This window comes from Ursus maritimus, unplaced genomic scaffold, assembly GCF_017311325.1.
Source record: "Ursus maritimus isolate PB19 unplaced genomic scaffold, ASM1731132v1 scaffold_4, whole genome shotgun sequence".
Lineage (NCBI taxonomy): Eukaryota > Metazoa > Chordata > Mammalia > Carnivora > Ursidae > Ursus > Ursus maritimus.
The window spans coordinates 69,750,940-69,822,469 of NW_024426552.1; the positions used below are offsets into that span (position 1 = coordinate 69,750,940).

Genomic DNA, 71,530 nt, shown 5'->3' on the forward strand with positions numbered 1-71,530 from the left:
AGAGCATGGTTAATATGGGGAGGGGTGCAGGCTCTAGATGGGCATATCTCCTTGACCCGATAGGACACATGCCCTACAGGAAGGGCACAGCCAGAAGAGAGCCATACAGCTTAGACATTGCAGGAACGCCCCTGGCGCTCACGCAGGGAGGTACTAGATGAAGGGAAGTAGGCAGGTTCATACACTAGTTGTTTCAAGTAAATCTGGGGCAAGGGGAGAGCCATTTGGCAATATCTTCCAGAATTCAACCTGGCAGTTCCACTTCTAGAAATGTGTCATCTAGATTTATTTGTAGAAGTGCCTGGTGGTGTATGCATTATTATATTCACTGTAACACTATAAAATAAAAAAGCTGCAAACAATGTATCAACCTCATGGTAAATAGGTAACTGAATTATGGTGCACTCATGCACTGAAATATATTTTGCAGCCATTAAATAGGATAGGCTGGTGTGAAAAGAGCTTCAGTATCTATTTTTAAGTGAGAAAGCAAATTAAGTCTCTGATGTGTAGTATGACCAACTATGTGTGTGTGTGTGTGTGTGTATTATGCTTATATTTGCTAAAAATTTGTCTAGAAGGAATAACAAGAAACTGTGAAGTTTCTACCTCTGCTTAGTAAGAGCACGGATTGATGGGGGCAGTTTTTACTTTACACCTCTGTCCACATTTGTTGTCATAGCAGTAAATACTTTCATAATTAAAACAATACCCAAAAAAGCACTGAAGAGAATTTTTCAGGCTCATCCGATAACAACCCAGTCTCAATCAGTGACAGCAACTGAGAACCTACCAAGGGGGGCAGTGTGCTAGGCATGGGGTGACACAACCCTGAGTCCGACCGGCTCCTTTTCAGTTCAGTGGGATTCTGTTCAGCCGTTTGAGGCCAGTTATTTCTCCTCTTTCATTTCCAAGGTGGCAGGAAACCCAGGAGAAACGACGTCACCCTCTGAAGTGTTTTCTTCTTGAATTTCCCTAGCGGGCTGCCCGCGTGGACAAGGGGTCAGCGGCCCTGGTTCCCACACAGCTGGCACAGGGCCCCTCAGGGAGGAGCTCCGGCCCTGACCTGGCCTAGGGTCACCAGTGTGGGCAGTGGATCAGAGGATTTTTCGTTCAAGAGAAAAACAACTCAAAGTCAACCCTTCCCGGCAGTGGGTAAATATCAACATCTCCGATCCTGAGAGGGGCCCAAGGAGAGGATCTCTACCCAGTCGTGAGGTCCTCCGTGGCTAGTTCTTGATCACTGGTCTGGGAGCTCCTGAACCTCAGGGACCACACTGGATTCATCGCTGCACCCCCGGGGCTTGGCACAGCCCCTGACCCACAGGGGATGCTGCACAGATGGTTGCTGAACTGGCGTCAGGGCCTGCCCCCCCCCACCTCCTCTGCAAAGACTTCACTGTTCCTGGCCGTCATTCCTTTGGATCTGGAACACTCACCTGCCTAAGTTGGTCCCTCCCTGGCAGAATCTGCGATATGCCTCCATGAAAACTCACCAAATGAGAACTCTTGAGGACTTGCTTGCTTTTACTACTGAGAGCTTCTAGAAAAGTTAGAAAATAAAGATTACTAGTCAAATAAGACCAAAATTATATATCTCTCCACCCTCTTGCTCCAATGGAACCCCCCGTGGAAGCTACCCCCTGGTGGATCTTTTTGGCCTCCCATTATATGTTGATTCCAGCGCGCCCCACTTCCTCAGCCTTCTTACCCCTTCACAGCCAACTGCCAAGGCAACCCAGGCTTTTCCACTTCAGCACTCAGCACAGGCTTCTAGGAGGCACCCTAGAGTTGCCTCAACCGCTGGGGTCCTTGCCAGGGTCTGAAATCCATCATCCTGAGAAGGTGCCCCCAAGTCGGCTCTTGCTTAGCCAGACTTCTATCCCAGCCCCAGGATCGAGTAGAGGTTGCCTGGGCAACCAGCCTTGCAGAAGAGGCTCCAGTCTGTTTGTTAATGAGCTGCCTTGTATTGCCTTTACCTCCTCACTTGCTTTTTCCCCTTACTCTTACTTTCCCGAGACCCATCTCTCCCCCCAGTAAAGATTTAGCATGCAAGCTTTGCCTCAGGCTCCATGTTCAGGGGAAACTGGGCTAAGGCAGGGATCTTGATTTAACCTGCTCTGAGATGGGGAGAGGCTTTCTTCCCAGCCTTTGGGCTGGGGAGTGCCCAGAGTAAGTCTTTCCAGCCTCGGGCTGGAAAGGGAAAACTCAGCTTTTAGAGAAAGAGGGAAAAGGTTAGGAAGGGTAACATAAAGCCTAAATAGACATTTAACAGGTTCAAAATAGAGTCCCTCCCTGAAATGACGCAGCATTTTTTTTTTTCATTGAAAACCACTTGGGTATAGTGCTTCGCTGAGGCACCCCCAGGCAGCAGAGGGGAGTAAAGGAGAAGGGCCAGAGTATCCCATACACCGGCTTGGCTCACAACCTATAGATAGTGTATTTCTGCTGTTGTCATGGTCCATGATGCCCCAGATCCTGCCAAGAGTATGGTGAACTAGGAAGTGAGGAGGAAGTAGGGGAACCTATTTCAGAATTTTTAAAAAGGCTTTAGTGCTTGGAAGAGCTGCATGGCAAGAAAGCAGGGGGATGGAGTGCTCATTAGGCAAAAGCTGGTGATACCACACCCAAGTTCCTTGAGACTTCAAAATCACAGGCTTGCTTGTACATCTGTGTTCGACCCAAGACCTCTTCCAAGAATGGCTTTGTAGTCAGTAGGAAAGGAGAGGCCTTGTAAAGGAGACAAGAACTCAGCATGTCCTGCAGGGGAGAGAAAGATCTGGTGGTCTTAAGTCGGCAAACTTTAAAATGACTGTTTTGAAGAGGCCATGGTGATAAACTTTTGAAAGAGGTCACCACATTTGTCTGGTAAAACATTGAATTTATCCTCTGGAGCCTCGACTTCTCTTTGACGACTGTCTGGAAGCAGTCTCATTATGGAGAGGCTCATTTGTTCATCATATCCAACCAAAAGTGACCAGGAAGTTCAAAGTCAAATCGTAGGTGTAGCTTTGTATCTCATTATTGAATAATAAAACCAATGATTTCTTCTGGGACGTCAAGTCAGTATTTGATAAAGACACAAGATCCAAAGGGAAATCAGGGGTCATGAGCAAAAGAAGTTCAGATTAAATTTTCACTTAGTGCAAGATGCTCCTGATTGTACTTCATGGTCCTCAAAAGCCAGAAGAAGGAAGAAAATATAAGCTAAGACAAATGAGAAGGGACCATGCCCATGCCTGGTATTCCTGAAAAAAGGCAGGAAAATGACAGTTGCCGGAGGAAGTGAATGCTGGAAAGATGGTTCTCAATCCTGGCTGCACACTGGAAAGGCCCAGGGAGCTTGAAAAAAATGCCGATGCTGGTTACCACTCCAGAGATTCTGATTTAATCGGTCTAGCAGAAGTCCTGGTCGTTAGACATTTTAAAAGCTCCCCAGGTGAGGGGCGCCTGAGTGGCTCAGTTGGTTGACCTCAGCTCAGGTCTTGATCTCAGGGTTGTGAGTTTAAGCCCCATGTTGGTCTCCATGCTGTGTGTGGAGCCTACTTCAACAACAACAATAAATAGACGCTCCCCAGGTGATTCTAATGTGCAGCTCAAGGCTAAGAACCCTATGCTAGTGGAAAGATACTTCTGTTCTTGATTCTCTTTGTCTCCAGTTGTTACTTTTCTCCTCATTATATCTTTCCCCCCTCACTATTGGCCAAGGCAGCTCGCTCCAGAGCTCAGGTGGGTTGTGCTGATGGGTCAAGTCCAGGAGTGGAAGCCAGCTCTCAGGGCGCGCTCTCCTTTTCACCTGTATAGGAATTCAGCCCTGGCCTCCCGAGCCCCAGCTTCTCCTTTGCCATGCTGAATAGAATAAACCCCCACTCTCCTGGCAGCTCGTTACGTACAAAATCATGCTTGGGGAAGAGTGCCTTGGGTCGTCCAGAAGGTTCCACTGGAAAGAAAGACAGAAAAGGGCAGTTTGAGAATTGCATGCAGCCAGAATTCTCATTTCCTTTTTAGTTTACATCTCGGTCAAGAAAAGCCCTCAGCAGGGAGGGTTGAGGGCTCTTTCCCCATTAACAAGTCTGCACCCACAACACTGGTCTGTGGCAAGGGCAGGCTGAGCAGCTGAAACCATTAGGCTCATTATGCTTCAAAAAGCGAATCAGCATTCTTTCAGGCTCAGATAAACTATTTCTACGGAGACCCATTTGGAAATATGAAAGCTCTTTGTAGAAAGGAATAGCAGCTTCTACAGAGTTCTACATTCTGGATTGCTATGGCTTTTGCTTCCTGGAGAACTGATTACCTTAAAAAAAATGGATGGGATCCTTTTTAGTTTATTCGAACTGAAAATGAGGCATAGACCTCAGAGGCTGAAGAGATAAATGCTTTTTCTTTAAAACAAAACTAATTTGGGCCATTGGATTGTAGTGCTCTTGAATGTGGTGCATGTGAAGTGCTGGGAAAGGCAGTTTTTCCTACCCAGGGGTGGTTTTGGCTAGGTAAGCCATCACACAAAGGCCATGTTACCTCTCCCTTTTTGAGCAAGTCCCCGATGATGGTCACCCCTAAAAAGGCAATGGTTATTGGGAGCTTGGAAAGGACTGCCCACCGAGGGGGTGGAGGGAGCAGCAAGGGGGAGGGCTGCTGTGGGTCTGCTTCTCTCTTTGAAGCCGCACAGGCCTTAAGAACAGTCTGGAGCGGTGGTTCTCACACCTGGGCGTGCACCAGAATCAGCCCTTATCTGATTCGGCGGGTTTGGGGCGGGGCCTGAGAATCTGCATACCTAACACGTTTCTGGGTAATGCTGATGCTGCTGGGCTAGTTTCTGGGTAATGCTGATGCTGCTGGGCTAAGGCAGGGATCTTGATCTCCAATGGCACACTTGGAGAGCCCCTGGCCTGGAGAAGGGAAGCTGAAAAGAAGGTCGTACTACGATGCTGGAAAACCCCACTGCTGGCGCCAGCTCCCCTCCCGCAAGGGCTCTGTCACGGGAGGCCAGAAGGAGAACAGGCTCTTAACTGACAAAAAACAGACGCCTTGTTCTTTTTAGGCAGAAGTAATTCAAACAGCACCAGATACTTTTTATTTTGCTAAAAGAAAATCATGTTAGTAGCATCTTTTATGGTGATGACTCAAAACATCATTTCTAGCCTCTGCTTTTGGGCCACTACACCCACCATGGTCCAAGGCCTCAGAACGCCTTTCTGATTCTCCCCCACCCACCCCACAGCGCCTCCTGCTGGTGGCCTGACAGAATCTCAGTAGCATTTAGAGTTAAACAGAAGGCTTAGCCCAAATTTACCACTAACTAGCTGCATCTCTTCCTCCCTCTCTGGCCCTTGGCTTCCCTATCAATAAAAGGAGGATTTTGGACAAGATAATGAGAGTGAAAATGATATAAGTTTTGATTTTTATAGTGTCCTTGGCCCTTGTACACCTATTATCTTCATTAATCCTTGTGAAATGATTTTTATTCCCTCCTTTTTCACAGAGAAAGAGAATTGAAAAACCACAGTGACTTTGAGGACCCATATAAAACATAGCCACACTGAAACTGTGGCAAAGACTCCCACGGAAGACATGGTCCCTTATGTCACTCAGTGTCCCTTGTATAATAATTTATGTTTAAAATTCCTCCTAAAGTTTAGTGCCAATAAACATGTCCCTTCGGAAGACATACCATACATCATTTTACAAGACAGAATCAACTTCCTAGCCCTTCATGTTTTTCTTTTGTTCCAGCTGCCAAGAAGCTGAGAGCTAATTACGCAAGATTGTAATAACCAATTTAAATCTCAAATTCAGGGTAACCTTATCTCTCACATCCTCTATATCCTCATGCCTTAATGTTTTCTTACAGAGATGACCTGTGATTAGGGTGACAGTGTAATTTACCATCTAAATGGGACCCTTTTCAGAGTGAAAGGGAACAATGTTAATAATTATGCCAGGGAGACAGATATAAACCATGTCAGTCCCAGGCAAACTGGGAGAGCTGGTCACCCTACTTATTATTAAAAACAGAATGGGCAAAAATTATACACAAAGAGCACTCAATTTGACCTTTTTAGTGCAGGAGTTTTGGGTCTCATTAAACTCAGTAAAGTCACACACTGCTAAAGATAGATTAGAATTCATAGGAAACAACAGCAAGAAAAAAAAAAAAGGCTCTGAATGTATTTCAGACTAAGGAGGGAACCGGTGTAGTGCTGAGAGCCTTCTCCCTTCAAGCATGCTTATACCACTTCATTTCCTGAAGCTTCTGCCTCCTAGGCACATGGAAATCATGTCCCATGTCAGGGGGTAGCTCTCAAATTCCCTGGAGGAGGGGGCTGAGGCAAGGCAATCTGTTTAGAAGGGAAGGGAGGCTTTAATCTGAATTGCATAGCTCTTTACTGAAGATGGGACAAATTGTGGATTGTCCATCTCAAAGAATGGGGTGGGGTTGACAGAGATGGTGGGATGAAAAAGTCACAGTCACCAGGCAGTCCTGCTGTGTCGCAGGGCTTGCCACCCAACACTGGCCCGCTCACGCATTGATAAGCCCCCACCCACCCCGGGGCTGAAGACAGGACTGACTGATGGGTCATTGCGGGTCCACGGAGGCACAGATGGAGACCACCCGAGGGTTGGTGCTCTCAAGAGGCAACCAGGTGCCCTCGTTCCTACCCAGAAACACGACCTGATGCCTTTCCCACCTTCCCCTTCTTCAATCACAGAGGCTGGGAGCTTGTTGCCTCCAGAGGAGTCAGGGGTGAGCGACGCGCTGCTCCAATACCTGAGTCTCGGGTGTCACAAGAGAATCAGAGATGGATGTGCTCGTGTCCAAGAGCAGGCCTGACAAGCCAGCTGAGCAAGGTCCAGCTTCCTGGAGCTCCCGAGTCCACGGTGCCCGCCCTCCCCACCTCTCTCAGCCTCACCCACTCAAGCTCCTGCCCCCCAGATCCCAGGGGGCCTCACCCAGGCTGGAGGAAGCCGCGGCGTCTCTTTCAAGAACGACCACTAGAGGTCACTCTTCTCCAACATCAGACAAGGTGCCGCTCTGGCTTAAGTTGCTCTGGGGGGCGGGCCGCCTAGCCCGTATGGGAGGTGCCGCCCCTGGGGGGCCTCCCTCGTCCCAGGCGGGAAGGCCCCGCTTCGAGACCAAGCAAGCTCTGAGGTTGGCCCCAGGTTGCAGAGGAGAGGCAGCGCTGTGCTGGATGCAGGGGTGAGATGCGGGTGGATGGGGGGAACGGCCCATCTTCAGTCTTTCCCCTTGTCCAGTCCATTCCCTTGTGGTGGAGAGAATGCTGTGCTCTGTGGGGACCTGCGGGACCGCCTGGTGGCGGGCTGGGGCTCGCCAAATCGAGGTAGCAAGGCTTTCTGCAAGGGATGAAACTTCCGGGGGCAACACAAGCCCGTGCTGGCTGCAGAGCACGCGAGCCAACGTGTGTAAACTGTGGAGCGCTAGGCACGCCGAGGTACGCACGCGCATTTTTAATGGGCCTGTTACTCCCTGCAGATGCGGCCACGGTGGAAGGGAGGCTCGGGCATCCCCTAAGAGCCATGTGGGGCCAGGGCCGAGCCTGGCTTGCCTGTGGTTCCCGCTCCCTACGCTCTCCTTTGCCAAGGGTTGTTCTCCGACGCCGGGTTTTCTCTGTGGTACCGGTGCCTTCCAAAGGACCGACAATCGTTAGTTTTCTGGTCACAACCCATTTTCCGCTGGAAGCCAGAAGGGCTGCCTCTGCATACAGATGCAAACACTGAGGTTTGAGGTGATGACCTACCTTGCAGGAGTTAAGGAAGAGATGGAGCTAGAACCCGGGCTGGCTCATCCCCAAGGCAAGCGCTCCCACTGCGCCTGGCTGCCCCTTCCCACGGGAGAGCTACTCACCGTCCTCAGCAAAAGACCGATGCTGACGGAAGACTGCTGGGCTGAACAGTTTCAAACCAGGCAAGGACTCCAAACAAAAACACACAGAAGCAAGCATGACCTCTAAGCCCCATAAGCAGTGCCTGAGCCGCTGAGGCCCTGTCAGACCAAGCAGCATCCATGAGCCAGCCCTTCCTTCCTTCCTTCCTTCCTTCCTTCCTTCCTTCCTTCCTTCCTTCCTTCTTTTTCTCTCTCTTTCTCTTTCCTTCTTTCAACACATGAATTGTTTTATTTTCAGAATTTTTTTTCTAACTCAACATTACCCTTTGACTTGATTTTAGACTTCAGTTCCATGGTCAAAGTATACATCCTGAAGGAATCATTAACTTTTCTTTACTTAAAACAAGAACAACAGTATTCTAGCTGATTCTTCTATTTTTTAAAGCATATTAAAAATGTGTCCCCGGGCGCCTGGGTGGCTCAGTCAGTTAAGCGTCTGCCTTTGGCTCAGGTCATGATCCCAGAATCCTGGGATCAAGTCCTGCCTCGGGCTCCCTGTTCCATGGGAAGCCTGCTTCTCCCTCTGCCTCTACCTCTCTCTCTCTCTTTCTCTCACGAATAAATAAATAAAATCTTTTAAAAAATGTATCCCCAAAGTCAAGATGCATATCACCTTCAGAAAAATGTGTATCCATCATGGATATTGCTTAATAATGGATAATATCAAACAATATCCGTGATGGATACACATCTGTGTGTCAATAATAGGAAACCTTGTCCATAATGGAATGTCTGTTTTTTAATTTAAGAAGTAACCTAAATTGGGGCGCCTGGGTAGCGCAGTCGTTAAGCGTCTGCCTTCGGCTCAGGGCGTGATCTCGGCGTTCCGGGATCAAGTCCCACATCGGGCTCCTCCGCTGGGAGCCTGCTTCTTCCTCTCCCACTCCCCCTGCTTGTGCTCCCTCTCTCGCTGGCTGTCTCTCTGTCACATAAATAAATAAAATCTTTAAAAAAAAAAAAAAAAAAAAAAGAAGTAACCTAAATTTACTTTAATTAATTCCATATGTAATACCCAGATATGAACCTGGGTTGTTACTTGTATAGAACCTTTTTCTAATATTTATATATATATGTAACCATAGATTCAAAGAATGTGATTCAATTATACCTTCTATTTTCTAATCTATTTTTATTATTTTTTAAAGTTTTCTTTTCTTTGTGACCCATCAGCACAACCCACCTGAGCTCTGGAGCGAGCTGCCTTGGCCAATAGTGAGGGGGGAAATATATAAAAATGAGGAGAAAAGTAACAACTGGAGACAAAGAGAATCAAGAACAGAAGTATCTTTCCACTAGCATAGGGTTCTTAGCCTTGAGCTGCACATTAGAATCACCTGGGGAGTGTCTATTTATTGTTGTTGTTGTTTTAGTAGGCTCCACACACAGCATGGAGACCAACATGGGGCTTAAACTCACAACCCTGAGATCAAGACCTGAGCTGAGGTCAACCAACTGAGCCACTCAGGCGCCCCTCACCTTCACCCATTTTCTCACCCATGTAAGCCCCCACCTCTGACAACCACCAAACTGTTCTATCTGTGAGCTTGATTTATTTTTTTAGATTCCACATATAAGACAGATCATATGGTATTTGTCTTTCTCCATCTGACTTATTTCACTTAGAATAATGCTCTTGAGGCCCGTCCATGTTGTCTGAAATGGCAAGATTTCACTCTTTTTTATGGCTGAATAATAGTCCATTGCATATATATATAACCTTCAGCTTATTTGGTAACCACTTCTAATAACTAAAATACTCTAACTTGGAGGGGAGGAGAGGAAGATGTCTCTTCAGATCCTCTGCCCAGTTTTTAATCAGTTGCTTTTTTTTTTTTTTTACTGTTGAGTTGTGTGAGTTCTTTATGTATTTTGGACCTTAACCCGTCATTAGATATATGATTTGCAATTATTTTCTCCCTCTCAGTAAGTTGCCTTTTCATTTTGTTAATGGTTTCCTTTGCTGTGCAGAAGCTCTTTAGTTTGCTATAGCCCCATTGTTAATTTTTGCTTTTGGTGCTTTTGATTTTGGTGTCAGGTTTTTAAAAAATCATCACCAACTCCTATGTCAAAGAGCTTACTGCCTGTGTTTTCTACTAGGAGTTTTATGGCTTTGTGTCTTATGTTCAAGTCTTTCATTCATTTTAAGTGAATTTTTGTGTATAGTGGTCCAGTTTTCATTCTTTTGCATGTAGCAGTCCAGTGTTCCCGGCATCATTTATTGAAGAGACTGTCCTTTCCAAGTTGTCTATTCCTAGCTCCTTGGTCAAAAATTAATTGACTGTATATATACATGGGTTTATTTCTGGGCTCTCTATTCTGTTACACTGTTTCATGTGTTTGTTTTTATGCCAATGCCATACTGTATTATAGTGACTTAGTGAAAGAGCTTGAAATCAGGGAGTGTGATGTTTCCAGCTTTGTTCTTCTTTCTCAAGATTGCTTTGAGTGTTCAGGGTCTTTGTGGTTCTAGAAAAAAGTGTAGGATTGTTTGTTAGATTTCTGTGAAAAAAAATGCTATTGGAATTTGATAGAGATTGCACTAAATCTGTAGATTGCTTTGGGTAGTATGGACATTTTACCAATATTAATTCCCAATCCATGAGCATGGACTATCTTCCCATTTATTTGTGTTTTCTTCAGTTTCTTTCCTTAGGGTCTTATAGTTTTCAGAGTACAGGTCTTTGACCTCTTTGGTAAATTTATTCCTAGGTACTTTACTCTTTTTGATGCAATTGTAGATGGAGTTGTTTTCTTTCTTATAGTTCATTGTTGGTATATAGAAATGCAAAGGATTTTTACGTGTTGATTTTATATCCTACAACATTACTGAATTAATTTATTCTGGGGTTTTTTTTGTGGAATCTTTATGGTCTTCGGTACATAATATCATGTCATCTGCAAATAGTGAGAATTTTACCTCTTCTTTTTCAACTTAGATGCCTTTTATTTATTTTTCTGGCTAAGACTCTCAGTACTATGTTGAATAAAAGTGGCAAGAGCAGGCATCCTTGTCTTGTTCCTGACCTCAGAGAAAAAGTTTTAGCTTTCCACTGTTGAGTTGATGTTAGCTGTGGGCTTGTCATATATGGCCTTTGTTATTTTGAGATACGCTCCCTCTATACTCATTTTGTTGAGAATTCTTATCCTAAAGAGATGAGTTTTGTGGAATGCTTTTTCTGCATCTATTGAGATAAACATCTGATTTTTATCCCTCATTTTATTAATGTGGTATATCACATTGATTGCTTTGATTTGAACCTGCCTTACATTTGTGGAATAAATCCCACTTGATCATGGTATATGATCCTTTTAATATGTTGTTGAATTTGGTTTGCTAATATTTTGTGGATCTTTACATAAATGTTCATCAGGGATGTTAGCATCCTTGTCTGGTTTGGTGTTAGGGTAATGTTGGCCTCATAAAATGAGTTTGGAAGAGTTCCCTCCTCTTACGTTTCCTAGAAGAAGTTGAGAAGGATTGGTATTAATTCTTTGAATGTTTGGTAGAATTCACCGGTGAAGCTGTCTGGTCTTCGGCTTTTGTTTGTTAGAAGATTTTTTTTTTTTATCACTGATACAATTTCATTGCTAGTGATCAGTCAGTTCAGACAAATTTGTGTAAACCAGTTTGTGTAGGAGATGAATCTTTAGTTTAAACCTGCCCTAAATCTTGGTTGTCTCTCAAACCTGTGTACTCCTCTCAGCACCCTATTACATTTTTAATAGGTCCCAATAGTGAAGTATCTGCCAAGACCAGTCAGTGTCCCAAAGGGAGGATCTCAGCACGTAGCTTCAAGCTGATTGAAACTAGACCCTCAGGCAGCAGCTCTTAAAAGTGTGCAAATATACGGAGTCCTGGGGGACCACAAGCAGAAGCCAAGTAATCTGGAAATGTCCACTGGAAGGCAGTCACAAAAATCAGGGCCCCAGACAAGTGTCGAAGCTCTTGTCTGGAAGACAGCAGCGAGCTGGAGCAAGGCAGAGGGAGAATACCAAGATGGCGTCTATAGCCCGTACTCCTTGAGAGCAGCTCCGTAGGCCACTAAATATGCATCAGACCTGAACCCTATCCCTCAGTCCAAAGCTCCAGGACAGGCAAAGCGGTTCCTTCACAGAAAGACTGGGTGTGTGCCCCAGGCTGCTGTCTGTGCGGTGTCCTGTGGGTGGTAGCCTGCCAACTGTCTCTCTGATTGTCACGGTGTTGTGGAACCCAGGAATGTAAATCCCCTGGCCACTAGAGCCAGGAAATCAAGGGCCATCCCCTGGGCAGCATCCATAAAAATGGGGGAAGCAAACCTAAAAACCAAGGAAATATAAAAAACAGCTTTTAAAACTGTAGAAATATATAGAGTCCTGTAGCACCCATTAACATAAGCCCACTGGCCATCGAACCCAGGCGATGCAGAGGCATCTCCTGCCAGCAACTACAAAAATCAGCGCACAAGACAAGGGTATAAGCTCCCTTTTGGGTGAGTCTGATTCTCATGAGACCAGGGATGTAAGCCCCTTTAGCTTCCAGCGCCAGAAAATCAAGAGGCATCCCATGGGCAACAGCTGCAAACATTGGGACACCAGACACATGTAAAAAAAAAAGTCCCTTCCAGGAGATACTTGTGCTTTGGTGTGTGGTGGAGGGAGAACACAAAGAGGGCGCCCACCCCTCTCTGGCCCTAGAGAGTGTCCCAGCAGGCTCTGAGATGCTTGCCTCTCAGGCTGATTCTTTAATATAAGCAGGTAAGCATCTTCACCTTAAGTCTGGGCACTATTGATCTACTGCCTCTGAGCTGGGCCTGGAGTGGGTGAGTCTGAGTGTGCGAGCCCTTTGGGAGCCATTTCTCAGATGGATACAGTCTTGTGGGTGTCAGGACCTGAGTCCAGTTGCTTTCAAAATTAGATCCCATCTCTCAGGTGCAGGTCTTAAAATTTAGGGTGCCTGATGTGGGGTTCAATCCCTTTACTCCTCGTGGAGAAGCTTTGGGTGTTGAGTTCCCTTCCAGTTGTGAGTCACGTGCCACTGGTGGGGTTTATGGTGAGATTGTGTCCCAGCCTCCTACCTACTTCAGTGTGCATTGCCCTGGGGGTGCTAACCTGCCAAGGCCTCATTTGCTGATGTATAGTGACCACTCAGCCAGCCTTTAGATTTTTCTTTAAGAGGAAATTGTTCCATATGTAGCTGTAAATTCACTGTGTCCATGGGAGGAGGTGAGTTCAGGATTTCCTCACACCACCATCTTGAAAGGTTCAACCTGCACCCACCCTCCAAGCTTTTCTTCGTCCAGACAAAATGGCAGATCTTAGCCAGAGCTGGTTACACACCAGCCGTGCTCCATGTGCCCCAAGTGAAGCGCAGCTATCTGCGTCTTCAGTTGGAGAACAGATAGGAGATGGTTCCACAGAAAGCCCAAGGTAGCCTGGCAGGCCCGTAAATATACTGTCAGCCCTCCTCTTTCCAGTGGAAGGAAGAGCACCTTCCGTTGTCCAACTTAAGTGACTGGAGGTCCACCCTCAGCAGCTGTCCGGGCCAGGCATCCTCGGGGGCTACCAGCCAGGCTCATGCTGTTGACACAGCGCGGACCCTGGTAATGGCAGAACCGAAGTGTCTAATGTGAATGTTGAATTTACTTACCCAGCTGAGCACTAGCTTGCTGTGCGGCTCGAGTAGGAGCTTCTTGAGGACAGGGACCATAGCGATTCATCTAGATCTATTTCCCTCCACAAAACCAGATGCTAGACCTACAACGAGTGCCTCCGAGAGTACTCAGCCAATCCACCCGGCTTCTGAACCTCACCGCTGACTTGAATTCGGCCTCAGCTACTTCTCTTGGGAGAAGTTGTTTTTCCAGAACACAGGGAGGACCCTCGGATATAACAAGTCAACATTTTGAAACACCATTTAAAGGCATCTGTTTAATTATTTTTAATTAACTCCTGAAGAAAGGACTTTGCACGAGCAGTGCCCAGTGTCTACCAAGAGTGTATGTTGTGATCATATTTCTTCTGTGTTTCTCTCTCAAGAACCAGCATTTTTGCCCCAGAGAGTGCCTTCCTCAACGTAGTTCACCGCCCTTGAAAAGCCGGTTTGTGCCAGAAAGGAAGGTAAGCCCTGCAGACAGGCTCCTGTTCAACTCCTCTTGACCTTGAAGATCTTCTTTAAAATATGAGGGAATGAGACAAATATTCCTGAGGGTTTTATATCTTTTTCTTGCTAGTGGAGAAAAAGGAAGATTCCTTCTGTTGCCAAGGTGTCCCCAAACCCCAGCCTGCGGCCACAAAGAAAATTAACATAAAATCATATTTTAATTTTCCATCACCCCATAGCCACCTGATTTAGGACCTCAGTCCACCACACCGGCGGCTCCTGCCACCACCACTTATTTCTGGGAGGCCCCCAGCCAGCTTAGACATGCTCAGCGTCCTCTCCCGCACAGACTTTTCTCCAGCCACCATTCACACGCTGCCAGCAAAACCCCCTCGCGAAGCCACGTCAGCCGGTGTCCTCCCCGTACCCCCAAAGTGGCCAGACTGTCAAGGTACCGGTGTGTTTGGGGTCCCTCCCCCCTCCCAGCTGCCAGCACATCAGAGGTTCAGACCGAAGCCAGGCCAGGCTGGGCCTGACCACACTGCTCTTCGTCTTTGCCTGTCTTTCTCCTCCACCGCCCCCCCATCCCAACCCCCGCAAACCTGCTTTCTCAGGCCCCTTTAGCACTCAGTCATTCATCTGTTCGTCACACCAGCCCCGCCGAGGGGAGAAATATTCAACAGGCACCACCACTCTAACTCAGTTCTCCTGCCACATCAGCATAACCACCCAGTGGCCCCTTGCCCTGGACTACACCTGGAAAAAAGATGTTAAAAAGTTGACTTTTGCAACCCCAGCTTCTTATGGGCAAGGGCAAAAGGACTTTGAAAGAAATTGCTGTATGTACTTTCATTCCTGAAGTATTTCTACTTCTGTTACTAAATTTAAACATTATTCAATATAACACCTCCCAATAGAGAATGTTAATCAATGCTAAGTAAGCAAAAGCTAAAAATATATCTATACGCTATAAGCTGAACTGAGTAAGATTATATTTGGGAAACCCAGAAAAGGAGTTGACTTTGGAAGAGACAGAATCTAGGGTGAATTATTTTCTTCCTTTCTTTTGCTTTCCGTTAAAGTTGATTTTTTCTTTTCTTTCTTTCTTTCTTTTTTTTCTGTTAAGATCTGTTAAGATGAGAGGACTAGTGATGGTTAAGCGGTTAACTCAGATAAATGACCCCGTACATTCTATCAGCCTGATAACCAAGCCTTGTTTCCTTACAACTGTCTTCCCCGAGAGCAGGATCCTTTTCTCAGGCCACCTTCAGTCTCCTTGACCCTTTTGACATGGACTTACAACTTGTTTGGTGCTACTTTTCAAAACTCTCATTCTGGCCACAGTTATTATTTTTAAAACACATTTATCAAGTTGAAGGTTAAATGGCAATCAAGCCTGTAAAGGATACATAGACTTGGTGCAGTTGCTGGGAGAAAAATGTGTATCTCTCTTCTGATTCTACCCCTTTCGTGCTCGAAATAGGGCTTGGGTCTCTCTGTGGGTGGCTTGTGGCAAGTACTAACCTAATCATTTTTCCGCTTCTCAGAAATCTTAATCTTTTGCCATGTACCTTTTTTTTTTTTTTAGATTTTATTTATTTATTTGAATGAGAGTGAGAGTGAGAGCACAAGCAGGGGCAGCAGAGGGAGAGGGAGAAGCAGACTCCCCACTGAGCAGGGAGCCCCATGCGGGGCTCAATCCCAGGGTCCTGGGATCGTGACCTGAGCCAAAGGCAGACATTTAAGCGACTGAGCCACCCAGGCGCCCCTTGCCATGTACCTTTCAAAGAGAGTGTTGTCCCTGGCAATGAGTTTCTCTTCCCCACCAGTAGGAAGGACGTAAGTGTCATCCCACGTGCTCGTATCAGAGTCCCCACTTCAGAGGCAAGGGGCTCCCCTGCGTGTCTCTCTGTTCTTCCTTAGTTCTCAGATCGATCAGGCCACTCTACCAAGGGAATGGAGAAGGACTTCAGGGGTGGTGACCGATGTGCCACTGGATTGGGGGCATTTGCCTGGGGGAAACACAAAGACCCCTCTCCTATTAGGGTCGTCTCCCCCAACCTTCCCTTATACCATCAAAGGGAATCATCTGGACCAGCCATTTCTGAGAATAATGTAGTAACCCTCCCCCCACCCGGATCTAGTCCCTGCCCGATAACAGAAGTAGTAATCTCTCTGTTAATTACTTGCTGCGTGCCAGGTGAGGTGCTAAATGTTGTACATACATTATTCCATTTAATCCTCATAGTGGCCCCATGAGGTGGGTACTCAATCCTGCTCCTCTCCAGAATGGCTACCCCAGTACCCAGCCCCCAACAGTTCAGGAGGTTTCCTGTAACCCACAGCCCCCACCATGCTTGGCAGTTAGTCAGCTTTGTAGCATCTGCCAGTCTCATAGGTGTAAAGTGATACCTCTTTGTTATTTTAATCTGTATTGCTCCGATGACTGGTTTAAGTTAGTGTGCCTTTTATCCGTGGGACTCTCGGTCGATTTTTTCTCCCCCTCTGGTGTATTCTCAATTGAAAATGTTTCCCAGGCCCTTTTCAGAGCTTCCCACAAGTATCATGTGGTCTTTCTGCCTTGTTTATTGTCATCACTGATGACAATCAGATGTAATCAGAGGCTAACTAATTATTTCCTCCAGTCATTGGCTTACACAGTGAGGAGTATTATAAACATACAGGTGCCTGAATTTCAGACCGAAGCTTCCATCAGCAAGACTTTTGCTACCATTGTGTTTTACGTTTAATTGCAGTAAGTAATTCAACAGCAAGGCTTTTTAATCACCATATTTGGGGCTCTGTACTCAAGAAGGGAAATCATTCCTTCCTCCTGGTGTTTGCTGCTTACTAGTAATGCTTGAAAATCATCCTTCTGTCCTTCCCCACTTAGGGAAAGAGGGCCGCGGCTGCATTAATTTTCTGTTTGAGAGTCCCAGGCGGAGTCTTGAATGTGTGAGCGATTCTGTGACGAGGGTCCGGCCCGTGCCATGGAAGAAGTTGGCTCAAAAGAAAACAAATGCTCTCTGAGTAACAAACCAAATACAAAATGATATAAACTTCCTCTAACCACGTTACGATTTCTAACAACACCACTTTGGGCTTCATACTCACACGCCAGTGCTCCCAGCACTACAGGCTGACTGCCCCAGCTCGGCAGGGTCAGGATCGAGCTACATGAACCCTCTAGGGGTGGATTCTTCTAAGGTCAGATGCGTAGTCAGATTTCCCTTTGCGGTCCCTGGACTCTGGTCACACAGTGCCAAAAACTGTTTTGCAAGTGTGGGTCGTCCGTTTCTCTGAGTCAACTGCATTTCCATCCCGGGTGTGTTCTGAGTTCTAGCTGGAACTTCACAATAGAGTTTCCTTGTCCTTCTAGTCTAGCATGATCTGCACAGGTGGCCAGATATTGCTACTAAATGAATGACATTTAGCAAGGGACAGTCTGATGCTTTAAGAAGCAAAACGTGTTCCTCTCCACACTTCCGCTATGGCTATGTTAGAGAAGAATAGGGCTGTCATGGTTTTAGAAGAACAACTCATGGGCAGCCGCCCCACTGTTTGGTCGCAGAAGGGAAGGTTGTGTCCGGGACAGTACACAGTTGTGCAGTTGGCACATTGCACGTGAAGGCCCAGGAGAGCTGGCGAATGAGGTCTGAAATCCAAGCTGTGTGTCCCATCTTAGAGATCGGACTTCTTAGAAGAGGCAGCACAAGGGGCCCCGTAAGCTATCCGAGGCCCCACAGGGTCCATGTAAGATCCAATAGGGCCAGACCCAAGACTTAGGGAAGGATGAGAACAGGCTGAGGTTGTCCTGAACTGAGACACTGTATTCTTAGTTGTACCCGGTAGAAATTGTATGCTTAGGAGGCTGCCTGACAAACTGCAGTTGAGCACCTTCAGGTCCTGGGAGGAAAGGGTTGTACCAGCAGTTCTCAGGGGAGGCAGTGGAGATTTGGCCCCTGACGGACATTTGGCAATGTCTGGAGATTTTTTGATTATCACAATTGGGGCTGCTACTGGTCGTTAGAGGCTAGAGACGCTGCGAACACCCTACAATGCACGGGGGGACATTCTCCCACAGTAGAGTTATCTGCTGCAAAATACCAGTAATGCCCCCGCTGAGAAACCCTGGGCTATATGACAGTAAGAGGCATGAGTGTCCTCCATTGATGAAAGTATGGTGATAATGTGGTTATTTTAATCTAATATTTAAGAAGAGCCAGCTGTATACTTTAGAGTGGTCCTTTAAAGTAAAGTTTCCTCCCCACCCCACCCCTCATTTCCTTGAACCTGTCTCCCTCTTGTCCAAAAGACAAGATGCTTAAAAGAAACTGCTATAATGATTGTGCAAGTTTCTGTGCACAAGTATTTGTGTGTATGAGAAACAGACTAAGAAACAGAAAAAAGCACCTAGAGAAGCAGAGAGAGATGTGCAGAGATAAACAATAAGTGAGTCAGGTAAGGGGTAGATGGAATGAGAGAGAGAGAAAAAAAAAGAGGGGTGACACCTAACTAAATCTTTCTCGAACAGATACCATCTAGAACATGCCAGTCTGGAAATTCAGTGATAATAGGTGAAGGTCCCTGTGTTCTGTAAGCCCACAATCTCCAAGAGACAGAGGCAACCAACTGTCATACCTGCGGAAAGTGGAAAGCTCGCCATAAAATCATAAAGCTGAGGGAAGGCAGAGGAAAGGCTGACATTCTGCTGGGCGGGGGGGAGGGGGGTCTGTGGGGGGGTGACCTTTGAGGTGAACCGGGAAGAAGCATTTTGTCAGGTGAGCAGAATGGGAAGTGAGGAATCTTGGGAAGTGGGTTTGGGGAACGGAAGAGGGTCGGGCGGACTCAAACGGTGGAGGGGTAGAAGTGAGGAATAAAGTTGAAAAGAGCAGCTGTGACCTCCCCCCCATCATCCCCCAGAGCAGGGTCAGACCTTGATTCTGTGCTTGAAGTTTTCCACGGGGAGGATCCCAGAGTTTCTTGGGCAATATTTCCTCATCGCTTTCAACTTTTACTCAAGTGCTACTTTATCAGTGAGGTCTACCCTGAAACATTTCAGCCCACCTTCCTGATATTCACAACCCCCTCATCTATCATTTTCTGTAGTACTTATTATTGAGGAACATACTATATAATTATTAATTTCATGTTTGTATTCCTTGACTAGAATATAGGCTTCATGAGAGCAGGGATTTTCTTTTGTTTACTAATGTACCTAGAACAGTGCTATGTGACTATTAAGTGCTCAATAAATATTTGTTGAATGAATGAATGATGAATTAGCATGGGGATTGGAGGCATATGGCCCCTTCCCAGAACTTTACACTTCTGACGGCTGCTCCTGGGGGTGTAATAGTCTTCTCGTGTTGCATGACAAATTACCACAAATGTAGGGATTTGAAACCACACGCCTGTCTTATCTCACAGTCTCTGTGGGTCAGCCATCCGGGCACAGCCTAACTGGGTCTCCTGTTCAGGGGCTCACAAGGCTGCAATCTGAGTGGCTCAAAGTGGCTTTCCTGGGGAAAGGGCTGCTTCCAAGCTCCCTGATTGTTAGCAGAGCTCAGTTCCTGTGGCTGTGTGACTGAGGGCTTCAGTTTCCTGCTGGCTGTTGGCTGGGGGCTACCCTCAGCCCCTGGAGCCCACCTGCAGTTCCTTGCCATGTGTGGTTCCCCAACATGGCCACTTGCTTCCTCAGAGCCAGCCGGGGAGACAGAGACTCTAGCAAGATGGGCGCTACAATTTTATGTAACATAGTAATGTCATCACATACATGGAATCACCCACATCCTATCTTCTTTGCCATTTTCTGATTAGAAGCAAGTCACAGGTCCCACCCACACTCGATCACACAAGGACGTGAACACCAGGAGGTGGGATCATAGGGGCCATTTGAAGAGAGAGTCCACCACAGGAGGTGACAGCTGGAGGGGATGCTTCTCCTTTGAACACAGTCCCTCGGTTTTATGCACAATCGACCTCTGTGCCACATTAGAGTTATTTATGTACGTGTCTGCCTCTCCCACAAGGTTGGGGCCAGGAGCTGTTCTTGTTCATCTTGAGAGTCAGTTTCTAAGACAGAGCCTGGCACATAAGTCATCAGTTCTGGATGAATGGATGGAAGGATGGATGGGTGGATGGGTGGATGGATGGATGGATGGGTGGATGGCTGGGTGGGTGGGTGGATAGATGGATGGGTGGATGGCTGGGTGGGTGGGTGGATGGATGGATAAATGGAAAGAAGGCAGAAAAGAAGGAAATGTGGTAACAAAACAAGGATGAAGGCAAAGCACCTGGACAGAAGGAGTGTGACCCTCACCTGACAGAGGGGCCACCCAGTGTGCAGTAAGATGTAAGCACTAAGTTATGGATCTGCTCACAGTCCCAGCCTTGTTCCTGCAGCTGCCCGTTGGAGTCTCTCAGGGCTGCCAAGAGACCAGAGGCAGGCAGTTCCTCTGTCCCAGATCTTCTGTTTTCTCCTCAGGAAATAGGAGTGCAAAAAATCATGAGGGATGTCCAAATGTTCCATGTATGAAGGCACCAATGAAATCCTGCAGTTCTTTGTGATTTGGGCAGGTCTGGAGATAATTTCCGAAGAAATAAGCTGAGAGAAGAAAGCATTCCTTTGTAATAATCTCCAAGGCTCTAGGCAAAGGCTTTTGATAACCAAGTGTTTTGTGCAATAAACGCTGGGTTTTGACCTGAACTTCTTTGAGCTCTTGGTACAGTGTGGAAGAGTGAATCCAGGCTGTTCCAGGCCTTGGCCTCTGAGGCCAAGAAGGAAGCCGGGTCACGGACACTCCGAGTGCGGGAGGTAGGATCTCAGGCTGTCCTTTCTCTGTGGGCACTGTGGGAAGGCAACAGTTGGGCAGAGTTTACTGACGATGCTGAGTGTGTTTTCCACCCAGTAATGCCTCCTGGGCAGAAAGATTCTGACATTGTTTTCTGGCTCGCTGCTTTAGGCGGGGTGACCTTGGGTTAAACCTTTACATATGCATCATTCCCCCCCTTTTTCTTGGATTTTTATGATTTATTTTGCTCACCTGTTCCATGACAGGTAATTTGCTTTATGTCAGATGAAGGCCATTAGTAGTCAAGGTGAGTGAATTGTGACAAGGTCACACTGGGAGACCATATTTATGTCTTTTTTAATTAGGGCTGGACTATAAGCCTGAGGAACACTATTGTTTTTAACAGTGACAACTGAGCTTTTGCATGGGTCCCTGTTTGTAAAAACCTTTGTCTTTTGTGAATCTGTAAAATGTTTGGTGCTTAGTTTCCTGAGGGGTAGATGAGGTACGGAATCTCTGGACACTCTGCCCGTGAAGAGAATGTCAGATTCCAGGGTAAGTTAGTAACTTTCAAATAGAAATTTTACTTTGGATATCTCTTACTGCATTTTCTTTATAACCTATCAGTTAAAGCAGTTTAAAACAAACCTGGAGAAGCCGATGAATAACAATGGGATTTTATTTACAGAAATTGCCCCAAGAGTAATACAGTAAGAACTCAGAATTTCCAAAACACGGTGCTCATCCTTGTTTTGACAGCAATATCCTTGTTTGACAAGAAAGAGCCTTTAATCTGCTCCTCACCACATTGGCTTGTCTCCTAGGTTTTAGCTGGAGCTCTTCATCTAATCTATAGAATTCCAAACAGAAGGAACATGATTCCTCTGGATCCAAAATCAGTAACTAGACCTGGAACCATCCTGAGAAAAATTAGAAGAAGACTAGCTCCCTGCTGGGACCTCTGTGTCCTGAGTCCACACTTCAGGACCCAGCTTTAAAAGCTGACTTTGCACGAGTGGAAAGCTTTTGCATAAAGGTGTCCACGAGTATCAACGGTCCTCCTGTTGGATGCACAGCCCTTCACTTGGCACCATGAGGGAACGCAAAAGGAGTGAAGTCCCAGTACTTACACTCTGGTGACAGCTATGAATTATTCCAGGGTCACCTGGACCAGGGAACGGACCCTCACTGGGAGCAGTTCCAACTTAGGTAGTACCTGGTGCTCACAGCCGGTCTGAGCAATTCATCTTGGGTTCCCAGGCAACATCAGAGAAAACGCAGAGCCATCGCCTCACTCATCGCCCCTCCCCCCCACCCCCACACAGGCTAGTNGTTAGTCTAGCAGGTTTTTTTTCTTTCTCTTTCTTTCTTTCTTTCTTTCTTTCTTTCTTTCTTTTTCTTTTAAGATTTTATTTATTTATTAGAAAGAGAGAGCACAAGCAGGGGGAGTGGCAGGCAGAGAGAGAGAGGGAGAAGCGGCCTCCCTGCTCAGCAGGGAGTCTGCCATGGGGCTCAATCCCAGGACCCCAGGATCATGACCTGAGCCAAAGGCAGACACTTAACAGACTGAGTCACCCAGGCGCCCTTCTAGCAGGTGTTCTGTGCAGGGAGAAGAGTGCATGCGCACACACATATCAGCAGTTCGTCCCAAGCACGCCCTGCATGTTCTTAGGGTCCACCTTTATCCCAACCCTTCGCCTGACTCCTCTCTTAAGTAAGGTTTGTGATGGCACACCCAGCTTCACTCTCAATTAATCATTCTCAATAGTGTCTGTTAGAATGAAAGACTTGCCTTCCCTGTATTTCCCCCTTTCAACATCAGAACGAAAGGAAAGAAAAAGATAAAACTCAACATCTCCCATGCTCCCACGGAATCTTTTATGATCGTGTCTTTCCTCTTGAACATGGGTCTCTCAGGCTGCTAGCCGTCCATCTCTACTCCTATTTCTTCTTAAGAAATGTAACCTGTATGGAGTATTTTTCAAATGCATGGAAACTTCTAACAAAAACTGCTTTCTCAATGGGTCCATATCCTTTTGACTTTCTAATATTCAAAAATGCATTTGGATACAAAGGCCTTTTCCGTCTATCTTGTCTGGAAGAGGTCCTACCCTCCTGCCCACCCTGGCCCCTTTTTCTCTATTTACACGGCCCACTCATTTTTTTTTTTTTTCCAGCTTCATTTATTTGAGTTGTTGGTCTGTCCTCCCTGTGGGGCTGTAAAGCTTCATACAAGCAGAGACCATGTCCGTTCGCTCAGCACTGCAGCACCAGCACCTAGCAGAGCACGTGCCTTTTAGGAGAATCTCATTAAAATATTTGTTGGAAGGAGGGAGGAAGGGAGGGGGCAAGGGAGGGGGGAGTTCACCGTAAGTGATACATCATGGTTTCCTTAGCTGATTAAAAGTGACAGGCAGGGCGCAGCAGAGCAGAGGGTGAGCAAGGCCAGCTACTCGGAATGGGATCTTCGGAGAGCAGAGTGCAAAGGAGCTGATAGGGCTGATGAGGCATGTAAAGGTGCCTGTCATCCTGGAGGAGACTGCCCACAGCTGGCCCAGGAGACAGAGAAGCCGAGGGAGGATCGGGGGCGGTGGGCACGGTCAGGGCTTCATGCCCACGAGCTGGGCCCCTAGACCAAGGACGAGGTGTGTGAGCTACAAAATGGCCGCCGCCTCACTTCACTCTCCAGATCCCTCTTGTGCTCTACCCGACCCAAAACCTACCAGGAAAGGAGAAAGCGATTCCGCCCAGCCAAGTGGACGCCATGCTAAGTCGGCACCCGCCCCGTATTGCCCGAGCGAATGAACTTGCAGGGCAGCAAGGGGCGTCTGGCCACCTGGTCTCCCCAGAACGAGAAACCCACGAGGGACGGGATTTTGTGCTCCGTTCACTGCTGTACCCCCAACACCGGAGTGGCGCCTGGCCTGTGTGTGCGAGCTTCATAAAATTCGTGCGGTGACTACTGAACGATCTGGCGCAGTCGAAGGAACCGAATGAAAACTTTTCTAGGCTGCAGGGCGTGGGGAATGCACGTGGAGCCACTTCGTCCATTTAGCATAAAGGAGCATAACAGGGAAGAGAGGGGAAAGCATATTTCCTTCTCTCAGGACGTACCCAAGGGGAGAAAAAGATCACACCACCGTCGTGACCGCAGGCAAATATGCTAAGTAGTAAGTCAGGGGCCGAGAGGCCTGGCTCCTGAGAGCCAAGAATCCTGGCTAAGGGGGAAAGGAAGGGAGAGGAAAAGCTAGAAGCATCTTCTTCACAGCCTTCCTCAAGGTCCGTGTGGGGCGCGACACGGGCAGGCGATGCCCCGCAGCCAGCCCCGCGGGGTAGAGCCCGGGGGCGCCCTGACGCAATCCGCAATCCGGAAGGCCGGCCTCCTGGGACTTGTCCTGGGAGGGCTCGGGGCTTAGCTAGCTCCAACAGTCCGCTTCTCTCAAGAAGCTCTTGCCTGAACTCTGATGCCCCCGCAGAGTCCCCCTCGGCTTTCTGTCTCCCTACCCCGCCGTGAGAGCTCAGCTTGTTTTAAGAGACGTCCGCCCCTTCCTCAGCAACCGCCGTGAGAGCTCAGCTTGTTTTAAGAGACGTCCGCCCCTACCTCTGCGACTCTGTCCCTGCATGTCCGAGATGCTGCGTGTTCACCGGGCTCCTGCCGGACCGCTGCGATTCCCGGCTCCCGGAGGTGCTTTTCTTCCCTGTGCTCTCCTGTGTTCCGCGTTTTGCCCTGAACATGAATTACTTCTATAATCACACACACGAAAAATAGTCACAAGAGTGCTTTAAAGTACTCTAACTAAGGTGGGTGGGGCAAAACTATTTTTTGTATGTTTTCAAAATAAATATTAACAGCATCTTGGGGCGCCAAGGGGGGCTCAGTTGGTTAAGCATCCATATATATATATATATATATTAGCAACATCTTACAACTCAACATGAGCAACTTGGGGTAGATGCTATTTCTAAGGTATAATATCATGGGTGAGATAGCTATTATATATCAACATATGGTACTGGTCCTTTCTCTAGGCATAGCACCGTGAGGAAGTGTATCATCCCCCAAATGTTGTTGGTTATCAACTTGAGTTGGACTTTCTTTGATCTTTATGCCTTATATAAACTAAAAGATTATATACTCTATTTATGTACCACAAAATGCAACAAGAAATTAAAACAAAAGGAGTTAACTTTCCATTTATTACGTATGGTATCTGCAGAATTGCCTGGCTAAGAATTAAAGATGTCAAGACATGAGGACATGAAAAATGCAATTATCACTGTGTCCTGGATCTAATAAGCAGTACAAAGTAGAAGAATAAAAACAGACCTGAGTATTTGGGGCATATTTGGGACCGAGCTTTATAATTCAACCCTATTTTCACGGCTGGTTAAAATCTGTGAAAAAAAAGGGATCAAAGTTTCTTCACCCAGATCTCCCTAAACGAAGTACTAGAGGTGGCCCCAATAATGTGGATATGGAAGATTAAGATCATTCTAGACCTTGGAGAGCTAAGTTTTATAAGTTTCCTCCTGCCCTAATTATTGGTAGAGGTGAGTCAACAAGAGGCACTTCTGTCCCCAAGTCACAGTCCTGGTCTTCCTCTGCTTCTCCTTTCTCAGGTTTCTTCCTGATTTTATCACCGACTTCAACTGGTACAGTTGAACAAGGTCCAAGGTCCTCCTGAAGGGTGAAGGCTAGTGTGGGGATAAGCTCACTGCCCTCTTCCATCTTTTGTCTCCAGGCAAAAGTGGATAAAATGAGCACTTTAGGAAGTGCACGAGGAGCAAAGATAGAGGGAGAGTCAGGAAAGGGACCCTTGCTGCCTGAGAAGCATGTGGACAGGGAAGGTCCAGCCCTTGTGTAAGGGGAAAATCATGGAGCCATTATATGTATATGCCTGAATTCCAGGTTTGGTTTGCTGTAGATGAGAGAATGACCTTCCCCCCCCCCCCCACCCAATAAAAAGCCTGGCTAAAATCATCCAGGCACTTCCCTCTACCTTCTCCAGATTGGCTCAGGGCTCTCACTAAAATTCCCAGGGTGGTTCTCATCTGACTACTAAAGGCTTACCATTAAAAAGCTGCCTTTCTCCTGGAGTCCAAGGGCCCAAGCTCTCAGCCACAACCCTTAATCATGTGTCACTAATAAATCCTTCCTCTCACATAACCACTTCTGCAATTTGGGAGAAGAACCAACAAGACAATTTGGATCCTGCAAATAAACTAACCTATGGAATCATGGAATGTTCCCATCCATTCTTGACCAGTTATTTTGTGCTGGGGAGACAGACCTTTACATTCACCAGAGGTCCATTAGACTGAGTGCTGATCAAGCTCATGGGGGTAAGACCATAAGAAAGACACAGAGATGAAATTCTTCTGGTGTCAAAACAAACTCTGTGAGGACAAGATGCACTTGGAGTTTGACTCCATCTTCTGTCTTGTGGTGGGTTACTACAGTTCATCAGGAAAACTGTTTGGAACTTGCAAAATCTCCAAATCCTGCCTTGGGGAGTCCGAGACTCTTGGCTTCCTTACAGAGCTCCTTTGTGCCCATAAAATAGGTTTAATAATCACACTCTAGATTGCACAACTGGTATTGCTCCCATCAGAATACCATCGTGCAGAAAAACAGAACCAGTGTTTCGCATTTCTTTTCAGATAAAAAAATATCTTCTGAAGAGAAGAACAGATGCTATTTACCCATGGCTCTAGTCTCATCCTGGTGTTGGGGCTGGAGGGTCTGCAGCAAATGATTTCAAAACAGGAGCATAGTCCCTACTGTTCTCTCCAAATGTCCTCCTTCCTCACCCCCTAGCCTGGCTTTCTGGATTTCCTCCCCCATGGTGAACACATATAGAAAAGAAATGGGGACCCAGTGATTCTTGGTATTTCCAAGGGGGGCCGCAGGCCCTGGTGAGAGCTGACAGTTTGGGGGATAGAAAGCAGCCAGTGGACTTCAAACATTTAAAGATGCAGGCACGTTATGTAGGTTTCCAAGGATTTTTAATGGTTTCCAAACTAATATGACCTTCCCCTAACTTCACTTTCATTTCCCTAACCTGCCGAGGGTCCTGTCTTCTTCCCATGACCAAATCACAGTCACAGAATGTTGAAGTAGTAAGAAAGAGGATGAAATCTTGATCTAGGCAGAAAAAGTGCCCTACCAAGGTCAGCTTCAAGTTCCTGACAAAGCTGGGTTTAGAACTCTCCTGTCTTGATTCACAGAACTGTGCTCTTTCCCAGAAGCCCTAACATGAAAAGGATTCTTTACGCAAGAAACAACAGGTGTTGGCAACAATGTGGAGAAAAAGGAACCTCTTGTACTATTGGTGGGAATGAAAACTGGTACAGTCACTGTGGAAAACAACGTGGAGTTTCCTCAAGAAGTTAAAACTAGAACTACCCTATGATCCAACAATCACGCTACTGCGCATTTAGCCAAAGAATACAAAAACACGAATTCAAAGGGATACACATACCCCAATGCTTATAGCAGCATTATTAGCCAAGATATGGAAGCAGCCCAAGTGTCCATCGATTGATGAATGAATAAAGAAGATGTGTTATATATACACAGTGGAATATTATTCAGCCATAAACGAGAACGAAATCTTGCCATTTGCAATGATAGGGATGGAGCTAGAGAGTATAATGCTAAGCCAGATAAGTCAGTCAGAGAAAGACAAATACTGTGATTTTACTTCTGCGTGGAATTTAAGAAACAAAACAGGGGCACCAGGGTGGCACAGTTGGTTAAGTGACCAGCTCTTGGTTTCAGCTTAGGTCATGATCTCAGGGTTGTGAGATGGAGCCCCATGTGGGGCTCTGCACTCAGTGTGGAGTCTGCTTGAGATTCTCTCCCTCTCCCTCTGTCCTTCCCAATCGTGCTCTCTCTCTCTCTCTCTCTCTCAAATAAATAAATAAAAATATTTAAAAAGGGGGGGGCTCCTGGGGAGCTCAGTCGTTAAGTGTCTGCCTTCAGCTCAGGGTGTGATCCCGGCGTTCTGGAATTGAACCCCGCATTGGGCTCCTCTGCTGGGAGCCTGCTTCTCTCTCTCCCACTCCCCCTGCTTCTGTTCCTTCTATCGCTGGCTGTCTCTCTCTCTCTGTCAAATAAAGAAATAAAATCTTAAAAAAAGAAAAAGAGGAGTTCCTGGTTGGCTCTGTTGGTTAACATCTGACTTCGGCTCAGGTCATGATCTTGGGTCTTGGGATGGAGGCCTCGTCATGCTCCACACTCAGTGGGGAGTCTGCTTGTTCCTCTCCCTCTGCCCCTCCCCCTGTTCACACTCTCTCTCTCTCTATCAAATAAATAAAATATTTTAAAATATAAAGTAAAATAAAAGAAACAAACAAACAAGCAAATGGGGAAAAGAAAGCGGGGAAAACCAAGAAACAGACGCTTAACTATAGAGAACAAACTGATTCGGGTCACCAGAGGGGAGGGGGTGGGGGGACGGGTGACATAGGTCATGGGGATTAAGGAGGACACTTGTGATGAGCACCAGGTGATGTATGGAATTGTTGACTCACTATATTGCACACCTGAAACTAATACAACACTGTATGTTAACTAACGAGAATTAAAATTAAAACTTAGAGAATTCTGTAACTGAGCTGTTACAGAGATTCTCACAGATTTAGTCCCTGGGTATAAATAATAATGGCCTGTCAAGATGCCAAAATTGAAGTAAGACAAACTAGAATAAACCTTAGTTGTATATGGCATCATTGGAAGAAGTCTACAAACTCCCTCAAGCAGGGTCTAGTAACACAGTGGATATGTTCAGTCACACGAATTCTCCCTTCCCTCTTCTGTCCACCCAGTGACCATCTGTAGCATGATTCATCCCTCACACCATTGAGCTCCAGGTCCCTGGGGGAAAGGAAGGGCCTTAAAGAGCATGCAGATTAACCAGCTCTCTAGGTGCACATAAGACCGCATATGCAAGAAGCAGCTGCAGGACCAAAGGCAGCCTCCTGATATTCAAACCCACGCCTGTGTCCATAGGTCCTGCTGAGATTCGGCAGTGATCTGGTTATCTGGTTTGTTAATCAGAACGGGTGGCAGGGAAGCTGTATATTTCAAGTTGGAATGTTCACTTTGCCACTTGAATTATTCTATTTGGCGGTCTACACTGCAGGATTCCTAACGTAGAACTGAAAATTACCCTCCACGTATCTGGTTTTCAAGCCTAAAGTCTTGTGTGTATCCCTCTGTTCCACAGGATGTCTTAATGTAGCCATTTATCTCCTGGACCAGAGATGTGCTTCCTCCCAGCCCAACACGGATGCCGTGGGAGGCCTGGTACAACGACCTGGGCTGGGCTGACCCCGCCACTCCATCTGTTCATGGGGACAGTGCTTCCTTTGTACCATTGTTTGGTTTTTTTGTTTTTTGGTTGGGTTTTTTTTTTTTTTTTTTTTTTTTTTTACTTTTCCTTCTTCCCCGTTTCAAACCCAGTCCCTCAGGACCTCAGTTGAAGCCAGCCCTACCCAAGCACATCCTGGCTCCAGAAATTGTAATTATTCCCTAAGTAGACCATGACATCTTTTCAAATGATCCTCCTGAAGTGGGAGGGTCCCAGGAAATCCAGTCACTTCCCCTCAAATGGAGGCACCAACCACTGGAAAATTCCACAGCCCTGGGCCCTGGTTACTGGAAAAAAACGGGGGCAAAGGGTGAGTTAGAGTGGTGCCTAAATCTTTAGTCCATCGGTGGCGTTCTTTTGAATTTTAAGGTGAGTCTCCAGGAAGTGAAATTCTCAACCTGGAGTAGTTACTATGACAACAGGAGATCATCTCAAGCTAAATTACAGAGAAAAAAGCAAAGTGTATGTGTTCATCACTTAGGGAACCCAGAATCTTTCTTTAGATGGGCCCCTTGAGTCTCAGGATCACTGACTCAACAGAGAAATCCCTTTAATCAAGACCCAGGTCCGAACACAGTTCTCACTAAGGTTTGGACATGCAGTGTGAGCTTAGTGACGCTTGAGCCTTCTCATGGCAAATTAGCTGGTGGCCTGCACTAAGGCATTGCCACTGGGGAGAAGGGATGAGACAGAAATTTAGGAGACTGGCTGGAGAGAATGAGGGGCCCAAAGATATGTGGGTGCTGAAGGGTGGCTCAAAGGAGAGAATATCGAGACGATATCTGCTTCACGGGTTGCTGTAAGGAGTAGAGTTAGCGCAGAGTCCCGGCAATGGTGTCCGAGCGCCATCGGGTAGGTTCCTAAGAGAAGCCACTTTCCTCCTCGTCGTCGTCCCTGTCTATTTTCACTAACGGTAGGACTCTCCCACCTGGAAACCTCGGAGTGCGCACTCCAAGGAGGCTTTGCCTCTGCTGTCTGATTCCGAATCTCACAACTGAAGGCCATGGACATGGCCCTGCCTCTCCTGGTCCCCACAGAACAGGTAGAAATAAAAGTGTCTTCTCTCCAGAGCTGCACCAGGAAAACCCTGAAAGCCATTCTCTCACAGCCAGAATGTTCCCTTTGTTCTTCTGAGACAGAACCAACATCTCTGCGAGGGACAAAGAGGCAGCCTGACTCATGAGCTGAGCAGACGGCTGGGCGGAGTGATGGGGGCACAGCGGTGGCTGGGGCTGCAGCCCCGGGGATTGCGATACTCACTGTGGTCAACATTATGACAACATGCAGGACACCTTTTTCAAAATGTCAGGTGCATATTCAGCCTCAGACCTCCCCAAATACGCTCATACTGAGCTCCCCTGAGACGTTTTCTGGGCCCTTGGGGAACTAGACTCGAGTCTAACCACATTTCTGATTCTTTGCCTCCCACAAATGTGTTCATCCCCTCATTTATTCAACAAACATGTGCCAAGCTCCCACCTTGTGCCGGGCACTGTGCTGAAAGCTGGGGCTTTGAAGACATGAGGCCACGTTTCTTCCGCATACAGCCTTGTAGGGAAGGCAGACCAACCAAAGCCCGGGATGCTATGAGATGGGGGACAGTAAGCTGGCGCAAGCAGTCCTGGGAGCATGGAAGAGGGCCGCAGAGCCCCGCCGGGTTTCAGAGAAGACTTCCTGGAGGACAAGCAAGTGTTGGCGAGGCTTTCTAGGTAAGGGAGAACCAAGCAGGATGGCTCAAGGCAAGGAAGACCATGGTTCAGTGGTTCTTACCTCGGCTGTACCCTGAAATCACTGGCAGAACTTTTAACAATCACTGATGTCCAGACCCTCACACAGATGGATTAAGTCGGAATCTTCAGAGGTGGGGCCCAGGCATCAGCTTGTCAAAACCACTGCACGCATACTCCCGAGTTAAGGACCAGGGGGTTAAGAAAGAAGCACTAACGCAAGACCTTTGGAAAAGAAAAGCACAGAGTGTTCTATAATATTATCGCTCACCCCGCCCATACTTCTAAAACACTGGCTCTTAGACCCTAGGCAAAGCACACGGGACCAAGGGATGCGCTGATACATCCTTGAGTCTGTAACAGATCTGCTCTACAGCCCCCTCCTGGAGGTACGGCCCACGGAAAACCATCTGCCATTCTTAAAGGAGCGTGCTGTGGTTCTCAAATCCAACAGTCCTCTTCTCATAGCTCTGGACCTACTGGTAAATAGTAGTTTCAGAAAACTCAAAAGAAGGCTTTCGATCAAACACAAAACTCCAGACACGGTGCAACACTGCTTTTGACAAAGTAAATAGTAAATCAATAAATCAAGCTTGGCAGTCTTCTTAGAGGCTTGGATGAAGACACAGAAGTCCTGTGTCTTCAGACTGGGGTGTGTCCCAATCTGAGAGGGAGAGAGACTACCTTGAGCCAAGAAACTGGTCGATAGCTCCCATTCACGGGAAGGCGAATGTGGAAATGGGTGTGAATCCCAGTTCAGCCGCTCACTGCACCGTACTGGGCAATTTAACTTCTGGGAGCCGGTTCTCTTCTCCATGACATAATTATATAATTATATCCACCTTATGTGGTTGCTCTTGGCTTAAAGGTGACAGCATGTGAGAGCCAAGAGCCTGGGTTTCTCTGTCTGCTGGCTGGGGCCCCAGACCAAATGTGGTAACTCTTTATTTATTGACCCTTCTGACCAGCATTGGGAAACTGCCTTTCACTCTTCCACGCTCAGTTGGACTTTGTTACAAGAAAATTAGTTCCCGGAAGGTATATTAATGGAACTTCATGTCAAATTAAACAGAGCCTTCCTACCCTTTCTGTGCTGTGGATCCCTTTGGCAGTTTGGCAAAAATGTCCACAAACGATACAATAAAAGACACAAGACCACAAAGGAATTCAATTATACTGAAATACAATTGTATCGGTTTCCCATGGAGTTCCACCCATTCTATACTGTAACCCCCTGATAGCCAAAGCCCTCACTGACAGCTTGGGAAACTCTCCAAGGTCACACAGCTATGAAGTGAGACAGCCAGACCAGAGACCCCGTCTCTCAACTCCAGGACCTGGGCTCTTTCCACCAATTTACTTATTAATTAAGAAAATGAAGAAAAATAAAACTAAATCTTAACTGCTCTGCATGGAAAAATCCTGAATTTTATGCAAGTTGGAAGGTATGGATGAGGCCCTGCTGCCCGATAAGTTTGCATAAGAACTGACCTTATTTTATAGAGGATTGCAAAACCGGGCAAAGATTGTTTCCCAGCAAACATCTGGAAAAACCTAAGGCCGCAATAATTTGAGGATTTATCTAATGCACTGCTAACTGGCAGCAGATGTCCCAGCCGCACAGACGATAGTGATGGATTATGGATTTAAATGGGCGTGCTCAATCCCTCTGCCTCCACGTGGCCTTTGTCAAGGAGCCTAGAACATTCATCTCTGAGCCTGCTACAGAAAACTCAGCCCTCCTGCCTCCCTCAGCACTTTTTAGGAATAAGTGAGCAATTATTGTCATTTCTTTCTGGGGAGAAGTCTAGAAGGTATTTAACCTGAGGAACCCCCCACCCTCCTAGCTGAGCCCTTTCACCCCTTTCTCTGAAGGGGCAATAGAACACAATAGTCAAAAGTAGGGGTTTAGAGTCACACTCAGGGTTTAAATTCTCACTGCATCATTTTAGAAAACTTGCTTGACCACCTTTTCCCACCTCGGTTTCCTTTTTTTTTTTTTTTTAAGATTTTGTTTATTTATTTGTCAGAGAGAGCACAAGAAGGGGGAGCAGCAGACAGAGGGAGAAGCAGACTCCCTGCTGAGCAGGGAGCCTGACTCGACTCGGGCTTAATCCCAGGACGCTGGGATCATGACCTGAGCCGAAGGTAGACGCTTAACTGACTGAGCTACCGAGGCGCCCCCACCTCGATTTCTTAATCTCTCTCATGGGAATGGAACTAAAGCCTGCCTTGCAGGGTGTGGGGACAGTGAGGGTGAATTTATGGAAAGCCTCGATATAGGACCTGATGTATCGTGTTCAATAGTTAGGAGCTATTATTATAATTAGTTCTAGGTTGAGCCCTGCGCCTTCCCCACTAGGCCCCTTACTGAATATAGCAGATGTTAAGGCAGGTGTAATTAGCGGACTGACCGTGTTCAAAGAAGCACATTCATCATGCTTGGAGCAGACCTGATTAGTTTCTCCAACATATCTCAGCAAGATAAGTGACTCAGCCACAGTCACACAAAGGGAAAATCCTGCATCTTCTTTCTACCAAAACCACATACCTTCTTGTGCCTGTTTGCCTACGTGCTGCCTTCCGGAACCCTTGCTCTTCTCAAAACCCAGCCTTTCCCCCCGTGCTCTGGGTCCCGTGACCTCTCTCCTCAGGGTTGCTCCTGCAGTCTCCACTCACCCCCCATAGTCAATACTTCTCCTCGACTGATCATTCCAATGTGCGTGCTCTTAGCATCTCCCTGAACCCCTGTATCTCCTTTCAGCTACTAATTTCTCTATTTTCCTTCAACTTTACAAGAGAGTTGCTGTCTCTGTGTCTCCTCTTCAATGCCCTCAAATTGGGCTTCTGTCCCCCCATCCACAGAGACTGCTGTTGCCAAGGTCACCAATGACTTCCATGTTGCTAACTCCAGAGGCCACTTCTTTGTTCTCACCTTCTTTGACCTTTCAGCAAAAGTTGACTATTTCCTCCTTCTTGAAATGTTTTCTGTCTTGGCTCTGTGATCCCCTGCTGTCCTCTTTTCCTTCTGTCTTCTTTATTGGCTCCTTCTCTCCTCTCCTCTACTACTACCTTTGGTAACCCCATCCAATCCCATGGCTTTAGAGACCATCTATGTGCTTACGATTCCCAAATCTCTACATCCAGCCCTGACTTTCTCCCAAAGCTTAACTTGGATATCCAACTGCCTTCTTAACATTACCACGCAGATGTCTAATATGCAACTCAGACATAATTTATCCATGAAGAACTCGAGTTTCCTGCCCAATCTGCTCCTTCCTCAGTCTTCCTGCTTTTAGTCGTTAGCACGAGCATTCACCCAGTTGTTCAACCTATAAATCTAGGATTCGGTCTTGATTCCTCTCTTTCCTCATCTCCCATATTCAATCTGTCCGCAAGTCTTGTCCACTTTATCTACAAGCATATTCCAAATTCATCCGCTTCTCCCCATTTTCATTACAATCATCCTAGCCCAAGCCCACGCTGCCGGAAGGCCTGCAGTGCTCCCAGCTGATGCCTCTGTAACTATCCAGCAGTCCATTCTTGGAAGGAGAGCCCAAATGATCTCCTCATACTCTTGCTCAAAACCCTCCACGAGCTTCCCATTGTACTTGAAATAAAATCCAAATTCCTCAAAGCAGGATATTATATGGCTTCCACCCACTGCTTCAAACTCATTTTCAATCCCGTTCCTCCCCCCTCTCTCTACTCCAGCCACATGGGTCTTTCTGTCCCTTGACAACACAAAGTCTGTTTCCACCTTAAGACCTTTGCACTGGCTCTTCTTCCTGGAACGCTCATCCCCATGGTCCTTGAGGGACTGGCTCCTTTTCCTCATTTCCTCTCAGCTGAAATGTCAGTTCTCAGAGAGGCCCTTCCTGACCACAAAACTGAAGCGGCCACCCAGACGCTCCCCATCACATCACCTTTTACTGTCTGTGTGCTGGACTCTCCTCTGGAAGACAAGAGTTAGGACCTTGTCTTTCTTCCTCACCACTACATCTGCAGGACTTGGAACTGAGTGCTGGACATTTCTTGTCAAAAGAGTGAGTGAATGGGTAAATGAATTAGTAACAGAGGTGGGACCAGAACCCAGGTCTCCTGCCTCCCGGTTCAATGTTCTTCCCCCGGGCCATGGCAAGTTGCAGCTTCGCCAGTTGTGTTTTATTTGTTTTGTTTTAAATAATCTCTGGCCGGCCACTTTAACAGTTTGATTGCTTTCTTGTTGTCCACCAGATGCTTGGCACCATTCAACTCTCATGTGGTTCCAGCTCCTAGTGATAAAGGAAATGGCTCTAAAGGAACAGGAAAGAGAGGAAAGAGGGCATTTGAATAAATCATGAAGTACACACTCATCCCCACGAATAATGAGAATAGAACATTCTATTATTCATTCAACCATCCAATACTATTTAGTAAACATTTATTATGTACCTGGCGTTAGGCAGTTAACCAGGGATAGAAACACAACCCTACCCTGAAGGATCTGACGGTCTCCAGAAGGAGACGGTAGGCCTGCGGCGACGCCCGCCTACCGCGCTGTGGTGCCCCCGGCACAAGCCCGGTGTGCAGACAGCAAGGACGGCCGAGCGGAGTGGGCAAGCGTCAGGAAGACGCCCGGAGAGGGGAACTCGTGAGCTGAGTCTCAGGGCGTGAGTATGTGTTATTGGAAACCCTCAGGCAGGGTTTTCACGTGAAAAGTACAGACGTATTTTCCCTTTAACTGACGAAAGAAAAATCACTTCAGAAGGGCAGGCAGGATGACTCTGGTGTGTGAGAGAACCACTTATTAATGAAGACATTTTCACCAGGGAAACACTTAAAAAAAAAAAACAGACTAGTTTTCTATTTCTTGCCACAAAAAGTCCACCGAAACACCCTAAGGGTCTTACAGTGAAAGCCCTGAAGCCAGTCTGATGAACTCACCCCGCCGCGGAGCTACGTCCCTGCGAAACCACAGGCCGTGGCCTTGAAGGAATACGCCGCCAGGTAAAAGCCACGTTCGGCAGCAGGTGAAAGAATGACGGAGACCTGTGTGTCTGGATCGGCAAAGAGCCACGTCCTTACACGAGAGCAAGCAAGTTGCAGGACCCTGCCTGTTGTGGCTGCTCTTTTTACTGTGTTAGGAGCTGTGGAGGGATTTCCAGAAGAGTAAACACAAATAACAATGGTCATCGCTGAGGGGTGGGATTATGAGGCACTTACAGTTGCTGAGTTCTACGTTTTGGTACTATTTGAATTGTTTACAATAAATGTGTGCTATTTTGAAATTTAAAAATAGAGATTTATTTAGAACATCGGTCTGATTTGTTTTATAATGCATAAAAACACATGCTTGGCTCTACATTCCAGAAACATGCAAAGAGAGGTTTCCCTAAATTATATCATTTGCCAACATTTACAGAAAAAATAAACTGAGATTCAGAAAGATAGTGTGATTTTTCTCGGGCTCTGACTCCTAGACCAGTAAGGTCAGCTCCGCAGTTCTCGATTCAAGTTGAGGAATAAAAGATAAAATATATTGGGGTACCTGGGTGGCACAGTCGGTTACGGGACGACTTTTGGTTTGGGCTCAGTTTCTGATTTCAAGATTGTGAGATCGAGCCCCGCATTGGACTCTGTGCAGGGTCTGCTTGGGACTGTCTTTCCTTCTTCTCCTACCACTACCCCCTGCGCTCTCTCTCTCTCTCCCTCAAATAAATAAATCTTTTATTTTTTAAATTTTTTTAAAGATTTTATTTATTTATCTGACAGAGAGAGAGAGAGCACAAGCCGGGGGAGCAGCAGGCAGAGAGGGAGGGAGAAGTAGGTTCCCCGCTGTGCAGGGAACCTGACTCAGGGCTGGATCCCAGGACCCTGGGATCATGACCTGAGTGGAAGACAGATGCTTAACCGACTGAGCCACCCAGGCGCCCGATAAATAAAAGTTAAAAAAAAAAAAAAAGATAAAATTTATCGATCTCCAACTTACACATTTGGAAGCTTTAGCAACATTGCTTTGGGAAAACTGTGTAGCTATTTAAAGGAAAATATTCTTTTTATGAGGTTAACGAGAGATTACCGGTGTATTTCCTCAATGACAGGCAATTTCTGGTAACAAATACAATGCAGGTAAAGAAGACAGAAATTTACAGGTTAGTAGTTTCCCAGAAAAACAATTCAAATAAAAGTCTCTTACCTCTAGTTCCTTTTGCAGATCTTAGATCACTCAGTAAATGCTTTTTTATTTATTTTAAGTAGGTTCCATGCCCAGTGTGGGGCTTGAGCTGCAATCCTGAGATCAAGAGTCGCATGCTCTACCAACCGAGCCAGCCAGGCGCCCCTCAGTAAATGCTTTGAAGGTAGATCCCTTCCGTTCGATTTATGTATCGAGTGCTTACGATGTGTTCTTGCACTGGGGGTACAGCAAGGAGTCAATGAGACAAATTATCTGCACTTGCGTTGCTTATACCTTAGTGGGGAAACCCAAGAAGCAAAAAATACACCAAATCAGGGGTATAATTTCAGGTAAAGCTGTAGCAAGGATATAATAAAGCAGGCCAAGCGGTAGTGAGAAGAGTACTATTTTTCAAAGGTCAGGAAGGCCTTTTAAAGGAAGTGACATTTGAGCAAGGACATGGGAGGACGGAGGGCGAGAGCCAGCAGAGCTCTGAGAGACCCAGCAAGTCAGGGCCTGAATGGAAATCAGAACTTGACCTGTTCCTGAAAAGGTAAAGAACATCCCAAAGAACGAGCTCTCAGGGTCTGGTTATGTCAGTGATTCACTTTTGTTGTTGCTTTCATGTTTATAAGGTCTAGTGCTGTAAATTTCTCTCTATTGCTTAGAAATTGGAGAATGCATTTTATTAGGGAATTGAAGTGTCCTACAAAGGTACTGTCTTATCTGCATGCCCCTAAAAACACCCCCTGCCTTATCACAAAGGCACAGAATCCAAGTCCTAAAATTCAAAGCTGCTCATTCCACCGAGAGAGATGAGGCCCAGCCCAATCTCTGTGGGATGAGCGCTTTAAATCCACTTCCAGCCCAGGCAGGAGGAGGCCCCCAACAATATGCAGCTGGGAGGGGCACGAATGGTCTGGAGCCAGCGGCTGTGCAATATACCTTCGGCATTCTCAGCTCTTAGCCCCAGCTCTTTCCCAGCTGCTCTCTCTCCTGTACACCCAGCTCTGGCGGAGACAGAAATGACAGCCTCTGCTTCACAGCGGGGAGACTAAGACTCAGAGAAGTGGGTGGCTTGCCCAGGCTCACACAAAAAGCCATTTCTAACTCTTAACCTTCACCCCGTTGCCTGAGCCTCGTTCCAGGCCAGGGACCACATGGGGTAGAATTCGTGCTCCATGTCAGGAAATGAGATTGTTGATTTTTCATTTACGCAAATATGAAAAATAAATACCAGATGCTCGAAAACATGTTGCAACTCATCTTACTGGAACTTAAAAGTACATTCTGACTGGGAAAATTAAATTAGAAAATCCACACAGCAAAAAAAAAGATGTTTTGAATGAAATGCACTTTGTCTTTCCCCCTCTCTCACATACACACACACACAGTATCTCATTGTTTCTTTTGCAGGGAGCAGCTGTGAAGGAAATTGGGGGAGGGAGATGGACAAAACATCCCATCTTTGTGTTTGGTACAGAGCTAAGCTTTTAGGCCAGCCTTCCTGAACGGGAGGGGGTGTGGCATGCATTAAAATTGAACATCAATGACCCAATGAAGCTTATAAAATAGCTTGGGAGAAGCCAGTCAACAAGAGAAGGCACCCCAAATTGGATGAGTTTGCATGTGGGAACTGCCTTCATCTTGACAAAAAAGGTACGTCCTGTGGTTTTATTTTCAATTACAATGAATGATGCTTAAACTAGAGAGTCTTGGCTTTTAATTGCCCCCTTTTCAGCTAAAAATAGTGACTAACACGATGGAGGGTTTGTGCCGGCTGCTTTGCAAATTCGGTCTCATTTTTCCTCAAGCACCCTTGCAAGGTAGATACTGTTCGTGCCATTTTCAGATGATGAAACTGTCCCAAACAACAAGTCTAAGAGAAGACTGGGGTGCCAACCCCCTGTTGACTCATTTCCAAGTCTTCTGCTCTTCTAGGCTGTAGAGACAATAAGGAAAGTCTCCCTACACCAGTATTGTCCTAGATAAGTTCTCAGGGAGTTGTCACCCACATGGGCGCCACAGTAAAATTAACTGAAACGTGAACTGGAATTCATCCTGTGACCAGAAAATGCATTTAACAATATGGTACAAACTATTTTCCCGAGAAGACATGCTTTCTCGTTAGATTCAACGGCTAAATGGGTTTTTTAGACCCATTTACTTGTGGAAATGTATTTTGCTTTATCATGTGACATCTAAAAATCTAGTCCCTAATGATCTGCAGCTCTTTGAAATCAGGGACTATGTCCTCACTGATTCGCAGGCGAGAAAGAAAACAGGCTCCTAGGAGACCTGGTGGAAGTTAAAGTTTTGGCTTCAGGGCTTCGCAGGGAGTAACCTGGTTATGTTAACACCATGGAGTACAAAGAGGATGTCAATGCAGGACCGACAGATAGGGTATCCTGGCGATACAGTGTGGGGCCCGTTTAACATACTGAGGCCAGGGCTTCTCCGTGGGGAACTTCAATGAGTGCGAGTTATCAGTTCACAGAGTCAGTGCTGGCCCAGGGTGGGGGCACTACAACCTTAGTAGAAGTATTATTAAATAATTTAATATTTAGCTAAAATAACTTTTATTTTTTTAAAGATTTTATTCACTTATTTGACAGAGAGAGAGACAGCTAGAGAGGGAACACAAGCAGAGGGAGTGGGAGAGGGGGAAGCAGGCTTCCCAGCGGAGCAGGGAGCCCGATGTAGGGCTTGATCCCAGGACCCCGGGATCATGACCTGAGCGGAAGGCAGACGCCCAAGGACTGAGCCACCCGGGCGCCCCTTAAAATAGCACTTAAATTGTATTTATTTTTAAAATATGTAAACTCCCTTCATTAAGGCAATCTTCCCATTAGTATTAGAAGATGATGCAAAAATATAGGTCACACATACCCAAGTCCACAGGTATTTGTTAATAATGTGATTTACCTCTGCTGCGGGATGGGGTTGAGGTCCCAGAGGGAGGGCCTCAGGCCCATCGCCAAGAGGGTTTTTGGCATTGCACGGGAAAGAATTCAAGAGCAAGCCATTAAGAGAAAGGGACAAAGATTTGTTAACTATAGAAAAAAAGGGCTACCTCACAAAGTAGTGGTCCCTCCTCCCAGTTGAGGAAGAGGACACCCCTTTGCCTCTAGTAAAGGGTTTTATAAGTTTTTTTTAATTAGCTAACCATGTAGGGAGGGGCTCACTCCTTAACTTTGGGTTGATCATTGACATTGGGTGGTGAGTTTTTCCATTGTTTTAGGATGGGGAAATTACCGCAGGGAGCAATTTTAAGAATGTCTGATCTTTGTGGCTTTTACTGCCAGAGGGAGTGGGGTCTTGTGGTCTTCCGTGAGTCCGATTTTGTGTCTTTTTATGACTTGCTGTCTCTTAGGTTAAGGGTCAGCCTAAAACCAAAATGGCTTTACTTTGCTCCACTTGTCTCCCGAGTCCTCCCCTTCCGAAGGTGCTCAGCAAGTGCGGAGTGAACTAGAATGGGAGGGGCCTGGAAAAGAAACTATGGATGCCATCAACCCTTTCTCACACAAAAAGTTTTAAACGTAGGAATAAAACTACTCCAAGAGGAGAGGCATCTCTGGAAGAGATGCGAGCAAGGGTAAGAATTAGCCTTGCTCTGAAATCCTCCTACAGAGCTAAAGCACGTGTTTCAGCCCACAATAGAACACTTTGTAATGAGATAGTTGTCAGAGTAAGACAGGGAACTGACTTTTGGTGTAACTGTCACACGGTGAAATGAGGCTCATCGAGGTTACAGAGGTGGGTGTTTCCTGAAAGCCACCAAAGGTGGTGTGCAGAAGGAAACATGTCCCAGGGTCGCTGCAGGAGGGACGGCTGGCGATGGCCCCTGAGTCCCAGCTCTCTGCCCCTTCTGGCACTCAGCTTCCCATCTATACCCTTGGGGGGTTGGGGGCGGGGTAAAGGACCTCTCAAGTCCTGCCAGTCTGGGGGGCCCTGTAGAATGTGCGTAATGTGCGACCATCCTTTGAGGTTGGATCTTCTGAGCAAGGCACTGAGCTTGGAGCCTAGCGAGGGTCAAGAGTAGAGCTCCATGGTTCTAAGAATTTCTTGGAGATGGATACAAATTTTTGTCAGTTCAGGCGATTCCATCATCTCCCAAAAGGTTGAAAGACAGGTGTTGTTTATGGGTGGTAGGAGCTGATGGGAGATGGATTCTCAGAGAAGGTGGGGTCCTACCACAGACTTGGCTTGCTCAAGGGAGGCTCAGCAACCACGCCGCCACCACCATCCCTGGCTGGCAGCTTTCCTCATTATGTAACTGTTCCTTTGAAAACGGAGCAACGAAACCTCCAGAAGAAAAGCTATTGATTATTAAAGGTTATTTGGAGATTTAACCATAATAACGTGGTTATAATTATTCCTGTTATGACACATCCTTTTAAACGCTCAGATCTGAGAACATTTTGCGTGCATTGATTCAGTGCTGTTCATTGCAGGGAGAAAGGCAAAGAGCTGGAAATAGCTCCTGTGTGGCTCCAGGCAAGGAGTGGGGGGGGTCACACAGAGGAGAACAGGGCACGAAGCTGGGAAGGGCACTTGGGCCCAAACGCCTGTTGCCAGCTACTGGGCCTCCTCTAGTTAAATGCACATCTATGTCCCTGACAATGCAACTAAAAAATAAATAAGAATAAAAATAAATGCACATCTATGAAAAACAACCCCAACAGAAGTCCAAAGAGGAATTCAGGAAACAATGATTTGCTTCTGTTTTTCATTTTAACAATAACTAGCGTTTATGAAGCATGTTCTCTGTCAGACACCACCATAAATGCTCTCTCTGCAGCATCTCATTTAATTCTCCCAAAACTTCATGAGGTTGGTATGATTATTATTCCCACTTAATAGACCAGGAAGCTAAAGTGTGAACTGGACACAGTTATACTTAGTCTGTGCAAAGCCCGCATTCAAACCCTGTCGGGGCGACTCTGGGGTTCCCAGCCCGTGGCTGCGCGGTCAGGTCTCAGGCTTACTCCTGGGTTGGTGAACAGCCCAGCCAGGTGGGGCAGGGGTGCGGGGTGTGGGTCAGGGAGGCATTTCTCTTATGAATCCCCTAAGACATTGAACGTCGTGCACAGTTTATGTTCATCTTTTTTCTCTTGCATGATTCACTCGACAGCCTCGACCTCCCCCTTTGCCTACCCCCGCCCCACACTGGTTCTCTTCACCAACATGTCTGGACTGTGCCTGACACTGCCAGGTTCTGGGGGTGCCCATCCTGGAAAAATGCATAATTGGGAGGGAGCAGTTGCAAACTAAATCCAACGAGCTCCAACGCCAGGCAGAGTGTGCTCTCGTGGACGTACAAAAGGGCTGCGGAGGCTCCCGGGGGCAGAAGGCCTCCCAGCGCCATTGATGATGGTGACTCAGGTGGCCCTGCAGGGTGACTGTTCCAAGGAGGTTCAGGGGAAGGTCCCCAGAGAGGTCCCCAGAAATTTTCCCCTGGTGACTGCGTGTCCTCGGGAGGCTCGGAACGACTCGAGCTGCTTTGTTTCTCCTGACTCCAGGTTCCATCCAAGCCCCAAGATGGTGACCGCGCTGCTGCTGCTTTCTGCGCTGGCCGGCCTCTTCAGTGCTGCAGACGGACAAGCCTTCCATCTCGGGAAATGCCCGACTCCTCCAGTGCAGGAGAATTTCGATGTGAACAAGGTGTGGTAAAAGGCTAACCTCCTATTTGTTTTGCCTCCCATTTGAATAAACATCCTCCAGGCTCCAGCGTTAGTCACTGCCTTGAGTGCCACAGCAGGCCTTGGGGTGGGTAGGTACGTACCCTATTGGGGGATCCCCAAAGCAGACTCTGAGGCAAGAACTGGGGAGCAGAGGAAGCCCCGTGGGCACGTGGGGAAACGGACAGAGAAGCAGAACAGATACAAAGGACGTCCCTCAACGGCAACACTGTTAACAACAGGGCTCTGTCCTGCTGGGGATCCTCTGAGGAACCGTGTAGAAGGCTCCTCAGATTGTCCCACGGAGGGATGTGAGCGGGCTGTGGGCATTCCCGTGGTGCGGGCAAAGCCTTCCAGCAGCGGGGGAGGCGTGGGCTCAACGGGGTAGCTGGCGGCGTGCGTGGGAGCCGTCCTCGTGGCGGAGGGGAGCCCAGCTAGGCTGAGAGGACATGGGCAGTCCGGGGGCCGCAGCAGCTCCAGGGCTATTATCCGCATTCTACGGGTGCAGAAGCTCAATGTTAGACGGCCCATCCCCTCCCCAGGTCACCCAGCTAATAAATGCAGAGTGGGATTCAAAACTAGGCTTCGCCACAGGGTAGAACACCCACGGGCTCCTCACACAGGGCCTAGAAGAAGACAGAACTCTCCCAAGAGGCTTTCTTGTTCCCTGCACTAAAAAGATAACAATATAATCAGATGCCCCATATGTGGTTTTTCTTCCTGGGATCAGGCCCAGCCTTACTGTGTATGCGTGTCCATCTATCCACGCAGGGAACAGCGGCAAGAGGCAGCTATTGGATAACATGAACGGCTTCCATTGCCGCGAACTCGTGCCTAGAATCTCTCTCTTAAGACATTTTCTCATTAGTGGGAAATATGGATCTTTTTTAAGAGGCAGTACTTGTGGTGGGTGATATTAAAATTGTTATCAGTCGCTCACTCCTCACTGCGAATGAGTGTGGGGATGGGACCTCTTAGGGGATGGAGTAGGAAGAGGAGTGAGGGAAGAGAGCTCAGAGCCTGTGGGCTGTGGGGAAGGAGCACCATCAATGGAGAGTCACCCAGGGGAGGCAGGGAGAACAGTTCACATTGACTTACTCCGTTACTATTACGGGCTGGTCCCTTTATTCAGGTAACCCTGCTAAGCCGCAGACCTTCCAGAAAAAATCCAGGGAATTTGAATTATAGTTCAATTTGGGGATAAAAATCCCAAGACACTGAAAATTATAGTTGATCTATATTTACAAAAGTCCTTTGAGGAATAAAGCGGGATGTTTACAAAAGTTTTATTGAAATATAATTCATATACCATATCATTCACCTGTTTAAAGTTCACTTTCAAGGTTTTTTTTTTTTTTTTTGTATAATCACAGAGGTATGAAACCATCACCACAATCAATTTTAGGATATTTTCATCATCCCTACCCATAAACAATCACTCTCCATTTCCCCCCCACCCCTCCCTGCCCCAGGCAACCAACTCTCGGTCTCTATGAATTTGCCTATTCTGGACATTTCATAGAAGTGGAATCATATGGTATGTGGTCTTTTGTGACTGATTTCTGTTACTCAGCATAATATTTTCAAGGCTTAGCCATATTGTACAATGTATCTGTGCTTCATTCCTTTTCATTGGCAAATAATATTCTACTGCGTGGATGATGCCACATGTTATTTATCTGTTCATTGTTTGGGTTGTTTATCCTTTAAACTATTAGGAATAATGCTGTTATAAACATTCATGTACAAGGTTTTTGTGTGTTTGTTTTTGTGGGAGTTTTTTTTTTTTTTTTTGGACATATATTTTCAGTTCTCCTGGGCATAGACCTAGAAGTAGAATTGCTAGGTCATATGGTAACTCCACGTTAACCTTTTGAGATATTGGCCAGACTGTTTTCCAAAAGAGCTGCATCGCCATTTTACGTTCCCATCAGCAGTGTCTCACACCAATTTCTCCATATCTTTGCCCACACTTGTTATTATCATTTTTTTGATTATAGTCCTTAAAATTTTAGTGGGCACGAAGTGGTATCTCATCGTCGTTTTGATTTGCATTTCCCTGATGGTTAATGACGTTGAGCGTCTTTTCATGTGTTTATCGTCCATTTGTATAGCTTCTTTGGAGAAATGTCTGAGTCCTTTGCCCATCTTTTACTTGGGTTATTTATCTTTTAATTATTGAGCTCTGAGAGTTATTTACATGTTTTAGATACAAGTCTCTTGTCAGATACAGGATTTGCAAATATCTCCTCCAGCCTGTGGGTTGTCTTTTCACTTTACTGATGCATTCTTTGAAGCACGAAAGTTTTTGATATTAACGAGGTCTAATTCATCTATCCTTTTCTTTTGTTGCTTGTGCTTTTGGTATCTAAAAAATCATTGCCTGGGGCGCCTGGGTGGCACAGTGGTTAAAGCGTCTGCCTTCGGCTCAGGGCGTGATCCCGGCGTTATGGGATCGAGCCCCACATCAAGCTCCTCCACTATGAGCCTGTTTCTTCCTCTCCCACTACCCCTGCTTGTGTTCCCTCTCTCGCTGGCTGTCTCTATATCTGTCAAATAAATAAATAAAATCTTTAAAAATAAATAAATAAATAAATAAATAAATAAATAAATAAATAAAAAATCATTGCCTAATGCAAGGTTATAAAGATTTATTTCTAAATTTTCTTATAAGAGATTTATAGTTGTAATCCTTACATTTAAGTGTGTGGTCGATTTTAAGTTAAGCTTTGTGTATAGCGCGATACAGAAGTCCAACTTTATTATTTTGCCAGTGGCTATTCAGTTGTCCCAGAACTATTTGTTGAGAAGACTGTTCTTTCCCCCATCAAATAGTCTTGGCATCCTTGTTGAAAATCAGTTGGCTATATGTGTAATAGTTTATTTTTGGACTCTCAATTCTATTCCATTGTTCTGTATGTCTATCCTTAGGCCAGTGCTTTACAGTATTGATCGCTATAGCTTTGTAGTAAGTTTTGAAATTAGAATATATGAGGCCTCCAACTTTGTTCTTCTGGCTACTCTGGGCCCTTTGTATTTCCACATGAATTGTAGGATCTGTTTGTCGATTTCTGCAAAGAAGCAGAGTTGGTGTTTTGTTTTGTTTTGTTTTGTTTTGTTTTTATGAAGACTGGACTGAATCTAGATCAATCTGGAGAATATAGTCATCTTAACAATTTTAAGCCTTCCAATCCATGAACATATGTTATCTTTCCACTTACTCTTAGGTCTTCTTAAATTTCTTTCAACAATTTTTTTTTATTTTTCAGAGTATAAGTTTTGTGTTTATTTGGTTAAATTTATTCATAAGTATTTTATTCTTTTGATGTTATTGTAAATGAAAATCTCGTGTTCATTCTAAGTATAGAAACCCATTTGATTTCTGTATATTGATCTTGTATCCCTCAACCTTGCTGATTTCATTTATTAGTTCTAACGGTTTTTGTGTGTGTGGATTCCTTAGGATTTTCTATTACAAAATCATGTTATCTGCAAATGGAGATAGTTTTACTTCTTCCTTTCCAGGATTCTTTTTTCTTTTCTTTTTGTTTCTTTTTTTTTTTTAGAGAGAGAGAGAGGGAGAGTGCACGTGTGCACAAACACGGAGGGGCAGAAGGTGAGGGAGAGAGAGGATCCCAAGAAGGCTCCACAATCAGTGTGAAAACTGACTTGGGGCTCAATCCCACAAACCCCAAGATCATGATCAGAGCCAAAATGAAGAGTCAGAAGCCCAATCAACTGAGCCACACAGGCGTCCCTCCAGGCTTCTTTTTAAACATTGCATTCTCCTTATGTGGCTAGAGAAACAGACCCAAACCATGAAAGGGCTTTCACAAAAATATTATGAAATTATAAGAGAGCATGACACGAAAAGCAATCTTCCACCTCTGAGTTTCCTCTTTTCTGGAAAATTATGCTTCTTCGGTTTTAATTGTGGAGCACTGAAGTCACCTTAACAATAATAGAACTATTTTATTTTTTAAATTTTTAAAAGATTTTATTTATTATTTGAGAGAGAAAAAGAGAGATTGAGAGAAGGAGCTGGAGGAAGGGCAGAGAGAGAAGCAGACTCCCTGTGGAGATGGGAGCCCTATGCGGGGGGCTCCATCCCAGGAACCTGGGATTATGACCTGAGCCGAAGGCAGGCACTTAATCGACTGAACCACCCAGGCGCCCAATAATAGAACTATTTTATATGTTCTGTATAAAGTGAAGCTTTTTTTGAGGATGCCTGGGAAACCAAATGATCTTTAACCTTATTTTTTGGTGCTTTAAATGAATGTTAATTTCAGTGCTTTTAATTGGAAGATGTGCTATAATAAATAGTGGAAAACTTATGTCATAAACCCGGGGGGGGGGGGGCGGCGGAATATATTTGAGCAAAGAGCCATGTGACTGGAGCAATACTGCCCCCTGTTTGCAGGACACTCTCAGTTCAAATTCTGACTTTTTTGAAGATGAGCGCATCTCTGATTTTCCTTTGCTGAGTAATACATTTTAAAATTTCTAAAATACTTTGAATTAATATTTTGACTAAGTAAATATATTCACATGGTTCAAAATTCTAAAGTACCAAAGAACATTCGATGAAAAGTTTTTCTCCTACCCCTGTTTCCCTACTACTCCAGTTTCCCTCCCTAGTAGCAACCAGTAAAAACAGTTCATTGTGTATCTTTTGGGAGATAATGTATACGTACAGAAATACATATATAATTGCAGTAGGCAGAACAATGTCCACACCCTGATCCCTGGAACCTCTGAATATGCTACTTTCCATGGAAAAAGGGGGATTTTGCTGATGTGATTAATGTTATAGACTTGGAGATGGCAAGAGTGGCCTGGATTATCCAGTGGGCCCAGTCTAATCACTGAAAGCAGAGACCCTTCCCCAGATGTGGTCAGAGAGGTGTGATAACGGAACAAGAGTCAGAGAGATGTAAGGTGAGAAGGATCTCACCCACTTTTGCTGTCTCTGAAGACGGAGGGAGGGGTTCACCAACCAAGGAATGTGGGTGGCCTCTAGAATTGGACAAGGCAAGAAGACAGAGTCCTCTAAAGCCTCTAGAGTCTCTGCCAACACCTTGATTTTAACCAAGCTCACCTGATGTGCAGAACTGTGATGAACAGAACTCGGAGGCCATAGATTTGTCTTGTAAGCTCGTGGTAATCTTTTATAGCGGCAATAGAAAATGGATGTGATAACCTTTCCCCCCATTTCCCCACATACTCTGTTTTTCACCCAGCTCTTTTTCCATTAAATGTATCTTGGAGATAATTGCATATGACTCCTTTAAAAGAGGGTATATAACATCCCATTGTATGGATATGCCATCATTGACGACCCAGGTCCCCTACTAATGCTCACTTAGACTCTAGTTTCCTGTCTTTTGTTCTTAGAAATAATATTATAACAAATAACCTCATATAAGCACTCTACGTGTTTTCAGCCTTGCTAGGTAATTGCCAAATAACCCTCCCATGAAGTTTGTAAACTGGAGTAGTCTCCATGCAAGGCAATGCATGGAAGCATGAAAATCCCTGTCTCCCCTCGCCCTCACCCAGACCGTTGCACACTTCCTTTACCGTTGACTCTGTACACGAAGTTACGAACTGAGACCAAGCCCCCAGTGGAAGAATGATATCAGTCTTCTAACTTCTGATCACTTGCCAAAAGCCTTTGTGACCAGCTCCCTGTCTGGGGTCGTATGAGGAGAATTCAACCAACTCTGGAGTCCCAGGTCCCCACAGTGAACATATCTGACTTTGAACACAATTCAAAGATGCATCACAGAACCATCAAATCCTTGAGATGGTACCTTACATCACCTGGACTGCTCGCTCTCTTTTGCAGAGTCTAGAATTTCACATAGATTTCGGCTGGAGGGGCCGCTGACAGCATATCTAAATAAAGAGCACTTTAGGAATAAAATGTGGCATTCGCCCAATGCCTGCACGGCCAATTCACTTACTCTCCTTTGAATCAATATCTTGCTCAGTTGCTGTCGGGAACAATGCAGCCCATTTTGCTTGGTTTCCCCAGGAAAGGGCTCTGCTCTAAAAGACAACAATAGGGAAGACTTTGCAAGTCCCCAGGGAGCCACAGAGTTTTCTCTACTTATTTGTTATTATTGTTATCTCTGCAGTATCTTGGACGATGGTACGAAATTGAGAAGATCCCAGTGAGCTTTGAGAAGGGAAGTTGCATCCAAGCCAACTACTCGCTAATGGAAAACGGAAACATCAAAGTGATAAACCAGGAGCTGAGGTGAGTGGCTGTGGTTTCAAAAGCAGCACAGTCCTGGAGCCAGCCTGCAGAGAGCTGTCCTGGGGTGACGGGGTGTCTTGCAGTCTAGTTCAGGGGGGATGCAGATGGGGCTGGGTCTACACTGACTGCTCACAGCGGGTCCTGAGATGGAAGCTGTTGGCGGGTGGAATGGTGGGGACTAGAAGCCACTCATTCATTTGCAAGACCACTTGCCGAACATCTTACTGTATTGTGTCCTCCCTGTGCGCACTGGGGACCTGTTGTACGTGTACTCCCTGTGAAAGTCACTAGGGACTCAACAGGAATCCAAAGTGCAGGGTTCCTGCTCTCATTGCAAAATAGACACTCTGGTAGCAAACGACAGGGGGGACCTTCTCATCTGATCTCCAAACCAAGAGAAGCCCTTTCTAGGTTATCTACTGACAGAGGACTATCAGCTCTGTTCGAATCCTTCCAGGAACTGGTTGCTCATCACCTTCCGTGACAATCTAGTCCATCTCCAGACAGCTTGGACTATTAGACACATAGTCACACTCTAGCTTATATGAGCAGGATAGCCTGTAGAAGTATACTTTTCTATTACTGAGGGCTTCTAACGGATTTCTATTTGATACAAAAATTCCTACTTTAGAAAGCAAACATAAACTTTAAAAAAGCCTCAGAAAGGGCTCCTTACCACCTTCCATCAACAAAGATAAAAGCAACAATAAATGATAGTAACAAATATTAAGCATTTCCTATGTGCAGGGCACTCTTCTGTATGTGTGTGTTTACATGTGTGGACCTATATGTATGTATATGTAAATGAGTATACATATTCATTTAATGCCCATAGCGACCCTGATGTAGGTACTATTATTAACCCCACTTTTCTAGATGAAGAAACTGAGGTACAGAGAGGTAAAGTACTGTGCCTAAGGGCCACGCAGCTTATAAGCAACAACAAGGAGATTCAACCTGGGGAGAAGTGAGATGGGGAAGAGGACAGAGGACACGTGAAAGGAAGGCTGGGGGTGAAGGGTTGACCCTCCTGTTCCCTGCAGGATCTGAGAACAGTGTTCAACTCCAGGAACACCACCACAACCCAGCCTGGAAGTTACTCAGCCTCAGAGAGGCTTTGTGTGGCCGTCCTATTATCCACTAAGCTTCCTGTGCGCCAGAACTCAGTGGGGGGACTCCCTGGCCCTGCATGCTCCTAGAAACAAAGTAAGAATCTTAAGGGCCTGTAAAGAGAAAAACAGCTCATTTTAGAGCCCAGGAAGGGCTACAGGGTTTGGGATGCCGGCACCTATCTAAAGTTGCAACGACTTCATTTCAACTATTCTGTCCCATTCTGTCACCAACAGTCAGACAATGACACAGATCCCCAAACCCGTGAGAGTCTTCGGATTGTCCTTTGGAGCTGGCCGGGAGTCCTCTTGAACTGTATCCTGGGTATTAGATTGCTCTGCCTGCAGGGTCACATCTGTTTAAGGTACAAGGGCACGTGGAGGAAGGTTTGCTAGTGCCGGAGAGTGGTATGGTTTCCTTTCAGGAGTACTGCAGGATGGGCAGAGCCCCAGCACGGGGTCCGAGCAAACTACTCTCAGCAGGGCCAGAGAACTTGAGGGCCAAAGCAGCTGGGAGCTGAAGGGCTCAGGCTGGGGAGTTAGGCTGCCCGGTTTCAAATCCTGGCTCATTCAGTTACTAGCAATGTGATCTTCGGTGAGTCATGGTCATTCTCTGAGCCTCAGTTTCCCCTCTGTAAAATGGCAATAATCATAGACCCTCCCTCCATAGGCTTTGTGAGCATCGGATGAGGTAACACGTGTAAATCGCTTGGAACAGTGTTCGGTGTGGAGTAATCATTTAATAAATACAGCCTATTCTGCGAATCTGCTGCTGCACTTGAAAACGCGAGTGTGTTTTTTTCCATGAACAAACTGTGAGTTGATGATCAGAGACCAGTGTTTTGAAAACTGTTCTGGACAAAACATAAATGATGAAGGAAAGGGGAAAAGTCTGTTGAGAAGAGGCTGGTTGGTTGCTAAGCAACTGGAGGCAGATGGAAACGGACCATCCTCCTGTCTTCCCAGCTGAGCCCCAGGTGACAGCGCAGGGCATGGTCTGCAGCGCTACCTGATGACGAGCAGACGCTGCGTCCAGCCGCATCGGAGTCATTTGCCATCCTTCCTTACCTGCTGCTCGTTGTCTGGTTTCTGGGACGTCCATCACCACTAACCGTAGCCTACTGACTTTCTAACACACGCTGTTTCGCTAGCTTTAGTGTGTCTGCCCCTTGAGTGATGAAAGCGCCGCTCCTCCGTCGGCTTCCTCGGAAGAGCGCTGTGCTATGCGAGCCCCTCCTGCAGCGCGTCCCCAGGCCTTTTCCCTCTCCCCGAGCTCCCCGGGGTCATTGCACGGTCCCCGGAAATGGAGCCAGCTCCCTTCAAAAGCGTCACAGTACTTCATCCGATCTAAGCCCATCGCTTTTAAGACACATCACCATTTTATAAACCACTGAGAAACAAATGACACTGCCAATTGTGAGTGTAAGGTGGCATTCCGTGTAAGATGTGCATTTCTGCACACTTAACGTCCCTGGGAATCACAAGTGTTTCCTCACCGCCTGCTTTACCAGGCCCGTGTCAAAATCCCCCACACTCAGCAGAGGCTTGCAGGACTGGACAGGGCTGTCAGAGCTCAGGGGTATGAGCGCCTCTACGGGACAGATGAAGTCACGTGATGTCACGGAGCCCCCCCCCCCCCAAGAGCAGGAAAATCTTGCACATCGCCAGACTTTCAGTAATCACAGCGGTCCTTGTCTTTTTCCTCATTCTCATTTTTAAAGAAGCGAATCTTCTTCCTGTATTGGGTTGTTTTGTTTGTTTGCTTTTCCCTTCTCTTTTACTCCCTCCCTCTGGAGTCTGAGAGCAGGAAATGGCCTTGCAGGACTCAAAAAACAGCCCTCAACGGCAAGGGCCTACCACGTTATCCGGCCCTGGAGCATTTCAGTTGTTGCTTCTTAGCACTCCAAGGTCGTCTTCCTCCGCTTGGTCTGAGACAGTGACAAAGAAAGGGGACAGAGCCTTCCTAACCAGCAATCACAGGCTTGGCCCCCTGGTCCTTAGTGTCATGAATCTTGCCTTTCATTGATTTTTGGCTTCCCATGAGTTAAGGGTTTTTTTGTTTGGTTTGTTTTAACTCATTGCAGATCTGATGGAACCGTGAATCAAATTGAAGGTGAAGCCACCCAGGGCAACCTTACGGAGCCTGCCAAGCTGGGAGTGAAGTTTTTCTGGTGTAAGTATTCACTTCCCTCGGGAGGTTTCAGGGGTAGGAGATATGTAAACCAAAGACTAGAGCCCTGGGTTGGACCACTCCTGTCACATGAGTGTCCCCTGTAGTGACTTGATACATAATTATTTGTTGAGCACCTGGTCCATGCCAAGCTCAAGGCTAGGCGCCGAAGCTGCGGTGATGAGCCAGGCAGAACTGGCCCTTGTGCCCGCGGGGCTCACACCCCACTGTGGATACTGCTAAGTACCCAGGCGACTTGCCGTAAAACTACCACCTTTCAATAGAGGAAGCTCAGACGGCAGCACACAGAGCATGAGCAGAAGGAGACCCAATCCCGTCGTGTTTCCCAGAAGGAATGGAGGCCCGAAAAATCCGTAGTTAGTAGTAGTTAGTATTGGTATTGTTAGCAGAGCAACTGATATGTGCAAAAGCTTGGAAGCAAGAGATGACAAGAGAGAAGGTAGGGTTGAGCCCTGGCTCTGTATGCCACTTTCTCGCCACACTGTGGGGTTCCCTGAGGGATATTTGATCACGGGCATTTGCCCTCTGAGCTCTGGGCTCACTGAGGAATGGACACAGGCAACAGAGAAAGCACCAAATATTAGCTTTACTATTGATATAGACACACTGGAGAAGCCAGCTCAGAAACGTGAGACTTTCTAATGCCTAAAGTGCTCGAGGGTCCCTCTTGCCACCCAAGTCGCAGACACTGAAGTCACAGCTGCAAGAGGAATCACTACCACCCACCCCCCCACCAAGCCCCTAGAGGGAGGCAGAGAGGAAGCTCTTATTTTATACACCAAGATAGGAATGCTGGGAGATAAAAATAGCTCTGCCTGCACATGTGACCATGGGCAACTAACTTCACGTCTGCGCCCGGTATTGTAAGGGTAAAGGAGATGTCACGTGCTCCGCAAGCTGTAAAGGCTTTGTACATGTCAGTTTCTCTCGTTTATTTCCACAAATAAGATAGTCAAAGTGCAAAAAAGCTAGATGATGGAGGCAAGGTCACTGGACTAATTAGAGGCAGACCTGGGACCAAAACGTAGGACTCCAAACTCTCAGTTGAGGGATGGGGAAGGGAGGCAAGGCCAAATATTATGTGCACAACCTTCTGAAGGGAGCCTGCAACAGGAGCTAAAAGAGCAGGGCAAGCAGAGGAGGAGGGGATTTATTCCGGTGGAGGGGTCAGATGCTTGCCCTGGGTCTTCCAGGGTGTGTGGGACATAATGGCGAAGGCTGTCCCAAATGCAGGAATGATGTGAGGGAGGCCTGGAGAGAGAAGCCCAGAGGATGGGCAGATATATGGAGCATGAGACAAGACTGAGCAGAGCCTCAAAAGCCATGTTCATGGGTTGAGGTGCCTCCCGTAAGCAGTAGGAGGCTGTCAGAGTTTTCTAATAAAGAGACATGGAAATGTTCTTTGCTAAGAGGAAATGTCTGGGTAAGTGAGTCTTGAGAGCTAGACCCTGTGGGAGGGAGACAGCATGTGAACGCCTGGTTGTGTGCAGGGGGGGCACGATGCCATTGCCAGAAGAGGTTGGAAGACATATTTCCCCCAGACTACTCAGGGCTGCAGAGTTCTCGGTCCAGCTGGGAACATTCCAAGCAGTGGAAATTCACAGAGAGCAGATATAGAATGAATACAAGCTCTCATGGGTGAGCCCGGCAGGCAGGCACCAACAGTGCTAGAAAGGTAAGTCAGAAACAGCACTCAGTGTGGGCCCCATAGCCTCGTATAGGCTTCGGTCCACCAGATGTCCTCTGAGTGTCCTTCTGTTCTCATGTTTAAAAACAGACAGAAAGTCAGGGAGAGGAGGGACCTTGTTGGGTGGTCATCAGGACTAGCCCTCTTGTGTTATCCTAATGACCAGCTGGGTCCTTGACACCCAGCCAAGCTCTAACCTCTCACACACTGCCTTCTTCCACGTCCACCTTCCCATGGTCATTCACGAGTGTTGAGATCTGGTTTGACTTGGGAAACAGAGGGATTATTTTTGAGTGGAGGAGGTGGGATGCTTGAAACCCAGGAAAGCAAACCACACATGAAGGCATACGTGTGCTAATCTTTTGTTCTTATGGGATCGGCACACAGCTTTCTCCCATTTGGGTTCATTTGCCACTTAACTTTAACAAGATCTAAGGCTGTGGAGGTAAGTTCATAGAGGAAGTTTCTGGATTCAGATGGAGAAGGTAAATCCTCCTTCTCTTTTCATAAGGACCCTTGAATGCTGAGTTTTTGATACTTTGCAGATGTCAGTCAATGAATCTTTATAGGCCCTTCGTGAGGAAGAGTTTATAACCTGTTAACACCTGATTTACCATATTCTTAAGAACAGAGGACCTTTTGAAGGTCACAGAGAAAGAAAAACAAATCAACATTAGTCCTTAATTCCTTCCCTAGGCAGATTCTAGAGGAAGCTGGGAAGTACAGACTTGGAAAAGCCTGGGGCCTCTGGCCTCACACATTCTTTTTTTTAATTTTTTTTCCTAAAGATTTTATTTATGTATTTGTCAGAGAGAGAGCAGAAGCAGAGGGAGCTGCAGGCAGACGAAGAAACAGACTTCCCACTGAGCAGGGAGCCCAATACAGGACTCGATCCCAGGACTCTGGGATCGTGACTTGAGCCGAAGGGAGACACTTAACCAACTGAGCCACCCAGGCGCTCCTCACCTCAGTCTTGACTCCACTTATCTAAGTGTTGTCTCCATTTGTACTAGAACTAAGTGCAGCCTGTTAGTCCAGGGGGTCCAACAAAGCCCCCACTACCGTCGCCTTCTGCAGACCGACCTGCTACCAGGGAGGGAGGATTGAGAATGATGGCTCTGAGCTCTGGGTGCACATTGGAATCACGGGGGAGCCTTCAAGGGTCCCAACCACCTCCACATCAGAATCTGGGCAGGCCTGGAGGGGGTGGCCTAGGAGTTTTCAAAGCTCCCGTAAGATTCGCACATGAAGCCAGAATTAAGAAGCAGTGTTATAGGAGAACTAGGACCCTGGCTTCCAGGATCCTGGAGATGAAGGTTCCTCTTGCCCTGGTCCCTCTTAACACTGCCCTCCTCTGGTTCTCAGTGATGCCGTCGGCTCCATACTGGGTCCTGGCCACTGACTACGAGAACTACGCCCTCGTGTACTCCTGCACCACAATCGTCTGGCTTTTTCACATGGATCATGTTTGGATCTTGGGAAGAAACCCTTATCTCCCTCCAGAAACGGTGACCTATCTAAAAGATATCCTGACCTCTAATGACATTGACATCGAGAAAATGACTATCACAGATCAGGTGAATTGCCCGGAGTCACTGTGAGAGGCTCTAAAGGGAACCTGCATTCACTCTGTGTTACTTCTTTCGCTTTGCTTTCCCCCACTCCCACCCCACCCCTCATAGAGACCAACCAGCCACAGCAAACGGTTGCAAACCCCAGAAGGGAAATTTGACAGCAGAAGCCCGTGGAGAGAAAGTCAAGGAAAGTTGGCCCAAACACTTAGCCATGCACCAGTCTGTGACCTTACCAGTCTAATAATAAACTTGTTGCTGACCTGCTGTGCTCACAGTAGATTCTGAATTGATTATTGTGGGGTTTTAATTACAAGCTTCTGTTTGGAGATCCTTGAACAGTCCTGTTGAAAGATATGAAGCAGTGCACAGCTTAAAGGTAACAATCCTTTTCTGGAAGGGGAAAGCCGATAGCAAAGGCCTATGACGGGTGGCCTGAATCCAGGTATCCCCATCCTGCAGTGGGCAGTCCTTTAGGGGGAATCATGTATAATTTTTGAGTCTCTGACAGGCAGTTTCTTTGAAGTATTTACTTTCTCATCAGGAGGTCCTCAGAGTCAGGCTAACATAGCAGACCATCTTAGGGTCTGTGCAGGAGAGAATCGATAAGGGAGAGGACTATGGGGATTTTTTTTTTAATTAATTTTGGGAGGTCTTGCATTCAACTGGTATTTACTGAGGCCCAGCTGCATTCCAGGCACTGAACCCTTGTCATCGCACAGAGGCTCACAGACTAGCGAGGGAGACGGAGCAGTACAGATGCGAGTATAGTCCAAGCTGGGGAGTGCCGCGGTAGCAGCACGTGGAGGGGACCGCCGGCAGCTCCGAGAAAGTCTCAATCCTTGCAAGACATAGGGGCCCACAGGGTCGCACAGTCACGCCTCTGGGTGTCCCAACTTCAGAGAATCGGGAACCACCTTGAGTTTTGTTCGTTTTTGGTTTTGTTTACATCATGACTTTTAAAATCAGAAAGACCTCAGACTTCTCCTCCTGCAATTTCACTTAGTTCACATCGCAGTTGTGACCTACCAGCGCTTTGGGAAATGAAGACAACATGAAGCCATCTGATTATAGAGTTTTGCTTTTTCAGCATGAGCATAAGATATGAATTTCCTTGAGTGCTAGAGACTTTTTAATGCTTTATATTAAAGGTTACCAAAATCCCAAGCATCTTAAGGGGTACAGTTTTCCTTTTACTAAATAAATATGACCTCAGATTGTAGCTTCCAGTTCGAAATTCCTAAAGTCTGAAAACTACCAGGCAAAAAGACGGTAAGGGGGAGGTAGGTACTGAAGGAGAAGACCCTCTCCCCAGCTCTGCCTGCCAATGTGCCCTGCGCTTTCTCATGCCGCCCACCCGACCAGACGGCACTTGGCTCCTCAAATACTGTTACCCCTAAGAGTTACCGGCCTGTCTCTTATCTCATGGTACAAAATAAGTTGTGACTGCGTTCCTCTTAACAGCTGTCTGGTAACATCAAAGACCGTGAAGGTGACCACAGTTGGTACCTTTTACAGTGTCTTGCCCGACACATAGCCTCAAAGTGCGTATGGGAAGGAGCTGCTGACTGGATGCATAGACGGATAGACTGGAGTTTCCCAGTAAAGGAAAAGGGACCTGTGAAGCAGATATCAGGGATGACTAAACCAGAGAAAAACTTTTGGGAATCCAGTGGGAAGCATGCAGGCACCAGGTAGCAAGAGGAAACCAAGGGAAAAGAACAAAAAACCCAAAAGGGAGAGGAAAAGAAGGGAAGTGGGAAAAAACAGCAAACTAGAGACAGTAGTAGAGAATAAATCCCCATGTATCTATGGTCGGCTCTAACAGTCATCAACATCTCACCAATCTGGTTTTGCTATCCTCCAGCTCCCCCCCCCCAATATTTTTGCTAGAGGGTTTGAAACAAATCCCAGATATCACATCCCTTAGTTTGCCTATAACTGCCTACGTACAAATCTCTAGCAGATACAGGTACTTTTTAAACTAACAAACAAAAAAGTAAGGTTATATGTTATATCCTGAAGGTGCTCAGAGAATGCAATTTCAATGTGATTGAAAGATTATTTTATGTAATCCAGATGAAAGGGAAGCAGCATGCACAAAAATGTTCATCACAGTTTTACTTGCAGCAGCCTCCAAACCAAAAGGAGCTAAGCTGAAGCTAACACTGACAGCAGAGGAATGGGATCATACTGGTGGGACTTGACGTAGCGTGCGTTCATTGAAGTTCCTGGTTAGGAAGACAAGGCAGCCACGAGAGAGCCGGTGCCGGCCGACCCAGGCGCCTTGCTTGGCGTGGGGGGCGGGGTCCCTGCGCACAGCCGGGCTGCCTGCAGAGCGGGCGTCTGGAGCCACGCCCGGCTGGACCAGGACGTGCCCACCGAAGCTGGTGACCGCCAATCCACAGGCAGAGCAGGAACGTCCGACTCTTGCGGCCTGAGTCGACAGAAAAGATACATGAGGTCGATCAAATCAGGACTTGACTTTAAGAGATCTGGAGAGGGGATGGTTGAAAACCCTGGACCCTGAGGTCATGTTGTTTGGGGTGCCCATTGTTGGTGACGCACCACTGAAGTTTACGAGAGCGTGCAACAGAATGCAGAGACGAGCAGGGACCCCACGCAAGGCCCCTAACAGAGCAGCTCCGGTAGCTGACGGCTTGCTGGGTCCCGGCTCCAGTTCCCGTGCAGCTTAGCTGTCTTAGGCTCTTGTCTCGGGATTTGTGCAAGATTAGCCACACACACACCAGGTTTTTTTTTGTTTTTTTTTTTTTTTTTTTGAGGTAACTTGACTGAGTGAATGTTCCTTGCAACCAAAATAGCACTAAGACAAAAGTGTTCACATAATGTTGAGTGAAAAAAAGAATGTACCATTGTATCTATGCTATACTTACAGTCACATGAAACGAAGGCACAGAATCAGGGACTAAAAGTGAACAGAGAAAATGAAAGCAATTAATGTGTTAGAGTGCTCGAATTACAAGGTGATTTTCCCCTTTGTAATTTTTGCTGTAGGTGTTTGTAGTGTAGGGCCCAAAACTACAGACCCGAAGACTTCCTTCTCATTCAACCTGACCCTCTGGCAAGTCTAGCACCAAGCAAGAAATGGCTTTTTCTTCTAGTAACTACCTCAGACTTTCAGGCCTTTCTGGACTGTTCTCCATCCCACCATAATCGCAATACGTTTGAGATGATGGTTTGGTGTGTGAATATAGGACGTGTTACTAAAGCAATCTTTATTTACTACCAACAAGGTCCTCTGTACACGTCTAGGAGACATGAAGGAGGATAGCGAATAATTTAGAAAGTTTTTATTTGCACAGTTGTCTAAACATTATGTAATTTTATGAAAGATTTCCCCCAAAAAGCAATCACTTTCACCTTGATAATTATGACAAACTAAAATTTTTAAATATTGGAGGGTCTTGTTTGGTTCTTTTAAGATTTATTTATTTTCTTTTAAAGAGAGAGAAAGAGTGCATGGTGGTGGGGTGGGGGCAGAGGGAGAGGGGAGAGAGAGAATCCCAAAGCAGACTGCCCACTGAGTGCAAAGCCCATCATGGGGCTCAGTCTCAGAACCCTGAGATCATGACCCGATGCTTAACTGACTGAGCCACCCAGGTGCCCCATGTTTTGTTTTGTTTTTCAAGTAGGCTCCACACCCAGCATGCAGCCCAACGCAGGGCTTGAACTCACGACCCTGAGATCAAGACCTGAGCTGAGATCAAGAGTCAGACACTTAACTGACTGAGCCAGCCAGGCACCCCTAAATATTTGTTAAATATGGTCAACTTTTTAAAAATTTTTATTTAAATTCAACTAATTAACATATAGTATTAGTTTCAGAGGTAGAGTTTCGTGATTCATCAGTGGCATATAACACCCGGTGCTCATTACATCAAGTGCCCTCCTTAATACCCATCACCCAGTTACCCCATCCCCCCACCCACTTCCCCTCCAGTAACCCTCAGTTTGTTTCCTGGAGTTAAGAGTGTTTTATGTTTTGTCTCTCTCTCTGATTTTGTCTTATTTTATTTTTCCCTCCCTTCCCCTATGATCTTGTGTTTTGTTTCTTAAATTCCACATGTGAGTGAAACCATATGATAATTGTCTTTCTCTGATTGACTTATTTCGCCTAGGATAATACCCTCTAGTTCCATCCACGTCATTGCAGATGGTAAGGTTTCTCTTTTTTGATGGCTGACTAAGATTCCATCATACACATGTACCACATCTTTATCCACTCATCTGTAGGTGGACATCTGGGCTCTTTCCACAGTTTAGCTGTTGTGGACATTGCTGCTATAAACATTGCGGTGCAGGTGCCCCTTCGGATCACTATGTTTGTATCCTTGGGGTAAATAAAATACGGTCAACTTTTATGCTAAAATCAGTATCTTGACTAAATACCAAATATGAAATTAAAATGGGCTCATTAAGAGTCAGGTACCGGGTTTCAGCAAAGCAAGTGACCTGAGTGAGCTGGCAGTGCTGAGCACCGTGGGGGGATGGGGTCTAGCGCTACTCCCAGCCCCGGGCGGGTCAGCGGCTTACCCAGCAGACCTCCTGCCCTGGCAGGCTTGTCTCCTCACCCACATGTCACTGGAAGAGCTGAACTAGATGAGGTATCTCCAAGGACCCTCCAGGTCAAACATTTATAGTTCCATAGTTTTGTACATGATTAATAAGCTGCGATTTTTGCTGAGAAGGAGAAAGGACCTACACCTCNGTAGGGAAAATGAGTCATAAACGTAAATGATCAACTCTTTGCGTTGTTTTGCGTCTTCTTCTAATCCTAATCAAAGTGCACAGGTGCATACGTGTACACACTTCACTCTATTTTTTAATCAATACATATGGCTTTTTTTCGTACTATACATTATTTGGATGTATACTTTCTTTCATGGGGATACACACATTTTATTCATATAACTTGTGACGTTCTATAAATGCACTGAATGTATTACATTCTTCCTGGACTGCCAATTAAAATTAAAATCTAAAATGCCAACCTTCAGCCAGCTCCTCAGCATGTTCGATGCACCCAGAGACGCAGGAGAAGCAACATTCCGCTGAATTATAGTGACTCTCGGTGAGCACAGTTCGAAGGGGACTTGGGAGAAGTGTTATCAAAGGTCAAATGCCAACCTTTATTCCAAATCTCTTACCCTAAGGTGCTGAAGCTCTCCCGATGCCTCCAGATACCTGCAGAGGGGCCGGTGCCCACTTCTGCTGGAGACTTTGGGTGCTGCCTGCTTGCATTCTCCTGGCTGATATCTCAGCCCTCCCGGTGGCCCTTCCAGCCCAGTTTCCCTGCCCCTTCTCCCTTTGCTCCTTCTCAGGCACCCAGTCTACTGGTCTCAACCAAGGCATGCCACAATTACCTTCTCTTTCTTGAGAAGACATCCCGGAATGGGAGAGAGTGGGCAAAAGAGGGCAAAGATTGCAAAAAGTCCCCCCAAGTAATGCAGATTTGCTTTCAGGCCTCAGATGGGAACTGCTGCTCTGTCAAACAGAACCGACTACTTACCACTCCCTGTGTTTCCCATGCCTGCACCTTAGTACACATCATCCCCCTTACTGGGACCTACTGCTGTCAAAATCCAACCCACCAAGTGTACGTCGGTACTTTACCAGAGCAATTTGGCAGTATCTAGCAAATTGAGGATGACATAGTCTTTGACCTAGTAATTCTATCCTCTGGTAAGTATTCTTTCTAGAAACACTCCACACATGAGCACAGGAAGACATGTGCAAAAATCTTCATTGCATTGCTGTCTGAAAGACTGAGAAACTAGAAACAACCTAAATAAATAACCATCAACAGAAAAATTGATTTTAAGATTGAGGTACACACACACACACACACACACACACACGGGAATACTATGCAACAATAACAGTGAACTAGAGTTACATGTTTCACCATATAATTTTTAATAATACATATGTTTACGTATATAAACAAAAGTATGCAGAAGTATAAAAGCAAAATGTGGAACGATACAGTAGAATACATAAAATGACATTATTTCGGAATACATACACATGTAATAAAAGTGTAATGAAGGGGCGCCTGGGTGGCACAGCGGTTAAGCATCTGCCTTCAGCTCAGGGCGTGATCCCGGCGTTACAGGATCGAGCCCCACATCAGGCTCCTCAGCTAGGAGCCTGCTTCTTCCTCTCCCACTCCCCCTGCTTGTGTTCCCTCTCTCGCTGGCTGTCTCTATCTCTGTCGAATAAAATAAAATAAAATCTTTAAAAAAAAAAGTGTAATGAAATTCAGAGAATTATAAATGCCAAATTCAAGGTCTTAGTTACCTCCTGAGGTAGGAGGAGTGGGTTGCAGTTAGGTAGGGAAACCCCAGTGGTTTTCATTGCATTGGAAATTGTATTAATTTTCTGTGGCTGCTGTAAGAAATTATCACAAACTTGGTGGCTTGAAACAACCAACATTTGTTTTCTCACAGTTCTGTATACCTAAAGTCCAAAATCAAGGTCACTGAGCCAGAATGAGGGTGCAGGCAGGGCCACGATCCTTCTGGAGGCTCTAGGGGAGATTCTCTTCCTTACCTCTTCCAGCTTCTGGCGGCTGCTGGCATTCCTCGGTCTGTGGCCCCACCACTCCAGCCTTCAAATCTCTTCCAGCTCTGTCTTCACAGGGCCTTCGTGTGTGTGTGTGTGTGTGTGTGTGTGTGTGTGTGTGTGTGTGAAATCTCCCTCTGCCACCTCCCTTAGAAGGATACTCCCCCTTAGAAGGATACTTGTGATGATATTTAGAACCCATCTAGACAGTCCAGGATAATCTTCCCTTCTCACCCTTAATTTAATCATATCTGCAAAGACCCTTTTTCCAAATTTAACATTTACAGGTTTTAGAGATTAAGACCTGATATCTTTTATAGGGAGGGAATTTTTAGCCCACCATAGTAATGTTTTATTTCTTTTTTTTTTTAAAGATTTTATTTATTTATTTGACACACACACAGAGACAGCACAAGCAGGGGGAGCAGCAAGTGGGGGGAGAGGAGAAGCAGACTCCCCACTGAGCAGGGAGCCCAATGGAGGGCTCGATCCTGGGACACTGGGATCATGACCTGAGCCAAAGGCAGACACTTAACCGACTGAGCCACCCAGGTGCCACGTAATGTTTTGTTTCTTAGGCTGAATGGTAGGAAATAGCAGAGACAGACTCATGGAACTTGAGTTCCAGCTATTGTGTCTTATGTCAGACACACTGTATACAGTCATGGCAGGAGAGGTCTCTGGGAGGCTGAAGAGCAAGGTAATAAAAGTAACCCAGGGGGGAGGTCAGAGGACTAGGAGTTATGTTCTAAGAGTAGCGTCTATGAATTTGTCATTTCGGAGATGGGGTAATACTGGGTAAGTCACTTAGAAACAGACTCTTGTTATTTTTAGAATTTTTCGCAAGTCCCTTTTAAGATGTTAAATTATAATATTTAAAGAGTGGTCCCTCCTTCAAAAACTGAAAGAACTGAAGACCAAAAAACAAGCAAACGAAAACCTTTCAAAAATGAGGGGATTGGATACTAACTTCTGGCAGTCAAATTTCAAGCACTGAGGACAGGTCAGGGGAGAAAAATTCCAGCCATATTACATAGGCAGCCATCAGCTCCACCTGCTTCTCATCCAAGCCATCTGTTGCCAACCACTCCTGGGTCAACCAGGAAGCCAATGCTCTGAGTCAGCTCTATTCCCAGGAGATGACGAGTGAGCTCAGAAGCTCCTTGGCCAACATGAGCAAAGCTGGAAGAAGCAGCACGTGGTCACTCTTTTCTCAGCACAGTTGAGCTATGACTAAGCAGGGGTTTGTTCTTTGCCTGCAGCCTGATGGGAGCGGAACTGGATGAAGGCAGAGCAAGCACCAGAGAGTCAGAGGACTCCCTGCATCCTCCCAAATGAGGGAGCAGTGGGCGTGAAAATTAGTACCAGGAAAACCTCATTTAGAATGGTGTTGGGAGGTCGGCAGGGGGAGCTCTCAGGCCCTACCGCTTAGTTGCAGACCCAACAAGAAGAGCCAGATCTTGCACATGGATACTACCTTACTATTCCAGCAAAAGGAAGAAAGTTTTTACTCCTCCCCTGGCAACAGCCCAGCCAATGAAAGACTGTCACAACCCAGCCAATGAAAAGCTACTCTACTGAGAATTCCCACTTTATTCCAATGGACTTTTGATTTATAACAGCCCCCCCCCTCCCCGCAACATCCCCCTCTCCTCTGTAAAAGAGTATTCGTCTCCTTTGTTCTCAGGACTTGTCTCTGGTTCTGCCGCAGATGGCTTGTCCTGGATTTTGATTCTCTGTCATTCCCAAATAAATCCACTTTTGCTGGTAAAATAACTGGCAGTTTTAATTTTAAGCTTAACATTGGTAATGGCCAGGACCAACCCTATTGGAGGATGCCATGGAAATCTAAAACATTGAGGCTGACATCTGTGTTATTCTGCCTGAGGGCATTCTGTTCATTTCGTACCAAGTGTTACTGTGCACGGGAAACAGTCTAAATGGGTCATTTTTGCATTTACGGATTACTAATGTGAATAACCTCTCTACCTTTGCAGGCTTAGAAGCTTAAGTCTGGCATTTCATTTGTCAAGTCTCAGTCAGGTGGAGTCTCCGTAAGCATCTGCCTGCAAGTGATTGGCTCCAGGACCTTCAATCCCATAACCCCTTTTCTTTCTTTCTTAACCTCTTTTTTACTATCTGCAATTATCTTATATACTGATTTGCTTATGTATTTATTGTCCGTCTTTCCCACCGGAATGTAGGCTTTCTGAAGTCAGGAGCCCCGCTTTTTTTTTCTTCTTATACCTTGTATCCTCAGAGGTTAGGATAGTGCCTGATGTATTAGACAATAAAAGTTTACTGAATGAATGAGCAGATGAGTGAACAAATGAATGGATGAATACAGAGGCTGAATAAATGCACCAGGACTCAAAAAGAATCAGTCATGGAAGTGAAAGCAGAACCCAAATTAATATAAATATCCCATATTCATATGCTTCAACATATTCAGCTAAAATTGCTCCCAGTTTGCAATTTCTGCTTTGCTCCCACAACATACTGCTGTGAGCACATTCATACACACATTTGCACATTCATCTTACAAATGGAGAAACTGAAGCCCAGCAAAGCGAAATGACTTGAATAAAACTATGTGGCTAGTTAAGGTTATGACTTGGACCCTATTTTCTATCAAAGAAGTAATTTATTATAGGATGATTTGGGATTTTTGCCTCATTTCGTTCCCTCCCCCACAAATAAAACACCAAAACACCTCCTATGAGAAAAGGGTAGCACAGTTTTTTGTCTCACAAAGTACAAAGTCAGGGTTACATTCGGCAAGTCAATAACCACTACATACGAGGTTATACACAAGGCATGGTTATCAAGAAAGCCACTTTGGCTGGGCTTGTTGATACTCTATGTCATTAGAGATGAGTGAGAGGAGGACTCCCCAGGGCTACCAGGTACACAAGATGAGCAACATGGAGTCTTGGACTCGGACGCTGGTTATTTTTAGCATTAGGGATATTGTTTCACATAGTTAAGGGGCAATTCTACCAGGAAGCAAGACACTGACTGATTTCATGAGACCTTCCCAGCATCTGGGTCCGTCTAGACAAGGAGAGAACAGGAACCATGAAAAATAGTAGCTCCTAATACCCACTTCCTCTCTTCCTATGAGACTGGGCTGCCTTCTTTTGACTTGAGGGGCAAAACCTGATTGCATGTATTAATACATTGATTGAGAAACATTACTAATTTTTAAATAAGCCTGAATGTTTTATCTGTATCCAGTTTTCATTTTCCATTTGTATGTTACAGAAAATGCAACCCAATTCGTTCATTCATCCTATCTTTCTTCTTGCTCCTTGAAAATATTGCTCATTCTGAAATCTGTTTTGAATTATAATAGAAAAGTATAGCTGTCATTGAAAGAAGGAATTTCAAATAATTTCAATTTCAATAATTTCAAACAAACAAACAAAAACCCTGACTGTATCTTCCCATAAGTAAGTTCACTGCTCACTGACAGTAAAATAATTCCCCACAGTAAAGGGAGACTATGAAGATGAGAGATTTACCAAAGAATAGCCTATCTTTCAGAATCTTTTTTAGCTCTCAAAGAAACCTCTTAATTCACTGATATTATTCATTATAATTAATAATACTGTAGCAATCACATCTACCACCATCTTAAAGAAAGGCATCTCTTTTAAATCCCAAAGAGCAACCAATAGGTGGTTTCCTAAGAGATTATTTTTAATACAGAATTGATGGTACCCTACATGTCAAACACAAAACTCAAAAAAAAAATCACAAAACAAAGCAATTTAAAATTAAGCATAATTACTATTTCAGAATAACAAAACAAACTATTCAGGTGGTAGAACAACTTTCTAAAAAAACAGAATCCACAGAACATGCCAGAAAACACTACATTACACTAATTGAAACAAATTCAATACTAGTCAAGAGATAGTATGGTAGTTTTCCGCCCGAGGGACAAAGATTGGTAACCTGTGTAATGTTTTCAGTTACCTGCTTTGAGGACTGGTTTGATTCAGTATTTGAATCATGCCTAAGAACTCCAATGGCTCCCAGATTAGCTGTGGCAAGAAGGCAGCTATTCTTCTTCTTACAATTACTGCTTCCAAAGATAAATCCAATGTGTCCACTCTAAATACTAGACCTAAATGATCTCCTTGACTCTTTGCTGTTGGTTGGCCGGCATACCTCTCCTACTACTTGGTGAGGGCCTATGGGGCAAGAACTCTGTCATTCATGTTTGTATCCCCCACTTCTAGCACAGAGGAATGAAGTTAACCCATGACTGGGTGTGGAGCCTGGCTCAAAAGTCAACCCTCTATTGAGCGTCTTTTTCTTTTATCTGTTCTAGTCTTTGTTCCTATATTTTTGGCACTTTAAAGACTTTTTAAAATACTTTGATCAAAAGCAGCTCACACTTTGTATTTCAAATTAGCTCGTAACAGATTTGCAACATCTTATGAATGATGGTATTGCCACTTCCCTTATAACTGTTATTATTCTTTTATTTACTATGAATCAAGATCTCAAAATCACCATAAAATATGCTGGATTCGAAATGTTAATTATAAATACTAACTTTTACCAAATATTATGGGTGACAGAAAGCAAGTTATTTCAAGTATTTATACTTGGGATCCACCCACCAACAACAGTCTTCAGAGTCTCCATATCTCAATATCTCATCCACAGCAATGCTTCCAGATGTCTGCTAATTGCTCCATCTCCACCCCATTCAGGCTTTGCTGCTCAACCTCCATCATGGGTAACCACAACAGTACCTTTTTGAAGGGGAGTGCCCTAGAGCCACATCTAATGTCTGTGGAAGGCTAGCAATTCCATCAAGATAAAGCAAAATAAATTGCAAAAATCAAATTCCATCAAGAGAAAACAAAACAAAAATGCTAAAAATCAAGGGGAATGAAAAGCACAGGATACCCCCCCCCCCGCCCAGATAGGAACCCCGCCCAGATAGGAAAAAGGGGCAGTATGGTAGGCACACTGCTTTTAGGAGAATTGACTTGAGTTTACTTGAGTTGCCCGAGTCTAGAAGGAGAGATAAACCAGAAAATCAATCATTGCTATGTAGGGTTCAAAGACCACGTAGGATTAAGAGGCTGTAATTGAGGTTAGAAAGGGGCATTATGGGAGCACAGAGGAGGGTCACTTGACCCTGGCCTGAAAGAGTCAAAGAAGGTTTCACTCAGGAGCAAATCCTGAGCTGCCTTCAGAACAAACTAGAGCAAGCCTGAACTAGAAGAGGGAAGAGGTGGCATCCCCGGCAGAAGAAAGACTGCCACACAAGAGAACTCACATAGTTCAGGAACGTCTGGGGGCCAGGGTCTGCAGAGGGGCAGTGGAATATGAAGCTAGTAGGTGGTCAAGGGTCATGAAAACCATGACAAAGAGCCCAGGTTTCAATGTGACTGTCAAGGGAAGTGATTTAGAAAGTCATTTAACTTGCACTTAAAAATAAAATCAGAATAGCAACTTGTTAATTCACAGTGAATATGAGAAAAAAAATGAGTCAAAGTTCTTGATGAAACGTGGAGATTGGCAAGAGCTTATGAGATGGCAGCGACCGAGAGCAGTGGACAGGGAGGCATAGGAGCTCGGGAGGGAGTTTTTACCTGCAGAGGTGGGGTGAGGTGGGGGAGTGATGAGGAAGGAAGCAGCTTGGGGACTCCAGGGAAAGCCCCACCCCTTCTGGGCCCTGGGCTCCATGACATGCCATGAACATCTAGCTGTGATTTATAAGAGCTGCACAGAAAAGAAAAACCAGAATTCTGTCAAGGCAAGGAATGCAAGCAACATTCTAGAAAGTCATTTGGGGTCCCAGGAGGGCTGATACTCAGTGTATGTACCAGCACAACAGGACCAGGATAAGCCACTCTTCTGAGTCTCCAGAGTGTTCCCCATCACCTGACCACCCCAGGGGGAGCCCCCAGTGAGCCCCCCAGTGAGCCCCCCAGTGAGCCCAGAAACTAAAGGGGTAGGTAGCACTTGGTACAGCAGAAGCCTCCGTGAATTATATGAACCCACATCTGCATGGTGGCCATTTTCCTCTCTGCTTGGTTGGGGCCAGCCCACACCATTTTGGCTATCAAATATTCTGATTATCACCCAGAGTATAAGCAGTTTGTTTGTGAGGAATGGAGGCTGGATTGCCCAGCAGACAGGGTTGAGAAGAAGCAGCACTGAGATGCTTGAAGATGACAGTGGGGAAAGAAGCTGCATATCCAGGGAAACTAAGGGTGACAAGACTGAGACACCTAGTGAGTGGAGCTGGCCTTGGGTGTGAAAGAGCTGCCACTATGCCCTTTGAACTCTCTGAGAACTGGCTGAGCTGGGAGAGGAAAGCGCTGCTAGCCTAGTTGGCTCCTAGTTGGCTTCCCAGGAGGGAAGAGCTTGGCCAGGTCCCAGAGCCTGGAAAATTGAAAGCGGAGTTCAATGCCTGAAGAAGGGTGGAGGGTAATATTTGTGCTAAATTCTGCTTAGGGTTATTTTAGCATTGACTTAATTTCATTATGTCCTAATCCTTCAAATGTAATCTCACACTTAGTAAGTATACGAACTTGATTAACCAGAGGATTTTACTCCTACCCACTCCATATAAATTTTCTTTCTTTCTTTCCTTTTTTTTTTTTTAAGATTTTTATTCATTTATTTGACAGAGAGACAGCCAGCGAGAGGGGGAACACAAGCAGGGGGAGTGGGAGAGGAAGAAGCAGGCTCCCAGCGGAGGAGCCTGATGCGGGGCTCGATGCCAGAACGCTGGGATCACGCCCTGAGCCAAAGGCAGACGCTTAACGACTGCGCTACCCAGGTGCCCCTATTTCTATTTCCCTCTATGTAGAGAGAGGAAACATGAAACAAAAGCAGTTAACATTTTTATGCATTTGCTTTGACTCTAAAAAAGTTGTGGGGGCAGAGGGCGCCTGGCTGGTTCAGTCGGTTAACGTCCAACTCTATCTCAGCTCAGGTCTTTATCTCAGCTCAAGTCTTAATGTGAAGGTCATGAGTTCAAGTTCCACCTTGGGCGCCACACTGGGAGTGGAGACTACTTAAAAAAAAAGTCAGACGGAATTATTCTGCAGCCTTAATTCATTGTTTTCTATTTGAAGAGATATAGTAAGATCAAAGTGCGTTTCCGCTATGATCACCCATAAAGCTCCACAACCCTACACTGCAATCCTTTCTAGCACAGAATCAAACATGCTTCTGGACCTTTCTGAAATATGGCAAATACAATCGTTTTTGACAAATTACAGCTGAGCAGTGTAGTTAAGAATATCAGAATATTAGGTGTAGGGTAGATCTTCATAGAACTGAGACAAAATTAATGTGAACCAAGGGGTTATTTTGGACAGAGCTGGGTTTCTAAGTAAGTAAACTATTCATGGCAGGCAGTTAGAAAGAACATTCTAGTTAGTTTCCTACAATACGGTAATACAGGTACCACAGTTAAAAAAAAAATCATAGGGACAAAACTAGTTTTTACTCTGGCTTCATTATAATTCAATTTCGTTCAAGATGCTGGCTAGAAAACCCCCTATGAGAAACGGCGAGAAGCAAATTCTTTCGTGCCCTGGAATGTTCTTGATAAGAGATATAAAAAAAGATTATTGGAAACCTCCACCATTTCCTGCTTTATGTTTCACAGATGAGAATGTTTGCACAAAAACCACCAACCAACGTGGCCCCTGCTGCTGGTTTCCTGAACGTGAGCTTCTCTCTGCAGTGTCCCTTGTTTTGTCTTCTCCTGACTTTCCTGTCCATGGGGGAGAGAGCTAGACACCAGGTGCTCTTGTGACCTCTCTGTGTGTCCCCCTGAGGGTTTTCCCCCACCTGCGTTGGCCACAGGAGAGCACTGGAGCACAGGGAGGGTCTGGAATCCTACCTAGAGCACACGCCCACATAATAAACCCCTGAATGACACATAGAGGAAGATATACCCTCACGAAAACAGCAACTTTATTCTCACAGAGCATAGAACCAAAGCTTGGACAGACCTAATTAAAAGCAGATGTGCATTAAAAAAAAAAAAAAGGTAGATATGCGTGTATGCACGCACACGCATGCGCAAGTGTTTGTCTAGTGATGAAGATTTATTTTTTTTAGAAAGGGTTCTGAACCTAAAATGAAAAGAGAGAAACCACTGCTGTAGTTCATTTTATGAAACCAGCAACAGGTAGTACCTAGGACAGGGCCTGGCATAGAAAAAGCCCTCACTAAAGATTTTTGACTGTTGGCAGGACAACGTCCTCCTCAATGCCTCCTCCACCCTCCTCAGTAGCCCTCATTTCTCTAATTTCCTTTCCAGCATGACAGCTGTTCATACCACAATCTGGCACGCAGAACAAGATCTATAATCAGGTCGTTTTCCGTGTTTTTAAGGGCACCGTCATTCGGATGGGGGTATTGAAGAATGGTTTATTCACTGCTTTGATCAACACGCATCCAGGGCTTCTTGTGGACAGACACCACATTCATTAAGCTGTGCTGTAGGCGAGTGAAGGCAGAAATGCACCTGCTCCCAAGAGGCCACTAGGCCAGAGACAGACACTTAGAAAATGATGACCCTATGAGATAGAGGAATGCAAACCGTTCCTGGGGATATCGGCGGAGGCAAAGACTAACTCCGCCAGAGTGGCGTGGGGAAGGAGGTGACCTTTGAGCTGGGGTAATCCCAGGGCAAGAAAGGAGGATGGCATTTCGCACAGATTGGGAAAGGCATGAAAAAGTGAAAGCACATGGGCTGCTCTGGCACCTTGAGAAGGGGAGTGTGACTGGTGCGGAGAACACAGGGAGAAAGGAAGGGCATGTGAAACAGATGGGGCCAGAGTGTGAAGGCCCAAGGAATTTGGACTTTATCTTATGCAACGAGCCGTCACTGAAGACTCCTTGAGCAAATGACAAAAGTGGGGAAGGATCTATTTGCTCCGTGCTCTATGCTACAGCTGGCAAAGCAGAATTGAATTTATAAATTCAGGCTCGTGGTGTAACCCAGTTTTTGTTTTAGCACGAGAGCAGCGTGAAGATGAACAGGCAGCAAGGAAAATGGAGACTGGCCCCTAGACCAGTCTGGAGACTGTAACAACAACCAGATACAAATAAGAAGATTACATATTTGAAGATTTCAAAGTAGAACAAATGCAAGTGAGCATAAACATAGTTATTAAAGGAAAAAGTCTTCCTAGTGTAAACAATGACTATACAGACTTCGAAGTACATTTCGGGTTTTCCAGGAAGTGTTTTTACGAACATCACATGTATTCTGAAGCAAAATCTATACTCCTGATGCCATTTTGAATTCATAGAATATTAAAACACAAGCGTCTGGCAACATTAGCCCAGTGAAATTACAGTGTATGGCACTGCTTGCTTACTTCTTGCAATAATTTACAAGACAGAC

The 71,530-nt window shown here is 45.9% G+C and overlaps 1 protein-coding gene and 1 long non-coding RNA gene across 2 annotated transcripts; both read left to right on the forward strand.

Annotated features, from left to right (window-relative positions):
• Positions 1-7,114: 7,114 nt before the first annotated feature.
• Positions 7,115-37,158, forward strand: LOC121100417. The gene is made up of 3 exons (XR_005832203.1): positions 7,115-7,201; positions 13,922-14,002; positions 37,119-37,158. It is a non-coding gene; the product is annotated as an uncharacterized LOC121100417 (long non-coding RNA).
• A 1,349-nt stretch (positions 37,159-38,507) lies between these two features.
• Positions 38,508-55,809, forward strand: APOD (apolipoprotein D). The gene is made up of 5 exons (XM_008708344.2): positions 38,508-38,697; positions 42,561-42,702; positions 48,863-48,984; positions 52,178-52,266; positions 55,337-55,809. Exons 2-5 carry the CDS (start codon positions 42,580-42,582, stop codon positions 55,570-55,572), a joined length of 570 nt encoding a protein of 189 aa, XP_008706566.1. The 5' UTR covers positions 38,508-38,697; positions 42,561-42,579; the 3' UTR covers positions 55,573-55,809.
• The last annotated feature ends 15,721 nt before the right edge of the window (positions 55,810-71,530 follow it).

Bases quoted from the DNA above. Each gene is read 5' to 3' on its own strand.
- APOD (XM_008708344.2), top strand. From the start codon at position 42,580: ATGGTGACCGCGCTGCTGCTGCTTTCTGCGCTGGCCGGCCTCTTCAGT. The intron at 42,703-48,862 runs GTGTGGTAAAAG...TTATCTCTGCAG, and splicing joins AGAATTTCGATGTGAACAAG to TATCTTGGACGATGGTACGA. The intron at 52,267-55,336 runs GTAAGTATTCAC...TCTGGTTCTCAG, and splicing joins GGGAGTGAAGTTTTTCTGGT to TGATGCCGTCGGCTCCATAC.